At 43.2% G+C, this 72,089-nt stretch overlaps 1 protein-coding gene across 2 annotated transcripts; it reads left to right on the forward strand.

Moving 5' to 3' along the window:
• The first annotated feature begins 5,496 nt into the window (after positions 1-5,496).
• Positions 5,497-51,428, forward strand: LOC130277760 (transmembrane protein 272-like). Of its 2 annotated transcripts, none has more exons than XM_056528509.1 (6): positions 5,497-5,614; positions 5,910-5,947; positions 9,950-10,009; positions 31,151-31,327; positions 33,700-33,854; positions 50,996-51,428. In XM_056528509.1, the coding sequence occupies exons 2-6, from the start codon at positions 5,926-5,928 to the stop codon at positions 51,020-51,022; spliced, it is 441 nt and encodes a 146-aa protein (XP_056384484.1). In that variant the 5' UTR covers positions 5,497-5,614; positions 5,910-5,925; the 3' UTR covers positions 51,023-51,428. The 2 variants fall into 2 exon arrangements, with proteins under 2 accessions (XP_056384484.1, XP_056384485.1); XM_056528510.1 differs by lacking the exon at positions 5,497-5,614 and adding an exon at positions 10,105-10,268 and having other exon boundaries at positions 5,923-5,947.
• Positions 51,429-72,089: the final 20,661 nt, after the last annotated feature.

A 72,089-nucleotide genomic window follows, 5' to 3' on the forward strand; every position in this document is an offset into this window, starting at 1 on the left:
ATACCAAAAAGCACCTATAAAAGTCAGCCAGGGAACCTCTATACCAGAGAGCACCCATAAAAGTCAGCCAGGGAACCTCTATACCAGAGAGCACCCATAAAAGTCAGCCAGGGAACCTCTATACCAGAGAGCACCCATAAAAGTCAGCCAGGGAACCTCTATACCAGAGAGCACCCATAAAAGTCAGGCAGGGAACCTCTATACCAGAGAGCACCCATAAAAGTCAGCCAGGGAACCTCTATACCAGAGAGCACCCATAAAAGTCAGCCAGGGAACCTCTATACCAGAGAGCACCCATAAAAGTCAGCCAGCTGGCACTAACTTGTTTGTGCACTTAATTCTCACAGAAGCCGAGTGGGTAATGCTGAGTCTTTTAATCCCACAGAAGTTAAAGCGCAGCAGAGCCACAAGTTAACTTTGCCTTTCAGAGTGTTAAAATGTATCTTTAGGGTGTGTTCACACGCTGTTTGTTTTTGAGGGTTTTCCGCTGCCCATTTGAAAGTGGGCAGGCTCTTTTCGGCTGTCCGAAGCAGATTTTCCGCGGCAGAATTTACTCTGCGGAAAATCCACCACAGTCCCTACTGACTTCAACGGGGCTTGCGGCGGATTTTCCGCAGTGTTAATTCCTCCATGGAACATCTGCTGATGACAGCCGAGAAGAGCCCGCCCCCTTTCAAATACGCAGCGAAAAACCCGCAAAAACAAAAAGCGTGTGAACGCACCCCTAGAGTTCTTTTTCACATATCACTATGACGCAGCTCTGTGCATGATACTCATTTGTCTAAATATGATTTATTTTAAAATCAGCGCCTAAAAAGCCAAACAGTAAGATTTCTCCTGGATGCTTTCAGCTGTATATAGAAGTTACCACTGCCTCTCCATAGGACCCATCTCCAGTGATGAGAACCAGTATAATGTAATTCTACGGCACTGGTTCTCATCACAGGAGATGGGTCCTATGGCGACGCAGTGGTAACTTACACGGCACAGCAATATACAGCTGAAAACATCTAGGATTAAAGCTTACCATTTGGCTTTTTTGATGCTGATTTTAAAAGAAATCATATTAAACAAATGAGTATCATGCACGGTGCTGCGTCATAGTCATATGTTAAAAAGAACTTTAGAGGAACAATTTATTATACAACATGGGACTACAACTCCCAGTGTGGTCTCCTTGTCTGTGCCTCCTCCCTCAGCCTTAAAGGGATGTGGTAAGTGATTACATAGGCCACACAGAAAGACCACACTGGGAGTTGTAGTTTATATTGTACATTTACAGTCTGACAAGCAACATTAACATAAGGCTCTGCTGTACTGTAGCTCATGTTAGACTAATAGACTGAAAATTGTGGTAAAAACGCGTCAATTTTACCCCGATTTTGCCCGAATCGCAGCAAAATACAGTATTGTGATTATGGATGTAAATATGTTCAGGGGGTCCTCTTTTGGATGGGGGCCAGGTTTCCCCACCCTAACGCTAGCCCTGCTGAGGATTTGGATGAAGTCCAGTTTAACAGTAAAAGGGAAGGGGACAGAAGAAGCCGGGAGCCATTTCCCGAAGAACATAGTGCACTGTTCTATAGCAATTGTTATAAATCAAAACATGCAAATTAGTCTTTTTGAGCAAAGGGGTTGTTCTGGATGATGGATGAGCAATGATTGCCACTCCCCACCCCTTTCATAAATATTCATTCTTTTTGCCTAAGCATGATGGCATGACAGGCCTAGTCATCACTTACTTGACCACCTGTTTTTCAACGTGAGCGCATGTGCCACTTACTTTGCTTACTTCTGGATATTCATTGTTACCTCCTAAGGACACAGATAGAGCTAAAGGTTGTGCAGCTGCCGGTAGGCACTCTTCTGTCAGTGGGACAGATGCAGGTGCACCTTTTGCACCTATTTTTAAGCCAGCCCTGCCGGCCCTATTCACTGCAGGCACCAAGTGGCTGATCGGTGGAGGTGTTGGGTTTCGGCTCCCCACCGATCAGTGATTGATGGCCTATCCTGAAAATAGTTCATTGATCACTTCAGCCCTCAATACCCCTTTAAATTACTATAGATAGCTTGTAGTCAGGTTTAAGCCCCTTGCTCAATCACTCTGAATTTCAACTGCCAGTTGGTGTATGCCCTATCTCCTTGGATAGCTTACACACACACCTTTCAGTACAAACCATGCTCTTGCGTTTAATTTTATGTTTCTTGGTTTACCTTGATTTCCTATCTTTTTATGCTGTTAGACTAGGGTTAACATCAGCACCCATTGAGAAAGTTTCCTGGGAGTATTTCTAAAATTCTATTTCTGCATTGTCATTATAGGGTATTGAATGCAGAATGATGGGGAACAAAATGTTTTTTTAGGGGATAAGTTTTTCAAAACCAGAGTATCCCTTTAATTACTGTATCTTCTGTTGTTTTTTATATATATATATATATATATATATATATATATATATATATATATATATATATATATATAAAAAGCATCATGAGTAAGTTACTGACTGGTGTTTACTTACTCTATTACTATGTGATAAAAGGATATTCAAAGCAGCTCAATCACACCACCTTTTCAATCAGCTTTCCCTAAACATCAGTTTTTCACTCTAACTACAGAGTTTAAGAAATTAATTGGGATTTTATGCCAAGCCAGAGAAATCTCCAGAAGGAGAGAGTACCCATCTGCAGATGTTTCGGGGTGTTTCCCCTCATCAGTACAAAGCGGGGTGTCCTGGCTTGGCTGTTGAGAGGCCTGTCGATGTAGGTCAAAAGGGTAAGCCTTCTCCTTGAGGAGAACACCATGGAGGAGATTCATCAAAACCTGTGTAGAGGAACAGTGGTGCAGCTGCCCATAGCTTTCAATCAGATTGCTTCTTTTATTTTTAAAGAGGCCTGTGAAAAATTAAAGAAGCTATGGGCAACTGCACCAATCTTCCTCTACACAGGTATTAATAAATCTCCCCCATAGCATTATACGTGTTCTTTCTTCTGAAAATTTCCGTAGGAGTCCTAGTGGCCGATGAATCTCCACACACCGTTATGGTGTCCTCTTTAAGAAGGAATCTTACCCCTTTGATCTATTATTATGTTATATAGTATTAGTGGACTGAGAAACTATGGAATAAATGGATCCTTTTGTCATGCATGGACAGGGTAGGAGTGCAATTCTGATCTCACCCACTCCCTCTGTCCCTGCCTACTTGCCTATCCGCCCTAAGTAGTGGATCGACAACCATGGTGACAGTCCCTCCTTAAATATGTGATGGAAGTCACTGTCAACAAAATAAACTACAATACAGACACAGGTCAGGATTCAGTAAGGGAGTGCACATGCTAACAGAAAAATTATCTATAAACACACACAATAAGTCAATATCCACTAGCCGAGTCAATTCCAGGAGTTATCAGAAGTGCCAAGTCGCAAAAACAGGAGAAAGGTCAGAATGCCAAGCAAATAAGTCAGAAATGCCAGACGATCAGGAATACAAGAAACAAGGCTAGCTACTAGAGAAAACTCTTTCACAGGCAAGGCCTGGATATAAACTGCAGGTTTAAATAGGGAGTACACAGGTGAAAGCTAACGGGGTTAGTTGACCATCCCAGAGAGCTAGGTGTAATTACAGTAACCAGAATAGACAAAAGCTGTCAGTGCAGATTAACCCTTTGGGTTTTTACACCTTTATCTACAGGAGGAGGTATGGCATTTGGGATGGGTTCTTACCACAACTTCATCAGCACATTACGCAGGAAGACAGGGGACTCCAGGAAGTTAAAAGCAAATGTAAACAGGATAGTAGGGCCCGGCAGGCAAAATAGTGGCAATTTTCGGACAATCACCCCAGATGTGTAAACACGCGCTGGTCGTTTAGTGTACAAGAACTAGCTGACAGGTTCAATTTAAGCTTTTTGACCCAATGGACTTATTGATAAATTGGCAGGCGATAGTTGCCCACTAAGTAACCTTGGATTTCTGGGATACCAGAAAAGAAGTGTGTCTTCTAAAATCCCATGTACAAAGTAGTTTCTGAAACTTGAACTGAACAGATCTACTGTAAGATAGTCTACAAAACGACAGAAAATAATTTATTATCTTGCTCAGAGTGTTCATCCAACAAAAATAATGTGATTATCAGAATTTTTTACAGCTCCACTGTCAAACACTGAATGAAAATGATATGCAATACTTGAATAGTGCATTTGAAGGGACTGTCCCGGACTAAGCATTTTTAGCAATGTCTGCAATCCATGCCATACATGTCTCCCTGCCATACATCTACAGATCTAAACTCTGTATAGTGGCCACTCTTCTACATGCGGTTAAGTAGCTGCTGTACAGGAATAAATTGTACTATCTCTGATAAAGGATTATAAACATTTTAGATGGTATTATTATTTTACTTTGCAATGCATTTTGCGCAGATGGCAGAGTACAGAATTCTCCTATGCCTTTAGGGCTGTTAGTAAATACATCCTTAATCCGGTATGTGCCAGAGTCTCTAGGGTATAAGTAGCTGAGATGAAATAATTTTGTTTGCTTGTTCTGTGGACTCTTGAATCATCATCAACCCCTTCAACGGACTGGGATTTGTGGAACAGAGAAATACAGGTAAGAGGAGTAGTTGTTTCCTCTGTATGAATTGTATTGTTTTTAGGGAATGCTTCAGTAATACAGCATCTATACACGTAATTTTTTTGTTCTTACAAGTTCTTCACGAATGTCCCTATGGACTGCTATAGATGAGCCAAATAGTTCTTATCTGCCGGCACATTCTATGTTTTGCAGCTCTAGACAAGTCTGAAATTGTGCTTAGCTGTAATAAGGTTGTGTGACTGAGCCTTTGTAGCTTAAATGGATTACCTTTTATTGAATGAAAATATAAGATACCGTATATACTCGAGTATAAGCCGACTCGAATATAAGCCAAGGCCCCTAATTTCACCCCAAAAACCCAGGAAAAGTTATTGACTCGACTATAAGCCTAAGGTGGGAAATACATCATCCCCCCATGTCATCATCCAGACCCCCGTCATCATCCCCCCCCCCTTTCATCATCACCGCCTGTCATTCCCTTCATCAGTGGTCTTCAACCTGCGGACATCCAGATGTTGCAAAACTACAACTCCCAGCATACCCGGACAGCCATCGGGTGTCCGGGCATGTTGGGAGTTGTAGTTTTTAAACCTCCGGAGGTCCTCAGGTTGAAGACCACTGCAGCCTTTGTCATCATCCAGACCCCCCTTTAGTTTTCTTATCACCTCCCCTCGGTGGGAAGGAAGGGTGAGCCGGTCCGGGCCATCTATGCTGCAGGGACCGTAGGGTGGGGAGGGTTAGTCGTTCCGGGCTGTCCTTTTTCACCTCCACTCCGGGCCCGGCCCCGGACTAGTGACGTTGCCTTGACGACGACGCACAGGGACGTTTATGCGCAGACTCCCTGCGCATGGACGTCCCTGTGTGTCGTCGTCAAGGCAACATCACTAGTCCGGGCCCAGAGCGGAGAAGAGGGCCCCCCAGTGAAAAAGGACAGCCCAGAACGACTAACCCTCCCCACCGGACGGTCCCTGCAGCATAGATGGCCCGGACCAGCTCACCCTTCCTTCCCACCGAGGGGAGGTGAGTAGAAAATTAAAGGGGGGGGGGGGGTCTGGATGATGACGAAGGCCGCAGTGGTCTTCAACTTGCGGACTTCCCGAGGTTTCAAAACTACAACTCCCATGCTGGGAGTTGTAGTTTTGCAACATCTGGAGGTCCGCAGGTTGAAGACCACCGAGAAGGGGGGGCATTTTCAGCAAGAAAAATCGTGCTGAAAAACTCGGGTTATACTCGAGTATATGCGGTAGTACTTTCTGTAAAAAAAAAAAATCATGTATCGTAGCAAAAATGTAAGCACTAATAATATATTTTTCAGAGAATAACTTGGGATCATGGGAATCACTTTTAGTGGAGGTAAGGACCCTACTTACATAATAGATATTCTTAGTTCTCTTTATTGTCACATATGTTATATTGTATGTTCTTTTGTGAACACTTTTTCGATAGATTTTTTTTAATCTCAGTTATATAAAATTCATTTTGACATGTATATTATTCTAAAATGCTAGTAATAGCTTCAAATAGCACATCACAAATCAATCTATACAGTACATGCTGATCAAAAAGAAAAAATGGTTGTGAGATGCAATGGACAGCTAGTGGTGTAAAATGACTAGCTATGTCTCACCATACCAGGAGAGGGGAGTATGCTATAGTTAGTTATTTTATACCACTAGTTGCTGAAAGGGGTACTCTACCCGTAGACATCTTATCCCTTATCCAAAGGATGGGGGATAAGATGTCAGATCGCCGGGGTCCCGCTGCTGGGGACCCCTGGGATCTCGGCTGCAGCTCCCCGCTATCATTACTGCACAGAGCAGACTCGCTCCGTGCGTAATGACCGGCGATACAGGGGCCGGAGCATCGTGACGTCACGGCCCCGCCCCTCATGACATCACGGCCCGCCACCTTAATGCAAGTCTATGGGAGGGGGCGTGATGGCCGCCACGCCCCCTCCCATAGACTTGTATTGAGGGGTGAGCCGTTGCATCATGAGGGGGCGGAGCTGTGACGTAACGATGCTCCGGCCCCTGTATTGCCCGTAATTATGCACGGAGCGAGTCTGCTCTGTGCAGTAATGATAACGGGGAGCTGCAGCTGAGATCCCAGGGGTCCCTAGCAGCGGGACCCTGGCGATCTGACATCTTATCCCCCATTCTGTGGATAAGGGATAAGATGTCTAGGGGTAGAGTACCCCTTTAAGGTTGTGTTCATACCTTGCAGCTATTTAGCGGTACCGCAACTTATTACTGCATGAATTTTTGCAGCAACAGAGCAAAATTACAATAAAATGCAGTATTTAGTTGTGGTGCAGCTTTCAACAGCAATTGTCCTTGTGGTTTTTCATTGTCTTGGCCATTGTGGGACAAGTTTTTTTTTTTATATAATTTTTTGTACCAAGACATTTAATAAGACATATAAGTATATAAGACTGTATAAAGAAATATTTAAAGCTTTTGGATTAAATCGTTTTCATGAATTTAGTTTTTTACAGCACTTACCATGATATATTAATGTAATAGACTTAATAGTCTGGACGTTTATGGTTGTGGTGACACCACATATGTCATAGCTCTTTTATGAATCCTGCTTTGACTTGTCACCCCACAATCAAGTTGTTAAGGTGGGATTGCAATATAGTGACAGAGGCGAAAGTTTATTGAAAGAGCTTGGGTGACCATTCAGTCGTCATTACAAGTCATACAATAAATTACAATCATACATAGTATGACAAAGAGAGAAATGCCAGCGTGGAAATTTGCAGAGTCCCGTTTAATGGTGTAAAATCAGCAATACAGGTAAGTGAACACAAAAGATCTTTCCACGCTGGCATTTCTCTCTTTGTCTTGGATACTGGTGTTGCCATATACCTGCCACGGTGTGGACGGGACGATTTGTTGGTGAGCTGATCTACCCATTCCTTTTACATATTATTACAGTACAATATACAGCACAGGTTCTCTAAGCTATACAGTGGTCCCTCAACATACGATGGTAATTCGTTCCAAATGAACCATCGTTTGTTGAAATCATTGTATGTTGAGGGATCTGCGCAATGTTAAATATAGGAAGGTACCTGTCACCACCGCTCTGGACCATCACCGCTGCCCTGGATGTTGCCATCCATCGCTGTCGCCGCGTCCCCGTGGTGTCCCCGCCGCTCCAGATCGTCTCCGCTGCCCGGGATCGTTGTTCCTTATCGCCGTCAGCACGTCGCTATGCACGCCGCTTCTGTTGGATGAAGGGACGGCATGCGCGACGTGATGACGACAATGGAAAGTGATGGCGATGCAGGGGATCCCGAAGAGGACGGTCCGGAGCGCCGGGGACATGTAAGTGATCATCACCGGAGCACACGGGGCACCTTAAACGACTATCCAGCGGCAGCTGAAGCAGTCAGCACTGCTGGATAGCCGTTTGTGCGATGGCCCCGACATACAAAAGCATCGTATGTTGATGCTGCCTTCAACATGCGATGGCCTCTGAGAGGCCATCGTATGTTGAAATTATCGTATGTCGGGGACATTGTAGGTCCCCCCGACCTACAATGTCCCCGACATACGATAATTTCAACATACGATTGACCCTCTGCTAATTGACCTGACTATTCTTCTGTTTTACATATTTGTACTGTGAGCTCTCTAGGTTTGGATTCAGCCAATCTGACTACTCTTTTCTGTTTGTTAGTTTATCCCCTGTGTTCGGCAGCTTGTGCTATGTCTGTTAACCCATTGTGCCCTGACCTGCTTTCCTGACTTCTGTATAGTGTTTATTTTTATTGTTTTGGACTTTACTACACCTTGCACTGTAGTTAAGTAGGGTCCCACACTGGGGACATCCTATTAAGGAGGTAGGCACTCCAAAAGGCAGAGATAGTGGCCTGAGTAAGCTCAGGGCTGCACCTTTCTCTGTCCAATGTAACAGCATTCACTTTTATAGTAGGTTTTCAAAAATGTTCATTTTTTATGGTCTGTTCCTCAAAGGGCAGAAAAAAAACTTTGAGAGAGAGACCTTCTAAAGCTATACTTTTCCACAAAGGGCCCACAGAGCTGTTTTGTATGAGCACAGACTTATAACATGTTTGAGATTCACTTTTGCTATATTTAATAACTAATGAATTGCTTCTCCCACTTGTATTAGGGTGCTCTTACACATTGCAGTTTTGCTAGCCAAAAGCAGGTGGGAATCATAATGCATTAGACAATATAAAGAACACATGCTGCTTCTACTGTTTTTAGAATCCTCTCCTGGTGTAAAATTAATTCAAAAAAGAAGAAAAAAAGTAGCATTTGTTCTTTATTTTATATAATTTATTATGATACACACTAGAGCCCTGCATTGGGATTAGCATCCTGGGGGACCCAGTGAAAAATATGCGAGTGCGGGATGGGAATGGTGCTGCTGCGGGCAGTCAGGTGCTATGCCTGTGGGTCCCTCAAATCACGCACACTCCTGCACTGCATACCCATCCTCTGCAAAATTTGGTTCCGCCACTGATTTAAAGTGGTTGTGGGGCCAGTAGCCTGTCCAGGTTCTGCAGCACGGGCCGTGGCCACTTCAAATCCGTGGCAGCTGCCAGCACTGACATTTTAAACCCCCCTTTCCCCACACGGCCACACCTCCTCTTCCCCCTCCCTCTAATCCCCTTGCTGTTTCTTACCTGTCCAATGATTTCTAGTGGGCTCTTGCAGGGTCTCGATGGGCCCAGCGTCCTCTGCACTGCACAGACAAGTGAAGTCCCCCTGCTGCATGGCATGGCATCAGTGCAGCGCCAAGACCCTGCACTTGAGCTTGTAGGAGCCCACTGGAAGACACAAGACAGGTAAGGAACAGCAAGAATGTTAAGAGTGAGGGAGAAGAGGGGGAGAAGGAATTAAAATGGCACGGGGGCATTGGGGGGTGTTTAAATGGCACAGCAGGGGGTAAAATGATACAGAGGGGTGGGGTGGGGAATTAAAATGGCATGAGGGGGGGTGGGGGCATTTTAGCAGGTGGGTGAGATTGGATACACATGTTAACGGGAGCAGGTGGGTTTAGACACACCTTTTAGTTGGAGCAGGCGGTATTGGACACACATGTTGCTGGAGCAGGCAGGAGGAGAATACATGCCTTGCAGGAGCGGCGCTAATGGTCAAAAATGCAGTGGGATTAAAAATACAGTCCCACTCTGGGCTCTAATCCACACCTGGATTTAGCTTCAAAGTACACTGTGTAAAGCACCCATATTGTTTAGAAACATCAAAGTGTTAAGCAGGTAAAAATTTACTTACAGTATCTCTATTTATGGGTATATAAAATATTGCTTGGTTGACTATATTTATCTATTATGTCAATATAATTATTTTCTCTTTTAAGGAGTTCAGATATTTATTTTGTTGCTGTGGTCTGGGATAAGCATAGCTATGATCACAATAGGTAAAGTATAAAACATATCATCATAATTCATAATATAAAATACTATGGGAAAGTCATCTCACCGCTCCTCTTGTTTGCTATCGTCCATTGCACAGACAGGTCAAGAGAAAACCATTCAGCACGACAGGAATTAGCAGCTCAAACATCCTCCTTTATTGTATCCAAAAATAAAAGCATATGCAGCATAAAAGACAGACAACATAGGCTGACATGTTTCGAATCAGTATCCCCACTCACAGAACCTTCCTTAAAACAGCCGGTATGTATTTATCTGACCAATTTGCATATGAAAAATGTTTAACAAAATAATATGTAAAAACAAACACATGCTTGAAAAAGATGACAAAGAGGCAATAACATCATATTATAATAATCATACATCTTAATAAACAGAAAATAAACATGTGACATAAACCATAATTTGTACTTGGTGAATCACACACACACATGAGAAACCTATAAAAAAAAAGCCTGAAAACGTGTTCCCATAACTCATATGTAGGATGGAAACACGGGCAATAGTAGAAGCACCATAAACCTAAAAGAACAGAAACTCTGGGTTCATATTCTACTGTTTGCCAGAACTTCAAATAGGAAAACCTAATATTTTTTTATTGAAATATATAATTTATATAGGCACCAAGGTCCCAAGCCAACAGATGCTGATGGCTCTTTCATGAAGAATACCAAATCAATACTTTAGAATAAGATCAGGCCCTATGTTCAATCCCCATGGCTGTCTAGAATTTAAAGTAAGGATTCAGGAATTCTTCCCATATGATAGATTTCTGCAGTGAATGTTACTTTTTATATCTCTATTACTGAAAGGAAGCATCAACCTCATGTACCTCATGTATTTCTAATCCCCCAGGTGAGCAAGAAAATTAAAAAAAATGTTGCCTCATTACCTTTTAAGAGTTATAACTTTTTATTTTTCCATTTATACTTCCATATGAGGCCTTGTTTTTTGTGGGACCAATTGGACGTTGTAATGACATCCTTCAATTTAACATAAAATATGCTGCAAAACAGAAATATGTATGCGCTGTTTACCATGGGGTAAAACTAAAATGTTATCTTGAGGTCAGTACAGTTACAACGATATTCAATAATTTATATAGTTTTACAGTATTATATTTTACTACTTCTAAATTCTCTGAATTGCCCTTTTATGACCCCTCTAACCGTTTTTTTTATCTTTTTGCCTAGTAAGCTGTGTGAGGGCTCATTTTTGTGCCACAATCTGTAGCTTTTATCTGTAACATTTGTACATAGATGTGACTTTTTAATACATTTTTTATGCAATTTTTCTTGCTCTGTGATATAAATCTGTTCCAAAATCTGTTTTTTTTTTATGTTATAGTTTAATAGTTCAGGTAATTCACATAGGGGTGATACATCTACCCTTAGAAATGAGGATAGATAAAAATACTACTAGTAAAAGGGGGAAATCACTGAAGAAATCTATTAAACAGGAAACGTTTTTGCATTTCAGCCATGGGGATTGAACTTAAAGTGTAAATGTCATCACTGAGCCAAAAAAACTAACAAAAAAAAAATAACACTACAGCCATACTTGGTAATGGTCCCTGGTCATGTTCAACCTTTTATTTTTCCAGTTTTCTTTTATTATGTGGTTGTAAGCAGCCCTGTCCTACTGCATAGACATCGGCTTTTCTCCTGATCTCTGTGGAGGTTCCCTTACTGCTGTAATGTCCCTTAGTTGCTAGATTGACAGCAGCCAGTTAGCTCACTACACACACAGCTTAGACATACAGAGTTAGACCCTGCAGCACACACAGCTCAGCCTTACACACACTCAGCTCTACTACACAAACAGCTTAAACACACACACATAGCTCTACCACTCAAACAGCTCGACTACACACACACAGCTTTACTACACACAGCTCTACTGCACACACAGCTCAACCATACACACATTCAGCTCTACTACACACTTAGCTCGGCTGCACACACAGTTCAGCCATACACACACTTAGCTCTACTAGACATACAGCTTTATTACGCTCATTCAGCTTTACTGCACACACAGCTCAAACACACACACTCAGCTCTACTGCACACACAGCTCAAACACACACTCTCATCTCTGCTGCACACACAGCTCAAACAAACTCAGCTCTCCTACACAAACAGCTCAGCCATACACACTAAGCTCTACTGCACACACAGCTCAACTACAAAGTTCAGCCATACACTCATCCCTGCTGCACACAGAACTCAGCCATACACACACTTAGCACTGCTGCATGCACACACCCACACAGCTACAGTTAATCGCTCCAACTATCCTCCCCCCACCTCCACTATGGTTTCTTCAGTTATGAAGAGAGGTTGCAGGGTTGTCTGTGTGGGGGATGGCAGACACTGCTGACAGACACCATGCCTCTCTGTCTGCTCTTCCCACTCTGTAAGTGAAAGCAGAGCCTGCAGCTCTCACACTGTGCCTTTCTCGGCACAGTGACAAACAGGCCTGGAGCATACAGCATAGTGCTAAGCCCATCCCACTGCCCCTGTTCTGACTGTGAAGAAGCATATTTGGGAATATAGTGGGAACATAGATAAAGGTGGGCAACAGCTATTGACATGGTATGGGACCCCTTGTGGACAGAATTTCAGGGACAATTTTCCAATAAAAAAAAAAGCTAAATATTTAATGTAAACAAATTGTAGAGTTTCCTAATTTTATATTATCTATATAAAAAGTAGTTTATGGTGGCAGTGCCTATTTAAGCCATAAACTTTTTCTTAAAAGGGTACACCAGCATTAAAAACATCTCCAAAGAATAGTGGATTAGATGTCTCATCGTAGGGGGTCTGGCTGGTGGGACCCCCCCCACGATCTCCGGGCTGGCACGGCAGCATTCTGAACATGGAAGCCTGGGGCTTACATGTTCGTGATCTCATGCTATGCCCCCCATTCATGTCTATGTCTATGGGGTGTAGCGGCTGTGGTCGCCAATCATCCAGCAATGAGTGGAGTTCGTTCCAGGCAACGGATGAATAGGGTGCTGTGCCGGAGATCTCAGAGGAAACCCTGCGATCGGACATCTTATCTCCTATCCTTTGGATAGGGTATAAGATGTTTAGGGGGAAGTACCCCTTTAAGTATTCGTTTGGTATAAAGACAGTGGGATCTATGCTTTATTGCACATATGCTCTTGTCTGAGCTGCCACCCTGCAGATTTTCAGGTTTTGTTATAGGTGTCCAATGTGTGTGATTAACTTCCCATAAATTATGGTTTATAATGTATGTGTCTTCCCTAAGCATGGATTTGATTTTTAATGTAATTTTGTTAGAAATCAAACAGGTCAGGAAGGTCTAGAGCGCAACCAGGTGCTGGGATTAAGGATCCGAAACATGTCAGACTTTGCTGTCATTGTTTTCATCCAGGATACAATAAAGAAGCAAGTTTTAGTTCCTAATTCCTGTTGTGCTGGAACTTTTCTGCATTATTTATTATATTATTATTTATAGGCGTTTCGGGAATAATAATAATGTGTGGGAGAATAATTAAAAACTTTTTTGATGTTCTTTTACTTGCGATAAAGGAGGCAATTTATAGTTTAAACAGATTTATAGTTTGTACAGAATCAAAGACGTAATTAGGTAAATATCCTCATTGCCAAAAAGTAAGGAAAGGGAGTTCTTTTCTTTTTGAATTTCCTTTCTGTCTGACCACAGTGCTCTCTGCTGACACCTCTGTCCATTTTAGGAACTGTCCTAAATTTGTTCCTACTCTGGATGGACAGTTTCTAAAATGGACAGAGGTGTCAGCAGAGAGCACTGTGGTCAGACAGAAAAGAAGTTCAGAAAGAAAAGAACTTCAGTGTCATTTTGGTAATGTTGACAGACATCAGGCGGATAAAATCCAAGAAAATAGGTCTTTACCAGACCCTTCTCCTCACAAAATTGACAGTCCAGGAACAGTCAATTTTATTGGGTGCAACAACAAGTTTCGAGTTTGGGCAGAACTCTCACGGCTTGGGAGTGACAGACGAGCTCTCCGGGTGACCCCTAAGCCGTGAGAGTCCTGCCCGGACTCGAAACTTGTTGTTGCACCCAATAAAATTGACTGTTCCTGGACTGTCATTTTTGTGAGGAGAAGCGCCTGGTAAAGACCTATTTTCTTGGATCTTATCCGCTTGATGTCTGTCAACATTACCAAAATGACAATGTATATGGGCCAAATAAACCCCCACATCATGACCATATTACTACGACAGAATAACAACAGAACAATACCATCATACAGTTACATAATGAAAACCACTGTACACAGACTAATATTCCCCCATACAATGCCCATATAGAGGTACATACCAGCTCCACTCAGGCTCTGCTGACCAACTTAAAGGGGTACTCCGGTGAAAAACTTTTTTATTTATTTACTTTTTGTAAATCAACTGGTGCCAGAAAGTTAAACAGATTTGTAAATTACTTCTATTAAAAAATCTTAATCCTTCCTGTACTTATTAGTGGCTGAATACTACAGTGGAAATTCTTTTCCGTTTGAAACACAGAGCTGTCTGCTGACATCATGAGCACAATGCTCTCTGCTGACATCTCTGTCCATTTTAGGAACTGTCCAGGGTAAAAGGAAATCCCCATAGCAAACATATGCTGTTCTGAACAGTTCATAAAATGGACAGAGATGTCAGCAGAGAGCACTGTGCTCATGATGTCAGCAGAGAGCACAGTGTTCCAAAAAGAAAATTATTTCCTCTGTAGTATACAACAACTAATAAGTACTGGAAGGATTAAGCTTTTTTAATAGAAGTAATTTACAAATCTGTTTAACTTTCTGGCACCAGTTGATTAAAAAAAAAAAAAAAAAAGTTTTCCACCGGAGTAGCCCTTTAAGCAAGTCATTATGTGAAAATTAACTGAAACTGTAAAGTCACCAAAAAATATGCAACAGCCGTATGAGCCTTTTGGGACTTTTTGGGGACTTGGGACTTCTGGTGTTTTGGGTGGCCTGTTTTCCTTTCCAGTGTGATATCACATATTGCATTTTTGAAACCACTCCACTGTAAATCCTTCCAGCATATTTTCTATTCTCTTTGAATCCTCTCCTTGCTTTGGCTTACAAAAACAAACAAACAAACAAAAAAAGGCTTTGGCAATTTACCAAAAATGTCTGTGTATAAAACTACCTTAGGCATAAACCACCCAAGACAGATTTGTTGCAGCTTGCATTAATCCATGTGCTTGCCACCCAAACAACTCTATTTGCTGCAACATATCTGCTGCGTGTGAATTAAAGGGTACCTCTCATCAAATAAACTTTTGATATATTTTAGATTAATGAATGTTGAATAACTTTCCAATAGCATGTTAATGAAAAATATGCTTCTTTCTATTGTATTTTTCCTGATCAGTCCTGTCAGCAAGCATTTCTGACTCATGCTGGAGTCCTAAACACTCAGAGCTGCCAGTCTGCTTTGTTCACAGCCAAACAGGCTGTGAACAAAGCAGGCTGGCAGCTCTGAGTGTTCTCCCTTGTGAACAAAGCAGACTGGCAGCTCGTAGTGTTTAGGACTCCAGCATGAGTCTGAAATGCTTGCTGACAGGACTGGTAGGGAGACCCCTAGTGGTCATTTCTTCAAAGTGGAAAATTAAATAGAAAGAAGCATATTTTTTTAATAACATGCAATTGTAAAGTTATTCTGCATACATTAATCTATAATATATCAAAAAGTTTTTTTGATGAGAGGTACCCTTTAACCCTACATGAAACAGCATGGTTTTCATGTAAAAGAAGCAAGGCCAATGCTAGCGTTTAGACTTAAAGGGGTACTCCGGTGCTAAGACATCTTATCCCCTATCCAAAGGATAGGGGATAAGATGCCTGATCGCGGGTGTCCCGCCGCTGGGGACGCCCATGATCTTGCACGCAGCAACCCGTTATACTCTGTCCCCGGAGCATGTTCGCTACGGGTCTGATTACTGGCGATCACGGGGGCTGGGGCATTGTGACGTCATGGCCCCGCCCCTGTGTGATGTCATGCTCCGCCCCCTCAATGCAAGCCTATGGGAGGGGGCATTACCAGGATGATTACATGTATGGAGGGTTGATGATTTTTTCATATGTGCATATTGCCTGTTATTTATTCATGCTATTGTGGCAGGGGATGCCAGAGTTTTATGGGGTGTATGTTTTTTATGGGTTAGGGGTGTCCGTCTTTTTTTATTATTGATGTATTATTATGATTAATAGAGCAAGTTTTTTGGATTAAATGGTATTGGATTACAGTTTTGTGGTAGCAATTGTAGGTTATATATTATGGTAATGTTGCTACCTATTGTTATAGGATTACATATAATTTCCTAAGGAGAGTGTCGGTGATATACCTTTCATATATCTGTCTGTGCCTCTATTCTCCATTGCAAAGAGGCGTCCCAAGCCCCTTAAGTGCTGAAGGTTGGAATCCCTTCTCCTCCTCCCGTCCCTGCATGATTGACAGTCAGCTGGAAGTCAAGCCTTGTTTCTAAATATTGTTCTTGTGCTGTGTAAACATACTGGGTGCAGGGGCACTACAGCTTTTTTGCTACTCTGCCACATGCTGCAGTGGTGGTTTATCCTCTAGAAGTTTCCACCGTCTACACAATGGATCTTTAAAGGAAAACTCCAGAACATAAAAATTGTCCCCCATACTGCCGGCAGTAAAAAAAAAATAAAGATGTACATACCTTCCTCCGCTCCCCCGGGGCCTCCGGTAACCGGTGGTCGGATGCCGGTGGTCGGATGAATCATACTGCGCTCAGCCAATCACCAGCCGCAGCGAAGTCCGATTCGGCCGGCGATAGGATGAGCGGCAGTGTGACGTTTTCAGCCCCGGCCGCAGGTGCCGGTGTAGTGAAGAATTTAGTGTCCTGAAGCGTTTTCACCCTGCCGCTCAGCCTATCGCCAACCGAGTCTGACTTTGCTGCGGCTGGTGATTGGCTGAGCGCAGTATGATTCATCCGACCACCGGCAACCAGGAAGTGGATCGCGGCGGAGACCTGCGACAATTTTTATATTCCGGAGTTCTCCTTTAAAGATAAGCCAAAGTGATCATTGGGTTCTTGGTCACCTCACTTACCAAGGCTCTTTGCCCCTAATTACTTAATTTAGTGGGGGCAACTATCTCTAGGAGAAGTCCAGGTTGTACCACACTTCCTCCATTTAAGAGTTATGGAGGCCATTGGGCTCTTGGGAACTTTAAAGGACTAGTCTTCTGAAAAGTATTTCCAGTGCCGGGCCCAGGCTGCAAAAAAAAATAAAATAAAAGAGAATGTGAAGAGGAAAAGTAACCGTTCTCTAGTAAGATCCTTGTATTTATAGTGTATGGGAACTTGTTGTGTGCAATGAATCAGATATATTACTTGTATATATACAGTATTGATGTTGTATCCAATCAGTAGAAAAATAGAAATCAAATTACATCATTAAAATACACACATTTATTTAGTATATGATTACAAACTCGAGCTGTCTGCAGGGCTCTTGCAGAAGCTTACTGTATTTAAGCGTAAATAAAAATATTTTTTAAGAAAACAGAAAAATTATAATAAACATATAAAACAGAATATAGTACTGACACTTAAGTATAAAAATGAGTCCTGGTCAAAGCTTATCTAAGGTATATTGCAAAGGTATGATAGTTCTAGTTCCTGAATGATAAGCAGAAAATCTTGTTTTCTGATCCTGGGAAAGCAGGGTGATGTTACAATTAGATGCTGTGCATCCATTGGTGGTATAGTAGAATCCTCTAATGGAAAAAAGGTAATAGGTGCTATGCACTGTACTGTAGAGGGTATGACCTATTTGATATTGTATATTCATTGGTAGTACAGTGGTAATCTATGCAGGAAACCTGTTGGAGGAAAACGGTGCATGCTGTGGACTACTTACCAATCCCGATGTTCAGTCCTGCAGCACTCTGACACTTACCCGCCTAAGGTTCCAGCCAGATAGTGGTATCACCTGTCCTGGTTGGCGATCCACTGTAGTCGGTGATAGAGATGAGAAAATTTTTGAAAAATTTGATTCGGACAATTCGCCAAATTTTCCCCAAAAATGTCTTTCGGTTCAAATTTATTCGTGGCAAATTTCTATTAAAAACGTCTTTTTCTGGCCTACAGAGAGCCTCAATAGGGGTGTAGAACACTTTGCCTTGCTGTAACACGTATACGGTGTGTGCTGGGTTAGTGAAATAATACTGTTATTCAGTATGAGATTCAGATCAGAGGCATCGCTATTAGAATCACTGTCGCAGAGTGGCACAATGACAGAGCCTGGGGGGCATCAGTATGAGGGCTGAATGACACAGAGTGGAGGTGGCGGCAGCATGAGTAGACCATATGGTGGTGTAACAACACAGCGTGAAGGTGGCGGCAGCATGAGGAGACAATATAGTGGCTCAATGACACAACCTGGAGTTGGCAGCAGCATGAGGAGACCATATAGTGGCTCAATGACACAGCCTGGAGGTGGCAGCAACATGAGGAGACCATATAGTGGCTGAATGACACAGCCTGGGGGTGGCGGCAGCATGAGAAGACCATATAGTATGTGAATGGCACAGCATGGAGTTGGCGGCAGCATGAGGAGACCATATACTGGCTGAATGACACAGCCTGGAGTTGGCTGCTGCGTGAAGAGACCATATAGTGGCTGAATGACACAGCGTGGAGGTGGCAGCAGCATGAGGAGACCATATACAGTGACCTACCAACCTACGATGGCCCCGACATATGATCAAATCAACATACGATGGCCTCTCAGAGGCCATCGCATGTCGATGTCAGCATCGACATACGATGCTTTTTTATGTCAGGGCCATCGCATTAAGTGCTATCCGGCAGCGCAAAATGCTTAAGCTGCTGCCGGATAGCAGCTTAATGTTCCCCGTGTGGTGCCTTGAGTATTACTTACCCGTCCACGATGCTCCGGGGTGCCCTTCGGGTCCAGCGCTGGTCCTCCGGTGTCTTCTCGGCCCTCTCCGGTGACGTCAATATGCTGTTGCGCACGCCGTCCCGTCATCCAATAGGAACGGCGTATGCAGCGGCGTAATGACGTCGCTACGCAGGCCCAGTAAGGCCTTACGAAAGACAGTGGAGGACTGGAGAAGACCAGGAGAGCCCAGTGGAGGCCTGGGGTCACCATCGGGAGCGGCGGGGACACCATCGGGAGCGGCGGGACGCGGTCCGGAGCGGCGGGGACAGGTGAGTACAGCTTCCTATACGAATACCTCAACATATGAGGAGACAATATGAGGAGACCATATAGTGCCCGAATGACACAGCGTGGAGGTGTTGGCAGCATGAGGAAACCATATAGTGCCTGAATGACACAGAGTGGAGTTGGCGGCAGCTTATAGGGGCTGAATAACACAGCCTGGAGTTGGTGGCAGTATGAGGAGAAGATATAGAGGCTGAATGACACAGCCTGGAGGTGACGGAAGCATGAGGAGACCACAAAGTGGCTGAATGACACAGCCTGGAGTTTGCGGCAGCATGAGGAGAACATATAGTGGCTGAATGACACAGCCTGGAGGTAGCAGAAGCATGAAGAGACCATATAGTGGCTGAATGACCCAGCATGGAGGTGGAATCAGCATGAGGAGACCATATAACGCCTGTATGACACAGCGTGGAGGTGGCGGCAGTATGAGGAGACCATATAGTGGCTGAATGACACAGCGTGGAGGTGGCAGCAGCATGAGGAGTCCATATAGTGGCTGAATGACATAGTGTGGAGTTGGCGGCAGCATAGAGTGGCTGAATGACACAGCCTGGAGTTGGCGGCAGTATGAGGAGAAGATATAGGGGCTGAATGACACAGCCTGGAGGTGGCGGAAGCATGAGGAGACAATAAAGTGGCTGAATGACACAGCCTGGAGTTGGCGGAAGCATGAGGAGACCATGTAGTGACTTAATGACACAGCCTGGAGTTGGCGGCAGCATGAGGAGAACATATTGTGGCTGAATGACACAGCCTGGAGCTGGCATCAGCATTACGAGAATGTATGGTGGCAGAATGAAACAGCCTGGAGGTGGCAGCAGCATCAGGAGTCCTGAAAGTGACCTGGTGACAGAGTGGTGTGGTGGGTGGCAATACCAGTACCCAGTGATGAAGGTGGGTGAAAAAAGGAGAACTTGGCATCAGATGTGTGACATAAGGAGGGTGGCAGGATCAGAATAGTAGCTGAGGCAGGTAGGCAAAAGAAAACAGACTGTTTTGTAAAAGTGTTAGTGTGCACAAGTATTGAGGATATGCATTACGGAAAACGTAACTTTTAATAATATGCTTAGGATAAAATATATGGACCCAAAATTCTTTTTTAAATCAAACAAAAGGAAAGGTGTGCAAAAAACACCATGTGCCACCATTTGATAAGGAATGGGAAGACTTTTTCACACTCAATCCATAGCTACAGTGAAACTTGTAATTAGCAGACGCAAACAAATATTATAAAACATTAATGAACAGGTAACTAAACTAAACCTACAAATACACCAATTCACTGTCAATGAAGAAACTGCTAAATATCAGGACAACATCTGTAAAAAATTAAATAGAATCGAAAAAGAAATTATTACCAAATAAACGAAAAAATTTAGAAGAGACTATCTAAACCATCAGATATAAGAACAGATCGACCCAAACAAGTTTACAATGTTCCAACATTCAATCAGTTTCAATATCTTGCTCAATCGCCTTTTTTTTAGCCAAGCACCACAGATACCCCAACCATCCACCATATACACCAAGAGGCCACTCAAATCATCCATCTGATTACAACAGACACACCACACGCAGTCTAAACTACACACGTCCAAATCACTTTCGTCCGCAAATCCCCCGCTACCACAATCCCAACCACTATCAATCAATCCCAACATACCACACAACACATCACCAACACTACACACAGAAACAACCCCTGATACCGCCACCCACCCTACCTAACATTATCAAAACACCATGCCACCATTACAAACCCCTCTTAGACAAACAACATCGATAGAACAGGTAGGTACACATGAACCACAAAGAAACACATACACTTCACACCCCAACATGAAAAAGAGAGTACGACGACGAACACGAACAATATGTGAGACCAAAACTGAAAATAAGAGAGATCCACCCCTAACTGATTCCGCTATTTATAAATAAGTTCCAAAACAATCAACTCACACAAATATCTTTATTAAATAAAGGTTTGAAATTCGCCACAAATGAACCAGTCGATAAATTCAAAGTATGAATTGGTATAGCAAAATACATACGCAAACTCTGTTTAAATATGTATCATCATAAAAACCCTATAGAACGCCAACACACATCTAACACACAATATACACACACAATGCTAAAATCCAAATCAAAATGTTACCCAAGGCAAGAAATCAGTGAAACCATGGCAGCATTCAAATTAAATGTAGAAAATGATATGAAAAAACTGAAAACACACAAACAAAGAAACAATGGCAATGAAAGAACTACAGATAGATAATCAGATAGTAATCCGTCCGGCCGATAAAGGCGGAGGGATTGTCATTTTAGATGTAAACACTTACAATGCAGTCCTCTGGAAACGTTCCATAGATGATATCATCATTATCTGGAAAGAAACGCCACAATCCTTACAAATTTTCATTGATCTATTAAATCAAAACACAAACACATTCAATTTACTATTCACCACTAATATTAGCACACATCAGATTTCCTATCCATTACATCAAAGCACAAGACTCTAGACTAATTTCCAAAACTTACCGTAAACTACAGGACTCCACTATACCACCAACAGATTTACAACATCTAATTGTAACATCACCCATACCTTTGCAATATCCCCTTAGATAAGCTTGGACCAGGACTCATTTTTATACTTTAGTAGCAGTACTATATTCTGTTTTATACGTTTATTATCATTTTTATTAAATATTTTTATTTACATTTAAAGGAGTTCTGTAGTACTGTAAACTTATCCCGTATCCGATCTCCTGTACGGGGCCGTGGCAATGTATAGTAAAGGGGGCGTTCCGTCCCCGCATGGCGTGGCAGCCAGCACACCCCTCCATGTATCTCTATGGGATTCATGGAAGGGTGTGCTGTCTGCCGCATCATGTGGGGACGGAACGCCCCTTTTCTGGTACATTGCCACGGCCCCGTACAGGAGATCGTGGGGGGCCCCAGCGCTCGGACCCCCCGCAATCTATAACTTATCTCCTATCCTTCGGATAGGGGATAAGTTCACAGCACTACAGATCTCCTTTAAATACAGTAACCTTCTGCAAGGGCCCTGCGGACAGCTCGAGTTTATAATCATATACTAAATAAATGTGTATATTTTAATGATTTAATTTTATTTCTATTTTTCTACTGATTGGATACAACATCAATATTGTATATATACAAGTAATATATCTGATTCATTGCACACAACAAACTCCCATACACTATATATACAAGGATCTTACTAGAGAACGGTTACTTTTCCTCTGCACATTTATTCACTCTGAGGTTGTATAGGGTACACAACCTAATTACCAGATCTCATTCGATCCCTTCCTCCTATTGTAGAGGTACCTTACTTCTTTTTTCTTAAAAAACTTTAACAAACTTTAACTCACCTTCCTCCATTACCCCCTAGCGCAACTACAGCTGTTTGGTCCTCCAGTCCTGTCTTCTTCCTTCTTCCAAGTACACGGATTATCACGCTGCGCTCAGCCTATTGCATTGACGATCCGTGCACACGGAAGAAGACCGGACCAGAGGACCAAACAGCTGTAGCTGCGCTAGGGGGTAACGGAGGAAGGTGAGTTAAAGTTTGCTTTCTTTTTTTTTTTTTTTTGCAGCCTGGGCACAATGGACTGGAAACACTTTTCAGAAGACTACTCCTTTAAGTGCAGTAGAATTTTTTCAGCCTTCATCTGTGCCTACACCCAATCCTGTCTTTACAAGCAGTTCTTTCCACCTCATGGCTGTTTTTTTCTTTTTATTTTTTTTTCTTTGCTGATATGCATTGTCAGCTGTGAGGCCTTATCTATAACAGGGCTGTGTCTTTCTAAGATTTTTTTATTAGCCAATGACTAACCTTTATTTACCTAACTGTAAATCCCCTTTAAAGGGAACCTCACATCAGATTTTACCATATATAACACATGGCAATGCATTATAAATAGTAAAATCTTCTTCCTTACTATACCCTGGAGAAGGTTCTGCCATCAATGATTGTGATTGAGATATTGACTCTGAAAGGTGTCCCTGGCCAGACCGCAAATAGTCCCCAGGGCTGGAGCCATCCTCTTCTGGTCTATCTGCTCTGGCTGTAATCACACCCCCTCAGTGTGATTGACAGGCAGTGTCACCACTCTCTTTCCTAAGAAGACAGAGCAGTGCCATGACGCAGAGTCAGCGTGATTACAGTCGGAGCAGACAGGACTAAAAGAGGATGGCTCCCCACCCAGGGCAGTGGTACTACCTACGGTCGAGCAGGGGACACCCTTCAAAGTTAGTATCATCAACATCGGTGGCAGTAAAAAAGTTTACCGGGCATGGAAAGGAAGAAGATTTATGCTAAAAATCTGAAGTCAGGTTCCTTTTAACTCATAAGTATTTATAAGAATTGTGATTGGCCGGCACCATCTGGCCAATGACAATTTTCAGTGCCAAATATGAATCTACAAGCAAGTAGAACCAGCTCCACCCCAAGCTTCTGCGCACGGACAGGACCAGGACTAGGTCCAAACATATGCAAGAAAGGAAGAATGTCCAGCGCACACACGTATAAAACCGAGCTGCTTTATTGCATGGTTGCCATAGGAAACATCGGACACTCAGGTAACGTGACGCGTTTCGGCCCGCAGGGCCCTGCGGGCCGAAACGCGCCACGTTACCTGAGTGTCCGATGTTTCCTATGGCAACCATGCAATAAAGCAGCTCGGTTTTATACGTGTGTGCGCTGGACATTCTTCCTTTCTTGCAAATATGAATCTGTCATGTGAAGAGAACTTCACTTCACAGCCAAGTACAGTGCCGGGTCAGGGAGCATAGAAGTGCGGCTGTGCTGACGGTTTCTAAAGATTATACAGTAAAGGATGATCGCAACGGGTGTTAGGAGTGGCACCCGCGGCGATCTGTCATTTAGTACAGGTACTACAGCTCCCAGCATGAAACAGTCTGTTCTATGCTGGGAGTATAAATAATGTATAAAATAAAGAGAATAAAGTTTAAAACAAGTAAAAATCACAAACACTTTATAAAACACATAATACATTTTTTTTTATGGTAACCTCCAAAATGTAATAAAAAAAAAAAAAAAAAGCTAACTCCATCCCTTTTTTTGGATCGCTAAAGTCCCCCCCAAAAAAATAAATAAACCTGCAAAAACGCCAAAGTTAAAACTCACATGTTTTTCTTACCCTTATTTTACTCCCATAGACTTCTATGGGAGACAAACGCCCGTTTTCTGTGAAAAAAAAAAACTGCCTCAACATGCTGCAATTCTGAAAAACTGTGAAGGAGCAGGAAAACACCAAAGAGGAGTGAAAAAACACCAAAAGAATGAAAAAAAAAAAACGCCAAACAGAAAAACAGCAAGTGGATAAGGCATTTTGCATTTCCCTATTGACTTCCAGCTAACATGCAGCATTTTTTTCCACACTAATAAACGCCATGCGGCAGAATGGACGTTTTTTGGGAAATTTTTGCCCCCCCCCCAAAAAAACAAGTGGAAACTTAACACTGAGTTAGGTAACAAATTCTGTGTTTTGCAACCAGTGTGCATTCAGCTGTTGCAAAAACTACAACTCTCAGCATGCAGTGACAGCTGAAGGGCATGCTGGGACTTAGTTATGCAACAGATAGAGGAATACTACTGCAACAGCTAGATGAATACTACTGCAACTCTAAGCATTCCCTTTGGCTGTCCGTGCATGTTGGTGGTTGTAGTTTTGCAACAGCTGGAGGCACATTGGTTGCAAAACAGAGTTTGTTAATTAACCCCTTAAGGACCCGGGCTTTTTCCGTTTTTTCATTTTCAATTTTTTCTCCTTAACTTTAAAAAATCATAACTCTTAAAAATTTTCACCTAAAATTATATATAATGGCTTAATTTTTGCGTCACTAATTCTGCTTTGTAATGACATTAGTCATTTTACCCAAAAATCTACGGTGAAACGGGGAAAAAAATCAATGTGCGACAAAATTGATGAAAAAACACTATTTTGTACGTTTTGGGGGCTTCTGTTTTTACGCAGTACATTTTTTGTCAAAAATTATACCTTATCTTTATTCTGTAGGTCCATACGGTTAAAATGACACCCTATTTGTATAGGTTTGAATTTGTATCACTTCCGAAAAAAATCATGAATACATGCAGGAAAATTTATATGTTTAAAATGGTAATCTTTTGACCCCTATAACTTTTTTATTTTTCTGTGTTCAGGGCGCTTTGAGGACTCATTTTTTGCGCCGTCATCTGAAGTTTTTAGCAGTATCATTTTTGTTCTGATCAGACTTTTTGATCACTTTTTATTCACTTTTTTGTGGTATAAAAAGTGATCAAAAATGCGCTATTTTGGACTTTTGAATTTTTTTGCGCGTACGCCATAAAACGAGCGGTTTAAAAAGCGGTATATTTTTATAAGTCGGACATTTCCGCACACGGCGATACCACATATGTTTATTTTTATTATTATTTACATAAGGTTTTTTTATTTTTGGAAATGCCGGGTGATTCAAACTTTTATTAGGGGAAGGGATAATTGAAAGGGTTAATGATTTTTTTACACTTTTCTTATGCAATATTATAGCTCCTATAGGGGACTATAACATTGCATGTACTGATCTTTTACACTGATTGATCCATCTCCATAGGAATGGATCAATCAGTGTTTTCGGCGATTGAATGCTCAAGCCTGGATCTCAGGCTTGAAGCATTCATTCGGCGATCGGACAGCACAGGAGAAGGTAAGGAGACCTCCTCCTGTGCTACAGCTGTTCGGGATGCCGCGATTATACCGCAGCGATCCCGAACAGCTCCCTGAGCTAGCCGGCACATTTTACTTTCGTTTTTAGCCGCGCGGCTCAGCTTTGAGCGCGCGGCTAAAGGGTTAATAGCGCGCCGCACAGCGATCAGTGCCGCGCGCTATTAGAGGCGGGTCCCGGCTTCACTATGACGCCGGGCCCGCCGCGATATGATGCGGGGTCACCGTGTGACCCCGCGTTATATCGCAGGACCGGGACTCATGACGTACGCATACGTCATGGGTCCTTAAGAGGTTAAAGGGGTACTCCGGTGAAAACCTTTTTTCTTTTAAATCAACTGGTGGCAGAAAGTTAAACATATTTTTAAATTACTTCTATTAAAAAATCTTAATCCTTCCAGTACTTATTAGCTGCTGAATGCTACAGAGGAAATTCCTTTCTTTTTGGAACACTGATGACATCATGACCACAGTACTCTCTGCTGACATCTCTGTCCATTTTAGCAACCATGCATAGCAGATGTTTGCTAAGGTCAGCATGGTGGCTCAGTGGTTAGCACTGCTGCCTTTCAGTGCTGGGGACTTGGGTTCAAATCCCACTAAGGACAACAATAAATAAAGCATTATTATTATAATAACATCAGCAGAGAGAACTGTGGTCGTGATGTCATCAGAGAGCATTCCAAAAACAAAAGAATTTCCTCTGTAGTATTCAGCAGCTAATAAGTACAGGAAGGATTAAGATTTTTTAATAGAAGTAATTTACAAATATGTTTAACTTTCTGCCACCAGTTGATTTAAAAGAAAAAAGGTTTTCACCAGAGTACCCCTTTAACTCAGTGTCTCCCAACCAGTGTGCATCCAGTTGTTGCAAAACTACAACTCCCAGCATGCCCAGACAGCCGAAGGACATGTTGGGAGTTGTAGTTATGCAACAACTGGAGGAGAACAGTTTGGAGATCACTCTGTAGTAGTGTCCAAACTGTAGCTCCAGATGTTGCAAAACTACAACTCCCAGCATGCCCAGACTGTCCAGACATGCTGGGAGTTGTAGTTCTGCAACATCTGAAGGGCGAGATGTTACAGAACTACAACTCCCAGCATGTCTGGGCATGCTGGGAGTTGTAGTTTTGCAACATCTGGAAAGGCTACAGTTTGGACACCACTGTATAGTGGTCTCCAAACTGTGGCCCTCCAAATGTTGCAAAACTTCAACTTCCAGCAAGCCCATACAGCCAAAGGCTGTCTGGGCATTCTGGGAGTTGTAGTTTGGCAACTCCTAGAAGACAGCAGTGAAGATCACTTACCACTAATCTTCACTGCTGCCTCCGCCGCCGCCTCCTTTCTGCCATGAATCCCACCATGATCGCCGGTCCCTAGCCACCCCTCTCCGGTCCCTAGCCGCAATCATTTACTCCGGCACCCGCCGCAATCTACCCCCCGCTCTGCCCGGACATCCAGGGGGGGGGGCAGAGCAGGGATTTCTACCCAACTGCCAATGGCAGGGCATAGGAGGAGGTGGCGCCCCTGTCACCTCGCTCCTATTCTTCATGATGGTCCGGATCATGCTCCAATCATCCCAATTTTCCGGCGATCGAGTCACCACAGACCCGATCAGCCCGGAATCGCCGCAAATCGCCGATCTGAATTGATTGCCAAATGCCGACATTGGGAGTCTCAGGAACCCCCAAGAGGTTTACACGGGGTGCCTGTTGAATGATTTCAGCAGGCATCCCGGTCCCCGCCCGGTGTGCGGTGGGGACCGAAATTCCCATGGGCGTACAGGTACGTCCTTGGTCCTTAAGTGTCAGGGCGTACCTGTACGTCCTTGGTCCCTAAGTGGTTAAAGGGCCAGTATGCCATTAATTATTGTTTCCACCTGCACCTCAGTTATAAATTTCTGTACCTGCCATCATTCCCTGCCAGATCTTTGTTGCCTTAGATCCCTAGTGAAAGCGTATTCTGTGTTTGCTTTGCCATGTCCTTACCCTCTGCTCCGTGACCTGACCCTGCTACAGTGCCGCATGCCAGTTGACCTCCTGCTACATTCCTGACCTCGCCCCACTGACGCCAGCCCTGACCTCCCGATATCCAGACCACTTCTTGCCTAACTCCTCCTGTGCCTTGCACCACCTGAGCTACCTGTGTGGTTGAGTCGTGCCAGGGGTAGCGACCTGGGTCCTGCCTGCCGCAGCAAGACCATCCTGCTTTGTGGCGGGCTCTGGTGAAAACCAGCGGCACCTTAGACTCCTCTCCCTGGCACGGCCCACATAATGTGCCACACAGGTCCAGCGGATCCACTTCTTCCATGTGTGACCTGCCTACTGCCGTGAGTCCCTACAGCTACAAGTTATGCCTCTGTGACAGAGGTAGCCTCCTCACTCTGTTTACCCTTGACAATGGCATCTTAATGGTTAAACATTTAGGTTTGAATTCATCTCCAGGCCTGGCCACTGTTTGCTGGTGTCAGATATATAAAACTCTATGACATAGTCCCCCACTCGTCGTACGTGTAATGACTAATATTGTAGTAGAAAGGATTTTGCTTGTAATTTTGACTGACTCAGACTGTATATTTTGACATGATAAACTTGTTACACTTGTGTCTTTTCAACCTCATTAACTATGTAACTATTTTATGTTAATGGAAAGGAATGTTTAGTAACATATTAACATAGTGGCCATTCCCCAGCAGCAGAATACATTAGGCACCATCAAACTGGAGCAGATTATACTGTGTGTGTTATACTGAAAGAACCAGCTTATTCACACGCACAGTAATGGCAGCATATTCAAAACCAAAAGAACATAGATAAAGTCTATGTTTATCCCTTGTGCAAATCTAGCACTCTCTAGGAGAGATGGCAATGTCTGCAAAGAGAATTATCTATAGTATTTATTTACCAATCTATTGCCATGGCACATGCCTCCTTCAGGTCACACATGGAACTGTTTTTTTGATAGAAAGGATCAGTGACAGAAATTATTGGTATAGAACATACAACAGTTCCCTTTAATGAATATGCTGTTTGGATATTTACACCAACCAACCACGTTGATAAATCTGTCATAATATTTTTTAGGTGAACATGAAAAATAGCAAAGCATGCACATGTATTTTAAAATGTTTTACTCATTTTCTACTTATTTTTATCCGGATCCCATTCCTTAGAGAGGCTCAAGTCTTACACTTAGTACAATGTTCATTTTACTAGCAGTATATTTGCTGATAAAGGCCACATCTACTTATCTACATTTGAGGCCTTTTTACATGGGTCAAGTAAGAGGAGGATAATTTTATGTTCACACCTCGGAATGTCCCCGCGGAAAATCTCCATCCAGACATTCTGGGGACTGTTGGAGCCAGCATAACATGCCAGCACTAAGACCGCACAGGAATGAGCCATCTGAGACTGCTATGGATTCCATGAGTCTGCAAAAAGAATGAACAGGTTCTTTATTTCTGCGGACATGGAAATATGGAGACATATGGCGTGGAATTTCCGCTGTAGATTACTGGACTCCAATGTGGAATTCCAAACGGAAATTCTGAGGTGTGAACATGGTGTAACAGTGTCGACCCCAGTGTCGCTCCCAGGCTGCACAATTAATTGCTGGACCATTTTGGCCTTGAGGATACAGACACTTTTTAGTTTTTCCCTTCTCATTTATTAGAGGCATAACTCATGTTTCCATCTAAAGAGCCAAATGAGAGCTTGCTTTCATTTTACTATAACATTTTTGGGGGGAAATTGAAAAGAAAACTGCAATTTTGCTACTTTTTTTTCTTTCTTTCTTTTTACATAGTGCACTTTATGGTACAAATGACAACTTTGGTCAATGACATTAAACGGATACCCAATTTATATAATTTTTCTATAAATATTTTGATATTATTATTGTACTACTAAAAAAATGTAAACTTTTTTTTTTTTTTTAACAAAATCAGTTGGCTTAAAATTGTCCACTTCTGACCCCTATAACATAGACACCTTTGTAACAAATACATACATATAAATATTCACACACACACACACACAATAGTCACCATAGGGTCAGCCTATGTAGTGAGGGTCTCCCAGTCCCAGGGATGCTCCATTGCTCAGCAGAGCCACAGCAGCATGCACTGACATTGGTAAAAAAGCCCTTTCATGACACCAACACCACCAACTTCATCTTCAACCAACTCCTCCTCCTCCATCACAAGAGAACTAGCCCAGGATGTACCATACCATCATCTGTTTAGAAGTGGCACATGCTGGGCTAGTTTACTTAAAGGGGTACTCCGGGCCTTGACATCTTATCCCCTATCCAAAGGTTAGGGGATAAGATGTCTGATCCCGGCCCGAAGAATGCTTGTGTCTGATGACTCACGATCATGGGGCAGGAGTATCGTGATGTCACAGCTCCGCCCCTCATTACATCATGCCCTGCCCCCATAATGCAAGCCTATGTGAGGGAGCTTGACATCCACCATGCCCCCTCCCATAGACTTGCATTGAGGTGGCGGGGCGTGATGTCACGATACTCCGACCCCGTGATCGTGAGTCGTCAGACACAGAGCGATCTTTGCTTCCGAGGCTGATGATAGTGCTGTATGAGAGATTGATTGAGAGATTGATCGCAATCAGACACATTCTTATTCCTATCCTTAGGATAGGGGACAAGATGTCTAGGGCTGGAATACTTCTTTAAAATTGCCATCCCTGCTTTCCACTAGTTGCTGTTGCCTGAGGCAAAACACAACCTCATGGCAGATGTTGCCCTGGTAAGCCAACATGGTCCTGTTGAACAAGAAAATGAAACACAGGAATCTCCTAATTTTAATCTTTACACCTCCTTTGTATTGTGTATATAATTTTGTATAAATATGTACAGTATGTATACTGTATATGTACAGTAGATAGGTATAGTATGAACCTATAACAGTACTTATGTTGTACAGATGCTTAATGCAGCTGTAGATTTGAATTGTCATTGTATGTATTACAGCCAAGCATCTCCTACATTACAGTATTATATATATCTCTTATTATATGTTATCTAAATCATCTTTATATATTATATTTTGGTGCATATTCTTCGAAAGTAAATAAATGCCATTTTATCAATTAATGTTCCAACAGGTGTCATGTACCAGGATAAATGTTTGCTGCAACCTTTGATCCCAATTTACTTAATAGTGGCCGGAACGTGTCAGCTAGTAGCCATCCTACTGCTGCCATTAAAAAACCTTTGTCATCAGTTATCTGCACTATTGGAGGGGTTTATATTAATGTTCATTTTTTGTTGGTTAATTGCTGGTAAGTACTAAATGCGTTTTGTTTTCACACTAATACTTGGATCATCTTTCATTCTCCATCATTTTGTAAAGCCCATTTCATATGTTCATAACACAGCCATATTCTAACATGTGCATTATGCCCAAAACACCTAGAATCTTAGTCGTTCTACTGAACTGAACTTAGAACATCCCTGGGGTTCAGCAGGCAGTCTTAAATGGGGATGGAATTAAATGGGGTTTTGTAGCATTTTTATATGCTCAGGGAGGTGATAAACATAAAAATAAACTATACTTACCTTCTCTTCCCGAAGAGTCACAGAGCTATGTCCTGATGTGCATCACTTCTTGTGTTTCGGATGAGCACCTTCCCAAAGTGGTATCCTGCCTCAGTCACTGATTGGCTAAGTGGGCAACTGAAAATGCCAACCCAGAACACAGTGGGTCAATGGGGTACAAAAACCGGAACACAGGAAAGGGTGAGAATTTGGATGGAGCTCCACAACAACAAAGCAGAGAAGGCAAGTATATATATATATTTTTTTTTTTTTATGTTTATCACCTCCCTAAGTGATTTTTTTAAATTCCCCAGAATACCCCCTTTAAGGGGTACTCCGGTGAAAAAACTAAAATTTCACATCAATTGGTGCCAGAAAGTTAAACTGATTTGTAAATAACTTCTATTTAAAAATCATAATCCTTCCAGTATTTATCAGCTGCTGTTTTCTAAAGAGTAAGTTGTGTACTTCTTTTCAGTCTAGCCACAGTGCTCTCTGTTGACACCTCTGTCTGTGTCAGGAACTGTCCAGAGCAGGAGAGGTTTGCTATGGTGATCGGCTTCTACTATGGACAGTTCCTGACAGGGACAGAGGTGTCAGCAGAGAGCTGCAGAACAACATAAAAAAATGACCCAAGACTGTAATGCCAATATTTGTGTTCCTGTTGTAAAAGTGTAAAACATAGGTTGGATTAGAAATCTAGACAGCACATGTTGATGTTGGTGATAAAGCCTGTTATACTCTGTATATAACTGTTAAGCTGCAGATGTGAAGACACATTTTGTAAAGCATGTTTTATTGTCATAAGTTTACACTTTTAGGTTATTAAGTTCTAGTACAATTTAAAGTGTTGACATTGTGTACAATACAAGCAGGTGAACTAAAGAGCATTAAGTTAGTGTGAGGTATAGTAAAAACCAGTATATCTGTAAATCTACCACCTATCAAATTCCTTTAAATATGCACTGCCATTTTAAACAACTTCCCTCCATTTGGGTCTTTGTAATTCCAAACATTTCTGTTAATCATTTAATTTAATAAAAATGACTCTTTGCTCCAGAAAAACAGCCCTACAGGAAGCCACTTCTTTGTGCAGCAATCAGTGTCCATTCTTCAAAGGATCTGCATTGTCCATGCAAGGAAAATCAAGACTTTACTCTCATAGCAGAAGCCTCAGTGCTTAGTGTAACCCATTCCTTGCTGTGCTGCTATATGTATACAGTCCTGCCTCTTGTACCTAATCTCTTGTCTTAAGTCCTGTCTTTAGCAGCAGCTCAGTGCATAGCATAAGCTCCACTTTCTGTGCTGCCATTTATTTTCTTTCTGCTTACCCCGTCGACACTGGGGTAAGCAGTCTAAAAATCACAGGTGCTATAGAGAAAAATGCAGCCGCCCATACAATTATCTTCTGCAGCCGCTTGTGCCCATAACCTGGGACTGAAGGGGAGGGGGGGGCAGTACTCTGCACCATACATTTTTTCTCTATAGCTCCTGTCATTTTTAGACTGCCTATTGAAAGGTTATATACAACTACTGTATTCTATGTGTGGTGAATGCAGTAAATGTTGTGAGTAAATGAGTTATTAAGCTAAACATATTTTTCTATATTTTAATTTCATTAATAAACACGCACAATATTTTACTATTGGATGTAGCCCAAATCAGTTTTTACCTTGAATTCCAATGATATTTTTTGTGTAACAATAATATATGCAGCAGCTTAAAAGTAATCAACTTACCCCCTCTTCCTACTCGTAGTAGGTTTGTATGTTGCTCCGGTGCACTAATTCGCATGTGGCCAGTATACAGGTATGTATAATGTAGATATAAACTGGAGAGTACTCCAAATGGTTAATTGTGCATTCATAGAAACAGGAGCTGTCTAAAGCTTCTCCAACTTTATTTAAAAATTACTTTAAACGTGTGAACACCATGTTAAGAAGACAATACACAAAGACCAGTGTACTACTGCTGACATATGCCTATGAAGTTGACCGGAGGGTGAAAGAAATGCTGATGGTATATAAAGCAATGTAGCAAATGATGTGTCATAGACGTACTATACTTTTATGTATATGATTATCCAATAACCTTGCTTTCTCTATATATCTTGTAGGTAGCGTGTGGGTATTTCCAATTTATTTTGTCTACCCCCTCACATGCAATAGTGTCCTCTATCGGTTTTCATTTGGTGTTCTGGTTTTCCAATATGTATACATTGTTATCTTCTCTGTAACATTGGTGCTCGCTATCTGCTTTACTGGATTCAAAGTGAGTTATGTGTTCTTATTTTATTAGACATGTAGTATTGCTGTCATTTCCTTTGTTGTGTCTTGTAATCTTATTGTCTGCTCCCAACCTTACTTTGATACTTGTGTTCATCTTCCTTTCTGTTTTACTTTTTTTTTTTTGCTTACTCCCCTTTTTGTGTTTTCTATTCTGTCTGTCTCATTTACTACTTTGTAGACTCTTCTCATTTTGACTTGTTGCTGTATTTAGCTAGCATTGGTTTACATAAGATCAAAGTGGTCTTTTAGTTGACACTAACAATCTTGCTAAGTTTACAATTATTTTGGCCTTTGGTTTTGCCCTTCTGTGTCCCTCTTATATGAAAAAGTGTATTTAATACATAAAATGCCAATATTGTATGAAAACCATTAATAAGATGTATATACCATTAAAGGGGTATTCTGGTGAAAAACTTTTTTTTTTTTTATCAACTGGTGCCAGAACAGATTTGTAAATTACTTCAATTAAAAAATCTTAATACTTCCTGTACTTATTAGCTGCTGAATACTACAGAGGAAATTCTTTTATTTTTGAAACACAGAGCGGTCTGCTGACATCATGAGCACAGTGCTCTCTGCTGACATCTCTGTCCATTTTAGGAACTGTCCAGAACAGCATATGTTTGCTATGGGGATTTCCTTTTACTCTGGATAGTTCCTAAAATGGATAGAGATGTCAGCAGAGAGCACTGTGCTCATGATGTCAGCAGACAGCTCTGTGTTTCAAACGGAAAAGAATTTCAACTGTATTATTCAGCAGCTAATAAGTACAGGAAGGATTAAGATTTTTTAATAGAAGTAATTTACAAATCTGTTTGGCACCAGTTGATTTAAAAAAAAAGTTTTTCACCAAAGTACCCCTTTAAGGTAAATGTATAAAAAAGAATAAAGGGTCATATCTGAGATAGCTTTCCCAACCCTTGTGCTACTTCCTTGTTAGCAGGGCCACCATCAGGGCAGTACTGTTGCCAGAGCCCTGGACCAGGTGAACTATGTAATGATGCCGGCTTTGTAACTCTTCCTCCCGCACTTCCCACTGCATGTTAGTTAAAAGAACAAGCCCCTTGCAAGACTAAAATCACAAGAGTCTGTCCCCTCACCTTACCTCCCAGGTTCACTTGCCCACACTGTCCTCCAGCCTGTCACCCGGGTGGTTGCCTTCTGGACTCTGGTATTTTTTTACATATATGCCATTGACTGTGCAGTTAAAGTAATGTTACATTTTTATAGTTCAGACAAAATGCTATACATATACTGTATGTTTATGTTAATTTTTGTTAACTTTTTTTAATGGGAAAAGGGTGTGATTCAAACTTTTATTATGGAAGGGGTTAAATAACTTTTCTTAACTTTTTTTTTTTTTTAAACAATTTTATAGTCCCCATAGGGGACTATTACATGCAATCTTCAGATTGCATACACTGTTGAATGCTATGCCGTAGCATAGCATTGATCAATGTTATTGGATCTCTGCTGCTCCAGCCTGCCATGCTCCATGGCAGACTGGAGCATCAGATCATCAATCAGTCGGCAAAGAGGCAGGTAAGAGCCCTTCCGCCATCCTCTAAGCTGATCGGGACACTGCGGTTTCACCAGTCCACTAGGGGAGGATATAAGTAAATGAGTTAGCAACTGGCTCAGTGATAAGAAGCAGAGGGTAGGTATCAATTGAACTTACTTTGGCTGGGTCACAGTTACAAGTAGAGTAACACAGGGATCAGTACTGGGCCCACTTCTTTTCAATATATTTATTATTGACCTTGTAGAGGGATTATAGAGTAGAATTATAATTTTTATGGATAGTACTAAACTGGGTAAGGTGATCACCACATAAGAGGCTAACATAATATTACAGAGGGATCTGGGGATGTTGGAGGCTTGGGCACAGACATGGCAAATGAAGTGTGTTATGGATAAATGCAAGGTTATGCACTTGGCCCATAAAAACTAAATGTATAATTATGTGCTAAATATTAAAACATTAGGTAAAACTTCTACCAAAAAGGACTTGGGGGCAATGGTGGACAGTAAGCTCACCAAAGCGGGTGCCCAAGAGGGCGACAAAGATAATTAATGGTATGGGAGGATTATAGGACCAAGACAGGTTATCAAGCTTGGGGTTATTTCGTTTGGAGAAAAGACGCCTTAGGGACGATCTGATACAATGTATAAATATATAAACCTCTAAGTAATAAAATATGTAATATGAAATATAATAGAAATATATAATATATTTATTAAAATTAAATAGACAGTAGTAGCAATAAAAATATACAGAGGGAAACTAGATATCTGCAGGGCCCTTGAAGTCTAGTCCCACTTAATATCAAACAGTATATCTATAATATACAGGGTGGGCCATTTATATGGATACACCTTAATAAAATGGGAATGGTTGGTGATATTAACTTCCTGTTTGTGGCACATTAGTATATGTGAGGGCGGAAACTTTTCAAGATGGATGGTGACCATGGTGGCCATTTTGAAGTCGGCCATTTTGAATCCAACTTTAGTTTTTTCAATAGGAAGAGGGTCATGTGACACATCAAACTTATTGGGAATTTCACAAGAAAAACAATGATGTGCTTGGTTTTAACTAGGGATGCACCGATATATCGGCGGCCGATGCATATCGGCCGAAAATGGCTATTTCGGCAAAATGCCGAAACAACAAAAAAAGTGCCGATAATGACCACCTCCCCTGCCCACCCACAGCACAAGTTACAAACACTGTCAGTGGCAGAGGCACTCGTGGGGGGTGCAGGGGGGGCCGGCCGCAACATCTGGGGGGGGGGGGGGTTGCGCTCTCCGGGATAGGATTAGGAATACTACTTTTTATGTGCCCGGGCCGGCTCCTGTGTGTGGCTGCAGGCGGGGGCCGACCGGAGCATATAAAAACTAATACTGTGTACTAAAAACCAGGGGGCCTCCAGCTGTTGTGAAACTACAACTCCCAGCATGCCCGGACTGGCAAAGTCTGTCCGGGCATGCTGGGAGTTGTAGTTTCACAACAGCTGGAGGCCCCCTGGTTTTTAGTATACAGTATTAGGTTTTATATGCTCTGGTCATCCCCCGCCTGCAGCCAAACACAGGAGCCGGCCCGGGCACATAAAAAGAAGTATTCCTAAACCTATCCCGGACATCCCTGTGTCCGGAAAAATCTTTTCGGGACATAAGGATGTCCGCCAGTCACTCACCATTCCCCGGCGTCCTCCTGCGATCCTTCTTCGGTCCCTCGCTTCTACGCCTCTATGGTCGTACGCACGGGACGTCACTAACGTCCCGTGCGTACAACCATAGAGACGCAGGAGGACCGCAGGATCGTCGCAGGAGAACGCACGCCGGCCGGGGCCTGGTAAGTGACCGTGTCATCTTCTTCAGTGTTCCGGTCACCGCTCCTCCGGTCCCGGCACCTACTGCTATGGTCCATGGGCCATAGCAGTAGATGTGACCCCGGGCCGGAGGAGCGGTGACCGGAACACTGTGGGGGCAGCAGTACAGACATACAGCCTCCAGCCATACACTGTATATGGCTGGATGCTGTATGTCTGTGGGGTGGGCGAACTGCTGACCTAATGTGTGGGGGAGCTGCCTACAAATGTGGGGGGGAGCTGCCTACAAATGTGGGGGGGAGCTGCCTACAAATGTGGGGGGGAGCTGCCTACAAATGTGGGGGGGAGCTGCCTACAAATGTGGGGGGAGCTGCCTAATATTGTTGGGGGGAGCTGCCTAATATTGTGGGGGGGGGGGAGCTGCCTAATATTGTGTGGTGGGGGGGGAGCTGCCTAATATTGTGGGGGGGGGGAGCTGCCTAATATTGTGGGGGGGGGAGCTGCCTAATATTGTGGGGGGGAGGGAGCTGCCTAATATTGTTGGGGGGGGAGCTGCCTAATATTGTTGGGGGGAGCTGCCTAATATTGTGGGGGGAGCTGCTTAATATTGTGGGGGGGGGAGCTGCCTAATATTGTTGGGGGGAGCTACCTAATATTGTGGGGGAACTCCCGACCTAATGTGGGGGAGCTGGCAATCTAATGTGGGGGAGCTGGCAATCTAATGTGGGGGAGCTGGCAATCTAATGTGGGGGAATCTAATCTAATGAGCGGAGCGCTGCATTTTACCAGAAGACGGGGAGAAGTCATTTTCGGTATCGGTTTCGGCCGGACATTTTTTTTTTATTTCGGTTTCGTTTCGGTTCTGAAATTTCCATTTCGGGGCACCTCTAATTTTAACGTAACTTTATTCTTTCATGAGTTATTTACAAGTTTCTGACCACTTATAAAATGTGTTCAATGTGCTGCCCATTTTGTTGGATTGTCAAGGCAACCCTCTTCTCCCACTCTTCACACACTGATAGCAACACCGCAGGAGAAATGCTAGCACAGGCTTCCAGTATCCGTAGTTTCAGGTGCTGCACATCTCGTATCTTCACAACATAGACAATTGCCTTCAGATGACCCCAAAGATAAAAGTCTAGGGGGTCAGATCGGGAGACCTTGGGGGCCATTCAACTGGCCCACGATGACCAATCCACTTTCCAGGAAACTTCATCTAGGAATGCTCGGACCTGACACCCATAATGTGGTGGTGCACCATCTTGCTGGAAAAACTCAGGGAACGTGCCAGCTTCAGTGCATAAAGAGGGAAATACATCATCATGTAGCAATTTCGCATATCCAGTGGCCTTGAGATTTCCATTGATGAAGAATGGCCCCACTATCTTTGTACCCCATATACCACACCATACCATCAATTTTTGTGTTCCAACAGTCTTGGATGGATCTATCCAATGTGGGTTAGTGTCAGACCAATAGCGGTGGTTTTGTTTGTTAACTTCACCATTCACATAAAAGTTTCCCTCATCAATGAACAAAATCTTCTGAGGGTCCTGTTCCAATTTTAGTTTTGCCCATTCTGTAGCACCTGAAACTACGGATACTGGAAGCCTGTGCTAGCATTTCTCCTGCGGTGTTGCTATCAGTGTGTGAAGAGTGGGAGAAGAGGGTTGCATTGACAATCCAACACAATGGGCAGCACATTGAACACATTTCATAAGTTGTCAGAAACTTGTAAATAACTAATGAAAGAATAAAGTTACGTTAAAACCAAGCACATCATTGTTTTTCTTGTGAAATTCCCAATAAGTTTGATGTGTCACATGACCCTCTTCCTATTGAAAAAACTAAAGTTGGATTCAAAATGGCCACCATGGTCACCACCCATCTTGAAAAGTTTCCCCCTCAAATATACCAATGTGCCACAAACAGGAAGTTAATATCACCAACCATTCCCATTTTATTAAGGTGTATCCATATAAATGGCTCACCCTGTAGTTCAAATAGAATATAAGCCAGGTGTCGGCACTATATTCTGTCGGCACCATAGTATAGTGCCGACACCTGGATCATTTTTCTATTTGAACTATATTATAGGTATACTGTTTGATATTAAATGGGACTAGATTATATACAGTGGTCCCTCAAGTCACAATTATTAATTGGTTCCAGGACGTCCATTGTATGGTGAAACCATTGTAAGTTGAGACCATTGTAAGTTGAGACCAATTACCTGGTAATTGGTTCTGAAGCCACCAAAATCTGATCCAAAAATAGGAAAAAGTGAGGATTAAACAAAAATAAGTAGATAACTAATATAGATAAAGCAATTCCTTACATATAAAAGTAAGAAAAAGCTGCTGGGAGCTGTAAATCACTGTCTATGTAGAGGACAGGAGCTTCTTCAGGGTCCTGTACAGTACACGCAATGTCCTAAAAAAGTTAAATGGAGCCAACCTTACTTAGTGTCCACGAGCAGCTAACTGTGGCATAGGTTAGGAGTAGTACAGAGCATGTAATACCTCCCTGTACTGTAGGGAGGTGCTACCAGACAGGCAGTCAGTGCATGCACTTCAGTAATACAGGTGTTTTACCAGTGAATGCCCATTCTAATTGGTCGGTTCTTCCAGCCATACACATGTTTCGCAGATCTGGACTGTCCATAGCATTGTATGTTGAGTCTGGTTTCAAGTTACAATGGTCCAGAAAGAACCATTGTATGTTGAAACCATTGTATGTTGAGGCCATTGTAAGTTGAGGGATCTCTGTATTTCTATTATATTTCATATTAAATATTTTATTACTTAGAGGTTTGCTTTTTGCAAATTTAGGAATTCGTATTCTCCATTGGGTATTGGTTTAGCTGAGCCTCAGTAATAAGATAGGTGAAGTGAGCTGCACCCCTATTTTAAGTATAAATATATGAACAGTGATCTTTCAAGTGATCTTTTTATAACTTGGCCGGTAACCATGACAAGGGGGCAGCCTCTATGTCTAGAGGAAAAAAGGTTTCACCATCATCACAGACAGAGATTTTTTACTGTACAAGCTGTGAAACTATGTAACTCTCACGATATTGTTATGGTTGAGTCAATAAAGAAAGTCATGGGGGGCCTGGATGTTTTTCTGGAAAAATATAATATTACAGGCTATGGATAGAAGATTTATGGGGACATTGATCCAGGGATCTATTCTCATTGCCATATTGGAGTCGGGATGGAATTTTTCCTCTGATATGGGACAATTAGCATCAGCCTCATGAGGGTTTTTTTTTTGTTTTTTTTTTGCCTTCCTCTGGATCAAGATAGTAGGGTTTTAGGTTAAACTTGATAAACACCCCCCCCCCCCTTTTTTTTTTTTTACCTTATAAACTATGTAATTAATTTCCAGAAACAATATGGATCTAAAACTGATTGAAAATTTTAATTGCAAGCCTGATCTGTTTACTACTCTTTAAAGGGGTACTCCAGGGAACTAAACCCATAGCCCATCCTTTCCCTCTCACCAACCTATGTATTTGTCTAAAAATCATTCATTAGCTATATACAGCAGTTTTCCTCTTTCAGCTGTCACTTACATACAGGAAGTGTGAGGAAAACATCATCCAGCCAACTACTGTGTCTTCACAAGAGGGTGGGGGCTAGGTCAGTGAGGGGTTTTTTACACAGAGACAAGCACCAGGTGATTCCTGGCTTCACAGCACAAGTTTCCCTCCCCCTTCCCTCTCTGTGTGCTGTGAGAGAAGCTGGGTGAAGATTGCTGTAGATCTTATCACTTACTGCTGCCAATCAAAGCATAACATGATTTATTGCTGGAGGAAGGATAAAAAGACCTGTACAGTGTGTGAGCTGCAGTGTGAACATGCACACAGATAGTGAAAGCAATGGGCTGGAAGCCATTACACAGAGCTGCATTGACATCTGGGAGTTGTAGTCTGTAATGCAAACAAGGAAAAAAGTATTTAGGAGACAACAGAGGCCACAGGAGCTGCCAAAACCACATGAATAACTACAGGGGACACAGAACAGGTATTGTAGTGGCTTTGGGGCATTTTTATTTTTCTTAACTTCTCCAGAGTATCCCTTTAAGAACAATTGGAAACAGATTAATCCATTCCCATCCCTTGGCATACTGGTACATCATGGGTCGGGTGAGTGGAATATGACGTGGGCCCGTGGGTTGGGTCCATGTCATAAGAAGCAAATGCCTGCTGCTATCAGCAACAGACATCTTCCGGTTATGCTGGTTATAAAGGACTTTTAAATGGTTAAATGCTGTGATCAAAAGCAGTCACACCATTCAAGCACTAAATGCTGGTAATTCCTGGTGTCTAGGGGACCCATCGGCACCCACAAAATGTAACTGCAGGGTGCCAATTGGTTGCTGAGAAAGCCCAGACCATTACATCTGCTTCCAGGTTTTCCCTGCCTCTGTTAAGGTGTACCTGTCATTAGCAAAAACTTTTTATATCATGTAGAAAAAACATATGTATATTTGTAACATACATTGGTTAAACAATTTGTATCGTTTTGTCCCTGGAGCTATTGCCTGGGTTTCTCTGTGAAGAGACCAAATACGGGAGGTGTGGGTGGACAAGCATGGGTCTGTGCACTGAGGACAAACATGGCTCTTTGTAATGAGGAGAAGCAGGGCTCTGTGCACTGAGGACAAGCAGGGCTCTGTGTACTGAGGACAAGCAGGGCTCTGTGCACTGAGGACAAGCAGGGCTCTGTGCACTGAGGACAAGCAGGGCTCTGTACACTGAGGACAAGCAGCGCTCTGTGCACTGAGGACAAGCAGCACTCTGTGCACTGAGGACAAGCAGGGCTCTGTGCACTGAGGACAAGCAGGGCTTTGTACACTTAGGACAAGCAGCACTCTGTGCACTGAAGACAAGCAGGGCTCTGTGCACTGAAGACAAGCAGGGCTCTGTGCCCGGAGGACAAGGAGGGCTCTGTGCCGGGAGGACAAGCAGGGCTCTGTGCCGGGAGGACAAGCAGGGCTCTGTGCACAGAGGACAAGCAGGGCTCTGTACACTGAGGACAAGCAGGGTTCTGTACACTGAGGACAAGCAGGGCTCTGTACACTGAGGACAAGCAGGGCTCTGTACACTGAGGACAAGCAGGGCTCTGTACACTGAGGACAAGCAGGGCTCTGTGCTCTGAGGATTAGCAGGGCTCTGCACACTGAGGACAAGCAGGGCTCTGTGCAGTGAGGCTCTGTCAAAGGTATGGAGAGGTGTGCACCTGACGAAGCAAGGGGAGCATGGCTAAATGAGTTGTCTCTGCATATATTTTACCCAATAAACCTGTTTGGTTTTACCTCCGCTGCCCTCCATGCATTTGTGACAGGCTGCCACCTTGTAGCGCCGAACTGCGATCCACACCAGTGAGGGGTGCACACCTTTCCATACCTTTGATTCACCAGACCGCCTTCCTCGATGACCGGGACCAGGACGCAAGGCTGCCACAAGGATCTACTTTGAGTATATATGCTCATCTATGTGCATTACAGTGTTGTGCCTGCAGCGCAACACTGAAAGGTGAGTGTGCAATCTCACCAAGTATCTGATAGCACAATTAGCCATTTCTGCACTTTCTGCATTTTCTGAAAATTATTGGGAAACTGCTACACTTAGAGAGTGCCTCTTCTTTTTTCTGTTCCCTTTTTATAAATGTATCCCTGCAGTGAGGCTCTGTGACACGCTCCCGGCTCACACAGGAGGATTATTGACAAGCCAGGAGCCTGCACAGAGCCCTGCTTGTCCACCCTCACTTCCTGTATTTGGTCGCCTCACAAAGACACACAGGCAATAGCTGCAGGTACAAAGATATATAAATTTTTCACCAATGTGTATTACAAATATACATATAATGGTATTAGCTACATTATATAAAAAGTTTTTGCTAACGACAGGTACACTTTAAAGCCTGTCTTAAGCAGGCTTCAGCAATTAAGCGCAGAAAACATAGATCAATGTAATACAATAGCATTACATTGATCTATAATCAATGTTAATAAATGTTTAAATCGCCCACCTTTTTTCAATTTGTCAAACATATTTAGCATCTCCGTGTGCACAAATGTCTGAACTATTAAATTATTACATTCCTGATCCTGTGCAGTCAATGGCATGAATGCAAAAAAATACTAAATAACAAAATTGATTATTTTTTTATCACATCCCAGAAAAAATGTAATAAAAAGTAATCAAAAAGTCAGCCCTACACAAAAAATTATACAGCTAAAAACGAAAACGGTTGGCACAAAAAAAAACTATAACACAGCTCTTTAGGTGGAAAAATTAAAAAGTTATAGGAGTCAGAATATGGCAATGAATAAAAGTTTTCCATTGTTTTTACGATAAACCAAAATAAATGTTATCCCAGTTTGGTGTCAATAGAATCAACCTGAACCACTGAATAAAGTTAGCATGTCAGTTATACCGTATTGTGAACTCGGAAAAAATTATAAACCCACAAATTTGAGCAATTCCATTATTATTTTTTTCAATTTTGCCCTACTTATAATTTCTTTCTGGCTTCGTAATTCCTTATATGTGAAAAAATAAAAGTGTACCAATAAAAAATACAACCCATGCCACAAAAAAATAAGCCCTAATACAACTTAATAAAAAATAAAAAAAAGCTTTGGGTCTAAGAATGTGAGGAGTAAAACGTATGTCACAAATCAAAATTTGAGGGGTTGTGAAGGGGTTAATGGGAACTATTGTTTATCATTTGTAGAATTCATTGCTCAAAGAAGCCAGGCATCATACATACGTGATAGAGCAAAAAAGCACCAATTAAGCAATTCCATATTATGTTATGTTTCACAAATCAAGAATGTTTAGCTATTAAACAAGCAATGTCATATCTGTGATCTGTGTAGTTGCTACAAAGTTTAAATAAATAAAAATAAATAAATAAATAAATAAAAAAAAGCTAACATTCTCTAGGTGAGGCGGTTCCCTAATTCTTACCAAGGTTGTGATATTCTCATGAAAAAGGAGCATTAGTATCTTTAGAAAAAATGGTTGTAGTTCCCTAAACAATCCAATAGTGGGTGCCAGAACAGCTAAATTCTTAATAAATCATTGTGACTAAGGGTGATGATAAATCATGGCCATGTGAAAGAGATGGCTAATTATATTACTGTAGTTGCCTTCAAATAATATCAGCACTTGTGAAAACAAACAAAATCAAATAAAGAAAAACACAAGTTATTGTTTTTAGCAACACGCATATTGTTTATATATTTATGTTTATTCATTAAGTGTGTTAAACATGCTCAATCTGCATCCAGTGGTGAGGAGTCATTGCTGATCACATTTTATACCTGATGTGTTGAGATGTTACGTTCTGAATACATTACAGTAATCACATGCTGCTTGTGTGCAGGATATAGAAGCAGACATATATAAAATCGAATACAAAAGTAAACAAGTGCATTAAGCATGACAGTATCATGTAGCAGTATTACTGCTGTTTCATACTAAAGATGTACTAGGGTGCAGGACGACTTACAGTCATGACCGTAAAAGTTGGCTACCCTGAAATTTTCGCCCTTCCAATAAGAGAGACCTGGAGCAGTTTGCAAAGGAAGAGTGGTCCAATATTCCAGCTGAGAGGTGTAAGAAGCTTATTGATGGTTATAGGAAGCGACTGCTTTCAGTAATTTTTTCCAAAGGGTGTGCAACCAAATATTAAGTTAAAGTACAACTGCAGCGTTCTAACACCTATCCCCTATTCACTGGATAGGGGATAAGTGTTTGATCGCGGGGGGTCCGTCCGCTGGGACCCAACGCGATCTCCTGAACAGGGACCCCGCATTAGTGCTCATTGAGAGCATACAGTTCTATGGGAGAGGCGGGGAGACACGAGCGCTGCCTCCCCGCCTCTCCCAGAGAACTACATGGAGGAGGCATGTTGGCTGCAACATCATGCTGTGGCCGGCACACCTCCTGCATAGGAGAGCCACGGCCGAGGGTCCCAGCGTTTGGATCCCCTGCGATCAAACACTTATCCCCTATCTGGTGGATAGGGGATAAGTTGTTTTCGGCTACAGATGGCCTTTAAGGGTGCCAATAATTTTGTCCAGCCCATTTTTGGAGTTTGGTGTGACATTATGACCAATTGGATTTTTTCCCTCCCTTTTTTGGTTTAGTTCTAATACACACAAAGGGAATAAACATGTGTATAGCAAAACATATGTTACTGCAATCCTTTTCTGTGAGAAATACTTCATTTTCTAGAAAAAGTTCAGGAATGCCAACATTTACTGCCATGACTGTATCCCCTATCCAAAGTGGTCTCATGAAGCGGTGGTCAACACGTCCCCTCCATGTAACTCTAAGGGAGAGTCGGAGATACATGAATGCTGTAACTCTGGCTCTCCCATAGTGGTGCATGGAGGGTGAATATCGACCACAGCTTTGTGCGGGGGTCGACACAGCATGGTTAATGACGAGAGCTAAGCAACATTTGAAAAAAAAAAAAAAACATCACATTCACAACACTAAATCCCTTGAAAATACAATATAAACCTCACGTGCCTGCTGAATTGTATTCATTTAGGGGCAATGTGTCATCTGTATTTGCTACTATGAACTGCAGACACTGTTGGATAGCTGTTTTGGTCTTAAAGCTAAACCTTTCCAGGAGTTAACCCCACCAGGACCAAGGGCATACAGGTACGCCCTCGCATCCTGGGACATAAGGACTAAGGGCGTACCTGTACACCCCAGGTTTTTCCGTTCACCGCCGGTAACTGGGCGATGAACAGAACGGGATGCCTGCTGATATCCTTCAGCAGGCATCCTGTGCCAATGCCTGGGGGGTCCTGACCGGTGATTCTGGGTCATACGGGTCTCTGGTGTCTAAGACAGCCCGATCCCCCTGAAGGGATAGGAGAAAGATGGCAGGGGTGCCACCCCTCCTATCGCTGCTATTGGTCGGTCAGAAGCGACCGATTAATAACAGATCAGGGCCAGGCGGGTTAAAGTTCGGTTCCCCTGCTCTGCCCACCCACGGTAGTCCAGGCAGAATGGGGGAACTGTCCTGCAAGCGGCAGCCGAGAACCCTTACCAGCGGCGACAATCAGTGGCGGGCGGCGATCCTCTCCCTGGTGCGGCTTCTTGGTGCAGCAATGTCGCCTGGTAACATGTGGAGAGCCACAGTTTGGAGACCACTATACAGTGGTCTCTAAACTGTAGCCCTCCAGATGTTGCAAAACTACAACTCCCAGCATGCCCAGACAGCCGTTTGCTGTTTGGGCATGCTGGGATTTGTAGTTTTGCAAGATTTAGAGGGGTACAGTTTGGAAATCACTGGGCAGTGGTCTCTAAACTGTGGCCCTCTAGATCTTGCAAAACTACAACTCCCAGCATGCCCACACAGCAGTTTGCTGTCTGGGCACGCTGGGATTTGTAGTTTTGCAACATCTGGAGGGCCACAGTTTGGAGATGCATCTGAATCCACCCCCATATGGGGTACTTCCGTACTCGGGAGCAATTGTGTTACAAATTTTGGGGGGCTTTTTCTCCTTTTACCCCGTATGAAAAGGAAAAGTTGGGGTCTACACCAGCCTGTTAGTGTAAAAAAAGATTTTTTTTTACACTAACATGCTGGGGTAGCCCCATACTTTTCATTTTCACAAGAGGTAAAAGGAAAAAAAATTGTACCGCAATTTCTCCTGAGTACGGAAATACCTCAATTGTGGATGTAAAATGCTCTGCGGGCGCACAACAAGGCTCAGGAGTGAAAGCCCACTATGTACATTTGAGGCCTAAATTGGTGATTTGCACAGGGGTGGCTGATTTTACAGCGGTTATGACATAAACGCAAAAAAATTAATACCCACATGTGACCCCATTTTGGAAACTACTCCCCTCACACAATGTAAAAAGGGGTATAGTGAGCCATAACAAATGTAACAAATTTTCATTAAAGTTGGATGTGAAAATGAAGAAAAAATTTTTTTCACTAAAATGCCGGTGTTACCCTAAATTTTTCATTTTCACAAGGGAAAATAGGAAAAAAGTTGTAACCCCATTTCTCCTGAGTAAGAACATACCCCATATGTGGCCATAAAGTGCTCTGCGGGTGCACTACAATGCTCAGAAGAGAAGGAGCTCCATTGGGCTTTTGGAGAGAGAATTCGTCCGAAATTGAATGTGTGATTAGAAAGCACCCATGGTGCCAGAACAGTGGAACCCCCCCCCCCACATGTGACCCCATTTTGGAAACAACACCTCTCATAGAATGTATTAAGGGGTGCAGTGAGCATTTACACCCCACATGTGTTTGACAGATTTTTGGAACAGTGGTCCGTGAAAATTCAAAATTATCATTTACATATCCGACGAGTGGTGTAGTTTCCAAAATAGTATGTCATGTGTTTTTTGTTTTTTGCTGTTCTGGCACCATAGGGGCTTCCTAAATGTGACCATTTCAGCAAAATTCACTCTCCAAAATCCCGTTGTCGCTCCTTCCCTTCTGAGCCTTGTAATGCGCCAGCAGAGCACTTTACATCCACAGGTATTTCCTTACTTGAGAGAAATAGGGTTACAGATTTTGGGGGGGCTTTTTCTCCTTTTACCCCTCATAAAAATAAAAAATAAATGGGTATACAAGAACATGTGAGTATAAAAAATTAAGATTTAAAATTTTCTCCTTTACTTTGCTGCTATTCCTGTGAAACACCTAAAGGGTTAACAAACTTTATGAATGTTATTTTGAATACTTTGAGGGGTGCAGTTTTTATAATGGGGTCATTTATGGGGTATTTCTAACATGAAGGCCCCTCAAATCCACTTCAAACTGAACTGGTCCCTGAAAAATTACGATTTTGAAATTTTTCGTGAATAATTGGAAAATTGCTGCTGAACTTTGAAGCCCTTTGATGTCTTCCAAAAGTAAAAACATGTCAACTTTATGATGCCAACATAAAGTAGACATATTGTATATGTGAATAAATAAATCATTTATTTGGGATGTTCAATTACCTTATGAGCAGAGAGCTGCAAAGTTAAGAAAATGCTAAATTTTTTAAATTTTCATAAAATTTTGGAATTTTTCACCAAGAAATTATGCAAGTATCGCCGAAAATTTACCACTTGCATAAAGTAGAATATGTCACAAATAAACAATCTCGGAATCAGAATGAAAAGTAAAAGCATTCCAGAGTTATTAATGCTTTAAAGGGGTACTCCCCTTTTTTTAAATTAACTGGTGCCAGAAAGTTAAACAGATTTGTAAATTACTTCTTTTTCAAAACCTTAATCCTTCCAGTACTTATTAGCAACTTTGTGCTACAGAGGAAATTCTTTTCTTTATGAATTTCTTTTTTGTCTTGTCCACGGTGCTCTCTACTGACACCTCTGTCCGTGTCAGGAACTGTCCAGAGCAGCATAGATTTTCAATGGGGTTTTTCTCCTGCTCTGGACAGTTCCTGATACAGGTGCCAGCAGAGAGCACTGTGGACAAGACAAAAAAAAGAAATTCAAAAAGAAAAGAATGTCCTCTGTAGCATACAGCTGCTAAAAAGTACTGGATGGGTAAAGATTTTTTAATAGAAGTAATTTACAAATCTGTTTAACTTTCTGGCAGCAGTTGATTTAAAAAAAAAAAATGCTTTCCACCAGAGTACCCCTTTAAGGTGAAAATGGGCTTTGTCCTTAAGGGGTTAAAGATGGTCACTAAACTTATAAAATCACCTTTTTATCTCTCAGCCAAGTGTCAAGGAGGTGGAGCTGAGCTCTTGAAGTGTCACAGCCTGGCACACCTCCTTGCTCACTCTCACCTCCCGCCTTCCATCAAGGAGGGGCTGAAGGTGAGAGCAAGTAAGGTGGTATGCTGTGGCACTTTAGAAGCTTGACACCACCTCCTTGACATCTAGGAAATAAAAGGCAATTTTTTTTCAGCAACCTCTATTAGCTTCAGTTTGCATGTATACCCTAACAGCCATCCAGCAGCGCCTGTAGCATTTAGCAGTAAATACAACTGCATTTTGTACCCAAACATCTTCTATTTGAGAATTATTGGTGAGGCCCCTACACACATTAGATCCTTAGTTAAACCCATTGATTTTAGTGGGATTGCGCAATGTTAATCTGATGTGCATAGCCAGCATGTAAAGGGGTACACCGCCCACAGACATCTTACCCCCTATCCAAAGGATAGGAGTTAAGAAGTCTGATCACGGGAATCTCTGCATTTTAAACAGTAGGGTTAGAGTGCTGGGCTCCTTTGGCGGGAGACATGATGTCGTGCCACGCCCCCTCCATTTATGTCTATGGGAGGGGATGTGATGGCAAGGCCCTGATGGATAGGGGAGATGCCTAGGGGCAGAGTACCCATTTAACTAGTTGGTCTTTAAAAACATCAAATGGCAGTCAGGTTCATACATTTAGGGGGCCCACAGATGTGGCCTAAAACCCCATGAAAGGACCATAGATTTTAATAAATATTTTGCTTGTGTACTTGTGAGCCTTCATATTTTATTTTCACTATAATGAAGTGTTATTATGTCTTTGTGCCCACCTTCCTCCTCCAAATCAGGACCCTTGTCAACACCGATGGAGATCCCAACAGTCAGCTTCTCAATGTTTGACATTGCACTTGCGGTCCCTTAGTAGGTTCGGCAAAAAGGGACATCGAACCCGGACCCTTGCAGGTGCCTTCTAGCCCAGAGGGAACGGGTAGGTTTGTTGCGGGCCTCTCTCCTTTTGGAAAAGGGTTTGCAATGGACCACATCCTCTTGCACTTTTTCTTGCACTTGGGTAATAGAGAGCACGTTCCTCGACTGTTTGACATTGTTATGGCAGAATCTGTGTATACACCATGATGGTGTATAGTCATCAACCCTTTCAGTAGTGATGATGATAGCCACACTAAAAAAAAATTATTTAAAGGAGAACTCTGGTGGAAACAAGTGGAAAGCAAATGTTTTCCAATCAACTTGTGCCAGGAAGTTAAACAGATTTGTAATCTACTTCTATTTCAAAATCTTAATCCTTCCATTACTTATCAGCTGCTGTATACTACTGAGAAAATTGTGTAGTTCTATTCAGTCTGGCCACAGTGCTCTCTACTGACACCTCTGTCCATGTCAGGAACTTTCCAGATTAGAAGCAAATTCTCATAGAAAACCTCTCCTGCTCTGGACAGAGGTGTCAGCAGAGAGCACTGTGGTCAGACTGGAAAGAACTATATCTGATAAGTAATGGAAGGATTAAGATTTTGAAATAGAAGTAGATTACAAATCTGTTTAACTTCCTGGCACAAATTTCTCTATAGTATATCTGTAGCATACAGAAGCTGATAAGTACTGGAAGGGTAAATATTTTTAAATGGAAGTAATATACAAAAGTTTCAAGCACCAGTTGATTTGAAAACATTTTATTTCCACCAGAGTTCCCCTTTAACCATCTGAAATTATGACTGGTTTCCCTCCACAAGAAGTTCCCATACTTTATCTTTATCTATTTGTAAACATCTAAATATGGGTATGTGTCACAGTCCAAAGTAAGTAAATAGTATCGGCCATGTCATTTTTTATCCAACAGCAGGATTTATATAACACAGACTTGGATGCCAGTGATTAATGTGAAACGATATTTATTACAAAGGGGCACTGATGATGACACCAAAGGAAAATGTATCATGCTGTCACAAAGACCTGTGACGTCACTAGTTTCTTTCTCTAAATATAGTCAAATACACTTGAGGCTGAATGATAAAGTAATACAATCTCGTCAGTAATCTCTTCATGTTTGCATTTCTATTTGCAGAGTCTTACTAAAGCCTCCCTCATCTAAGCACCTAAAGACTGGCAAAACTAGAATGTTTGGCATCTCATCTAGTCACAGAAAGAATGATAGAGAGAGACTTAGATTTTATCAGTAATGAATTCACATTTCATCATACTGAAACGGTGCTCTTGAGATCCTAATATACTTTGAATGGGTACTCCCTTCTCTTCATAGACCAAATAGAATGCAATGAATTTCATGAACTCTTCTCACGTCAAACTGTTGTTATAAACAACAACTTTCAGACTCTTGACAATGCCTGCCATGTATGCTCTCTCACCATTATTAACATGCAGTAACAACAATCCTCAGCAGTGTTCACAGACTAATAATGCCATAAAATACACCTAGTTCCGCATCACAATTTCACACCTGTCCTTCGGGGAAAAAACCCTAAACATTCTGTGTGTTGCCCTGCATAGAAAATAAATATATATATTTTTTTGTTTTCTCAAAAGCTGTAACCTTTGTAAACTTTGTCATGAATAAAACAATATTCTATGCACTGTGTAGAGTCATCTTATTTTCATTAATGCCGTATACACTCGAGTATAAGCCCCCCTCGGCTTATACTCGAGTGAACTCTCCGCCTGTCAATCCCTTCTCAGTGGTCTTCAACCTGCGGACCTCCAGATGTTGCAAAACTACAACTCCCAGCATGCCCGGACAGCCATTGTCATCATCCAGACCCCCCATTAGTTTTCTACTCACCTCCCTTTTGTGGGAAGGAAGGGTGAGCTGGTCCGGGCCATCTATGCTGCAGGGACTGTCCGGTGGGGAGGGTTAGTCGTTCCCGGGCTGTCCATTTTCACCGGGAGGCCCTATTCTCCGCTCCGGGCCGGCCGCGGCCTAGTGACGTTGCCTTGACGATGAAGCACAGGGATGTCCGTGCGCAGCAGACGTCCCTGCGCATGAACGTCCCTGTGCATCGTCGTCAAGGCAACGTCACTAGTCCGGGGCCGGCCCGGAGCGGAGAAGAGGACCAGCTCACCCTTCCTTCACACCGAGGGGAGGTGAGTAGAAAACTAAAGAGGGGTTTGGATGATGACAAAGGCCGCAGTGGTCTTCAACCTGTGGACCTCCAGATGTTTCAAAACTACAACTCCCAGCATGCTCGGACAGCTGATGGCTGACCGGGCATGCTGGGAGTTGTAGTTTTGCAACATCTGGAGGTCCGCAGGTTGAAGACCACTGATGACAGGCGGTGATGATGAAGGGGGGGGGATGATGACAGGGTGATGATGACGGGGTGAAAATGACGGTGATGATGACGGGGGTGATAATGACAGGGTGATGATGATGGGGGTGTTAATGACGGGGGTCTGGATGATGACAAGGTGGGATGATGACATGGGGGGGGTGATGTATTTCCCACCCTAGGCTTATAGTTGACCCAATAACTTTTCCTGGGTTTTTGGGGGGAAATTAGGGGCCTCAGCTTATATTCGGGTCGGCTTATACTCGAGTATATATGGTAAATAGTTTTTTGATATTGTGGCCCTGCAATGGAAGAAAATGTGTGTGATACGGTCTATTCACACGGCGGAATTATCTCTTGCGGAATTCCGCCTCAAATTAAAGCCCAAAGACTTTTTGGGGATTACGCACTCCCATTCACACTTCTGAAAGCGCAAGCGGAATTTCAGAAGTGTGAATGGGAGTGTGGAATCCCATAAAAGTCTATAGACCCACAGCATCACTCCCAACTACATTCCTGAAAATTCAGGGCACGTGGGTAGTCACTGTTTAAAGGGTACCTGTGGCCATCTCCAGCGGTGGAATATGTTTAAAGCTCTCAGGAAATCTAGTATCCCAAGGCTTGCGTCAAGACTGACGCAATCAGAGGACGAATTTCCAGAAGTCCCATAGACATTGTAAGGGAATTCCGGAAAGCATTCTCTGATCGCATCAGTCTTGACTACGAGATAGTTCAGGAGCTTTAAAGATATCATCCCCTAACCGAATCTGAATACCCCCACTCCCAGTCCGCTGGAAATCATGACAAGTACCATTAAAACAATAAGGCCTCATCCACACAGCAGAATTGGGGACCTATGCACTGTAAAGCTGTATTAACTCTGCGTGCTGCCGTATGGTGACTCCATACATACAGTATTGGACATAGTGCCTGAAGAAACGCCCAGTGGGCGAGAAACTGCGCCGTCGCTTTGGACGGGGCTCCGCAACTCCTCTTGCCCTGCCGTTCCATCTGACTGTGTATTGCCAATGTGACTACTCTATTCAATAAAGAGCACAGCAACGGACTGGTGAGTGAACCGCTTCTTTTTTCTGCCTACCTTGGATATATTAATACATTATATACTAGAAATTTTATATACTAAAACCCCTTTTCCATTTACATCCTATTCCCTAACATTCTATGAAATTCTTTAAAATATGGCAAATCCAGTCATGCTTAGCTGGGCACTGTCACTTTAAAAAACTTTTGACATCTTTGTAGTTGTTGGAACTGTCCGGGAGAATACCCCGCTAAATGTGTTCTTTCCCTGCTCTGTGCCATGTGACCAAGACAAACATACACTGTAAATCTATGGGATTGTCTCAGTGGCCGACACAGAGAGCGGGCAGAGAATTCCCCAGACACATGCATCTATCCCCACTCTTTCTAGTGACCAGTCAGGGTTTGAAAACTCAGACTCTGACCGATAAAAACTTTTAAAAAGCAGCAGGTACACTTTAAAGCAGCATTAGCTTCATTTACTTATGAAGATGCTATAGCGTATTAGTAATTATTATTCCCAAGTTCCCTAGTCAAAGTAGGTCATGCTTCCGGTAAAGACTGAACTGGGCAAAGCTTGTTGATGCTTATCAAAGACATTCTACACATGCCTCATTATAAAAATAAATATGTATTGATACATATGATTGATACATGAGGATTCAATTCTAAGCTGAAACTTAGAACATCTAAATGGTAGGAGGATGAACTTTTTGTCAGTTCAGGCAGACAGTCAAACTTCTTGTTCAGAAACACATGAATCCTCATTTGTCTTATTTATTTTTCAAACTTAACTTTATAAGGCCACGTGCTTACGCTCAATAAAACACAAGAAAAGGGGAGAAAGGTAAAACAAACCACAGCTAAATGTATCTTTAACATGATGCATAATATGTGTCAAAATATAGAATTCCTTTTTTTTAAGTTGAAAAAAAAAATTGCTTAGATCACATCACTGGTTTTCAGTATAAAACCACTGTTATATTGAGTATGGTACGAGTATGTTGCTTATACCTTCCCCCCCCCCCCCCCCCCCCCCAAGCAAAACAGTATGTAGGGTACAATATTCTTCTGCTGGAAAGAATTCAAGATATATTGTACAAAAAAAAAAAAATGCCAAGAAGAAACACATTGAGAAAGGGCTGAAGTGGGACCAAAAAGCATCCCTGACAAATAAACCACAACAAACCCACATACAATATCACCTCCACCCAATACAATATAGTCTTCATATGACATAGTTTGTAAGGTTTAAAAAAAGAGAAGAGTCCAACAAGTTCAACCCAAAACCCTACTATGTTAATCCCCCCCAAAAAAACAGTGAGGCTAATGCCAATTGCCCCATAACAGGACAAAAGACCATCCCGACTTCAATATGGCAATCACAATAAATCCCTGGATCAACGTCCTATCCTCGTAGATCTAGTATCCATAACTTGTAATATCATAGCTTTCTAGAAAAACACCCAGGCCTCCCCTTGAACTTGCTTATTGAGTCAGACATCACAACATAATGTGGCAGAGAGTTCCATAGTCTCATTGCTCTTACAGTAAAGAATCTCTGTCTGAGATGATGGTAAAAACCTTCTTTCCTCCGTGGTACCCGAGAGGGTAATGGTGTCTGGGGTGTTGCGGTGATAGTGCAGGGTATATTGGTGTTCACCCTTAATTGTCGTGACGCCAGGGTGAGGTTTCCTCAATGTATTAATCCTACCGCCAACCGTCCCACGAACGGCAGGGAGAAATAACGGAATGTCCACAGCAGATTTTATGGCATGGAGCACAACAATCTTTGAGAGAGAGAACCGTGGTACAGGTTCCTCACAGGTTTGCTGGGACTCCGGGATCAATGAGCTTTGGTGCTAGCCACTGTGCTACTATTTTTAGAAGAATTGGATTTGTAGTAGTCACACAGAATTTAGTGGATTGAGCTTGGATAACTCATGTTTTTGTCGCTCCTAGGTATTAGGCTTCAGGCCTAACTTGAATTGATGCTGAAGATATGAGATGTGCTTTCTTTAAGTGCCAGGAACAAGAGAGTGAATTTAGTGGCTGCAGCCCCTTATATATTAAGGGGGTGGGACAAAGCTCACTGGTCAGCAGACCTGTAAATCCTGACCCAGTGAACTCTGGGTATCACATGACCTAGAGGTCCTTAAACCATAGTACAATTCAATCAAAGGCACGTGACCTTTAAGGTCTATACAGAGGTATTCCTATATAACATATTAAATACATACATTAAATACCATTTAAATGAGGCGACTAGGGGTTAGTCCTACAGGAGAGCCCTATTGACATGGAGGGACTCTGGCTGAGGGGACTTTAGACAAAGGGACAGGAACAGGTCCTGTACCAGGACACCACATAGAAGATGCAGATATCCTTTATCATTCCCTATACTAAATCACACCATCAACATAAAAAGATGTATCCCCACTTTTAAGCTAGGATAGCTGTACAATACATTCACTAATATAGCCATATAACCCCCCCCCCCCCCATACAGTGACCATGTAGCGATCACATTACAGTTACATTAAGTGACTCAGGTGACGTTTGTCACGATTCGGCTGGCAGGAGGTGGATCCTCTGTGCCAGAGAGGGATTGGCGTGGACCGTGTTGGTGGACCGGTTCTAAGTTGCTACTGGTATTCACCAGAGCCTGCCGCAAAGCGGGATGGTCTTGCAGCGGCGGTAGCAACCAGGTCGTATCCACCAGCAACGGCTCAACCTCTCTGACTGCTGAAGATAAGCGCGGTACAAGGGAGTAGACAAGAGCAAGGTTGGACGTAGCAGAAAATCAGGGCAGGCAGCAAGGATCGTAGTCAGGGGCAACGGCAGGAGGTCTGGAACAAAGGGTAGGAACACACAAGGGAACGCTTTCACTGGCACAATGGCAACAAGATCCGGCGAGGGAGTGCAGGGGAAGTGAGGTATAAGTAGGGAGTGCACAGGTGATAACACTGATTAGGCCTGCTGTGCCAATCAGTGGCGCAGTGGCCCTTTAAATTGCAGAGACCCGGCGCGCGCGCGCCCTAAGGAGCGGGGCCGCGCGCGCCGGGACAAGACAGACGGGGAAAGGGTCAGGTACGTGAGCCGGGATGCGCATCGCGAGCGGGCGCCTCCCGCGTCGCGAATCGCATCCCGGCTGGGAGTGATATTGCAGCGCACCTGGTCAGCAGGTCTGACCGGGGCGCTGCGAATGATAGGATGCTGCGAGCGCTCCGGGGAGGAGCGGGGACCCGGAGCGCTCGGCGTAACAGTACCCCCCCCCCTTGGGTCTCCCCCTCTTCTTGGAGCCTGAGAACCTGAGGATAAGACTTTTGTCTAGGATGTTGTCCTCAGGATCCCAAGATCTCTCTTCTGGGCCACAGTTCTCCCAATCCACCCAAATTTTTATTTTTACCTCTGACTATCTTGGAGGCTAGAATCTCCTTCACAGAGAAGACGTCAGACGAGCCGGAAACAGGAGTGGGAGAAACAACTTTGGGAGAGAAGCGGTTAAGGATGAGTGGTTTAAGGAGAGAGAAATGGAAGGCATTGGGAATAAGGAGAGAAGGAGGAAGAAGGAGTTTGTAAGAGACAGGGTTAATCTGGCACAAGATTTTGAAAGGACCAAGATAGCGTGGTCCCAGTTTGTAACTGGGGACACGAAAGCGGACATACTTAGCGGAGAGCCATACCTTGTCTCCGGGAGCAAAAATGGGGGGAGTTCTTCTTTTTTTATCAGCAAATTTTTTCATCCGGGATGAAGCCTGTAAAAGAGAATTTTGGGTTTCTTTCCATATGGTGGAAAGATCATGAGTCACTTCATCCACAGCGGGCAAACCAGAGGGCAAGGGAGTAGGGAGGGGAGGAAGAGGGTGACGGCCGTACACCACGAAAAATGGGGATTTAGCAGAAGATTCGGAGACTCTGAAGTTGTATGAGAATTCGGCCCATGGTAGAAGATCTGCCCAGTCATCCTGGCGGGAGGAAACAAAATGCCGTAAATAGTCACCCAGGACCTGATTAATTCTTTCTACTTGCCCATTGGATTGGGGATGATAAGAAGAAGAGAAGTTTAATTTGATCTTGAGCTGTTTACAGAGGGCCCTCCAGAATTTAGACACGAATTTGGACGCCTCTATCCGAGACGATATGCGTGGGCAAACCGTGAAGGAGAAAAATGTGTATAAAAAATTGCTTTGCCAACTGAGGCGCTGAAGGAAGGCCAGGAAGAGGAATAAAATGTGCCATCTTGGAAAATCGATCAACGACCACCCAAACTACTGTGTTGAAGCGGGATGAGGGCAAGTCCGTAATAAAGTCCATACCAATCTGTGACCAAGGCTGTTCAGGAACAGGCAGAGGATGAAGGAGACCAGCAGGCTTCTGGCGAGGAGTCTTATCCTGGGCACAGACAGTACAGGCCCGCACGAAATCAACAACATCAGTCTCCAGAGTCGGCCACCAATAAAATCGAGAGATGAGTTGAAAGGATTTTTTGATGCCCGCATGACCTGCGAGGTGGGAGGAGTGTCCCCACTTGAGAATCCCGAGACGCTGGCGTGGAGAAACGAAGGTCTTCCCTGGAGGAGTTTGCCTGATGGAAGCTGGAGAAGTGGAGATCAGACAGTCCGGAGGAATGATGTGATGCGGAGAGGCCACTACTTCAGAGGCATCAGAAGAACGAGAGAGGGCATCGGCCCTAATGTTTTTGTCAGCAGGGCGAAAATGGATTTCAAAGTTAAAACGGGCAAAGAACAACGACCACCTAGCCTGGCGAGGGTTCAGTCGTTGGGCAGACTGGAGATAGGAGAGATTCTTGTGATCAGTGTATATATTAACTGGATATTTTGATCCCTCCAGCAGGTGCCTCCATTCCTCAAGCGCCAATTTAATGGCCAGTAGTTCTCGATCACCAATGGAGTAGTTTTTCTCCGCCGGAGAGAAGGTCCTAGAAAAAAAAAAACAAGTAACAGCATGCCCGGAAGAATTTTTTTGTAGAAGAACTGCTCCAGCTCCCACTGAGGAGGCATCTACCTCCAATAGGAAGGGTTTAGATGGGTCAGGTCTGGAGAGCACGGGAGCAGAAGAAAAGGCAGACTTGAGATGTTTAAATGCGTCTCCCGCTTGGGGAGACCAGGACTTAGGATTGGCATTTTTCTTGGTTAGAGCCACGATAGGGGCCACAATAGTGGAGAAGTGTGGAATGAATTGTCTGTAATAATTGGCGAACCCCAAAAAACGTTGGATAGCACGGAGTCCGGAGGGGCGTGGCCAATCTAACACAGCAGATAGTTTATCTGGGTCCATTTGTAGTCCCTGGCCAGAGACCAAGTATCCTAGGAAAGGAAGAGATTGACATTCAAAGAGACATTTTTCCATTTTGGCATAAAGTTGATTGTCCCGAAGTCTCTGAAGAACCATGCGGACATGCTGGTGGTGTTCTTCTAAGTTGGCAGAAAAAATCTGAATATCGTCCAGGTAAACCACAACACAGGTATATAGGAGATCACGAAAAATTTCATTAACAAAGTCTTGGAAGACGGCAGGGGCGTTGCACAGGCCAAAGGGCATGACCAGATACTCAAAGTGTCCATCTCTGGTGTTAAATGCAGTCTTCCATTCGTCCCCCTCCCTGATGCGGATGAGATTATAAGCACCTCTTAAGTCCAGCTTGGTAAAGATGTGGGCGCCTTGTAGGCGATCAAAGAGTTCCGAGATAAGAGGTAAGGGGTAGCGTTTTTTTACCGTGATTTTATTAAGTCCGCGGTAATCAATGCAAGGGCGTAGGGAGCCATCTTTTTTGGACACAAAAAAAACCCAGCTCCGGCAGGAGAGGAGGACTTGCGGATAAACCCCTTTTTTAAATTCTCCTGGATGTACTCCGACATGGCTTGGGTCTTTGGAGCAGACAGAGGATAGATTCTGCCCCGGGGTGGAGTAGTACCCGGGAGGAGGTCAATAGGACAGTCATAAGGCCTGTGAGGAGGCAAAGTCTCTGCTTGTTTTTTGCAAAAAACATCAGCATAGTCCAGATAGGCCTTAGGAAGACCAGATACCGGGAGAACCACAGGGTCACGACTGTGAGTACTGGGAACCGGTTTAAGACAGTCCTTGTGACAAGAAGTACCCCAGTTCTTGATTTCTCCTGTGGACCAATCAAGGGTTGGGGAATGGCGTTGAAGCCACGGTAATCCAAGAAGAATTTCTGAAGTGCAGTTAGAGAGGACCAAAAATTCAATTTTTTTCGTGATGGGGTCCGATGCACATTAGGAGAGGTTCCGTGCGGTAACGCACGGTACAGTCCAATCTTTCATTGTTAACAGAATTGATGTAGAGGGGTCTGGCGAGACTGGTCACCGGGATGTTGAACCTGTTGATGAGAGAGGCCAAAATAAAATTTCCTGCAGATCCGGAATCCAAGAAGGCCATAGCAGAGAAGGAGAAGGTAGAAGAAGATATCCGCACAGGCTCAGTAAGGCGTGGAGAAGCAGAGTTCACATCAAGAGCTGTCTCACCTTTGTGCGGAGTCAGCGTACATCTTTCCTGGCGGGGAGGACGGATAGGACAATCCTTCAAGAAATGTTCGGTACCGGCACAGTACAGGCAAAGATTCTCCATGCGGCGTCGTGTCCTCTCTTGAGGTGTCAAGCGAGACCGGTCAACTTGCATAGCCTCCACGGCGGGAGGCACAGGAACGGATTGCAGAGGACCAGAGGAGAGAGGAGCCGGGGAGAGAAACCGCCTCGTGCGAACAAAGTCCATATCCTGGCGGAGCTCCTGACGCCTTTCGGAAAAACGCATGTCAATGTGGGTGGCAAGATGAATAAGTTCATGCAGGTTAGCAGGAATTTCTCGTGCGGCCAGCACATCTTTAATGTTACTGGATAGGCCTTTTATAAAGGTCGCGCAGAGGGCCTCGTTATTCCTCGGACGTAGCAGAAGGTCAGGGCAGGCAGCAAGGATCGTAGTCAGGGGCAACGGCAGGAGGTCTGGAACACAGGCTAGGAACACACAAGGGAACGCTTTCACTGGCACAATGGCAACAAGATCCGGCGAGGGAGTGCAGGGGAAGTGAGGTATAAGTAGGGAGTGCACAGGTGATAACACTGATTAGGCCTGCTGTGCCAATCAGTGGCGCAGTGGCCCTTTAAATTGCCTCGTTATTCCAGGATAATTCGGAGGCAAGAGTACGGAATTGAATGGCGTACTCGCCAACAGAAGAATTACCCTGGACCAGGTTCAGCAGGGCAGTCTCAGCAGAAGAGGCTCGGGCAGGTTCCTCAAAGACACTTCGAATCTCCGTGAAGAAGGAGTGTACAGAGGCAGTGACAGGGTCATTGCGGTCCCAGAGCGGTGTGGCCCATGACAGAGCTTTCCCAGACAGAAGGCTGACTACAAAAGCCACCTTAGACCTTTCAGTAGGAAACTGGTCCGACATCATCTCCAAGTGCAGGAAACATTGCGAAAGAAAACCACGGCAAAACTTAGAGTCCCCATTAAACTTATCCGGCAAGGATAATCAAAGGCTGGAAGCGGCCACTCGCTGCGGAGGAGGTGCAGGAGCTGGCGGAGGAGAAGATTGCTGGAGCTGTGGTAATAGCTGCTGTAGCATCACGGTCAGTTGAGACAGCTGGTGGCCTTGTTGCGCTATCTGTTGCGACTGCTGGGCGACCACCATGGTGAGGTCGGCGACAACTGGCAGCGGGACTTCAGCGGGATCCATGGCCGGATCTACTGTCACGATTCGGCTGGCAGGAGGTGGATCCTCTGTGCCAGAGAGGGATTGGCGTGGACCGTGTTGGTGGACCGGTTCTAAGTTGCTACTGGTATTCACCAGAGCCCGCCGCAAAGCGGGATGGTCTTGCAGCGGCGGTAGCAACCAGGTCGTATCCACCAGCAATGGCTCAACCTCTCTGACTGCTGAAGATAAGCGCGGTACAAGGGAGTAGACAAGAGCAAGGTCGGACGTAGCAGAAGGTCAGGGCAGGCAGCAAGGATCGTAGTCAGGGGCAACGGCAGGAGGTCTGGAACACAGGCTAGGAACACACAAGGGAACGCTTTCACTGGCACAATGGCAACAAGATCCGGCGAGGGAGTGCAGGGGAAGTGAGGTATAAGTAGGGAGTGCACAGGTGATAACACTGATTAGGCCTGCTGCGCCAATCAGTGGCGCAGTGGCCCTTTAAATTGCAGAGACCCGGCGCGCGCGCGCCCTAAGGAGCGGGGCCGCTCGCTCCGGGACAAGACAGACGGGGAACGGGTCAGGTACGGGAGCTGGGATGCGCATCGCGAGCGGGCGCCTCCCGCGTTGCGAATCGCATCCCGGCTGGGAGTGATATTGCAGCGCACCCGGTCAGCAGGTCTGACCGGGGCGCTGCGAATGAATGGATGCTGCGAGCGCTCCGGGGAGGAGAGGGGACCCGGAGCGCTCGGCGTAACAACGTTGTCTCTGATCAGTCTGTTTTTTTCCCTTTCCTTCCCTGTCTCGCCCCCAGACTGCAATAACAACTTCTTCCAGCCAATACTTCTCTCTGTAAATGTGCATAAACATCTTAGACTCCCTACTTTTTTAGCTTTTACTATAAGGCCAGTATAAGGAGGGTTAATTTACACTTTTATTCCAATAGATCACCACTATGGAGATCCAACAGAACCCTTATTTCCCATACACTCTAAAATTCCAGCAAGCTTTATTTCAGTACACCCACATCTTCAAAATTCACGTGCTAAAAGCCCTCTTACGAGTGAGGATATATACACAATTTATAAGGTCGCCTGACTCTATATACCATTTATATTAGGCTGTATGTGCCTGCAGTACACACATAAACTAGATAAGGGCCTAAACACTATTTAAAAATGTTTCACTTAGTAGGGGGAGGGAGGGGGGGTTGAAATGTTTTTATATTGTGCTTTATCTAATCTGTAAAATATATTGGACTCCAATGGTAACCTTAGTTACAGTGGAAAAGTAAAATGTTAAATACATTTAATTAAAGAAATTAAATGATAAAAAGCAAGATTGTGTCCAGTTTAAACTGTAAATTTTTGCCACAAAACATCACTGGAAACCTCTTGTGCCTCATACCAAAGTGATTATATCAGAAAAGAAAAACAACTTTTATTTAAAAGTTAACATTACACTACTAAAAATGAATAAATACCTGACTTTTAGTAATATGTATGCTTTCTGGACCTAAGAACACTGAATAAGGAATTAAGAGTATTTTTATTGTAATTGTGCAAAAAGAATGCACTTTTCATATCTGACAAGTGCCAAGAAAAAGTCGTCAGTTCCAAAACGTTGACATGTGCTATTTTTAAGGTAGGTTTCCCACCTAGCATTTTCCGGGGGAATTTTTGTTGGTATTTTTTTGTTGCCCCTCCCCAACATCCAGGATCCAGTATGACAGTCCGGGATTTTATGTCCTGCTGCCCCAGGAGGTTTGCCACATGTCCTTGAAATCCAAGTCATATGCTTTGAATGCAGTTGAAGACTATAGCAGAGCAAAGCTAGTTTTACTTCCTTCACTGCCACTTTCTTTTTGTAGGCCATAGGCTGCTTTAAGCTTGCAGCCTACAAGAGGTTGGCAGTAACTGAGGACATCAGCATCTTGACACAGGTGGTTTGCTAATTGTGGTAATGCCATGGTGCCTACAGGTTGAAATCCAGCTGGAGTGGTGCTCGTGTCAGCAGCCAGGGACCCGCCGTTAATGGTGCACATCAGCGATCATGCTGATGTGTGCCATTAACCCCTCAGATGTTGTGATCAATACAGATCACGGCATCTGCGGCAGTGCGGTCACTAAAATGGATGATCGGCTCGCCTACGGCACAGCCATGGGGATCCGATCATCCATAATGGTGGATGGAGGTCCCCTCACCTGCCTGCATCCATCTCCTGGGGTCTTCTGCTCTGGTCTGAGATCAAGCAGGCCAGAGCAGAAGATGACCGATAATACTGATCAGTGCTATGCCCTATGCATAGCACTGAACAGTAATAGCTTTCAAATGATTGCCATAAATAGTCCACTATTGGGACTATTAGAGTGTTAAAAGAAAAAAAAAAGAAAAAAATTTTAAGTTTAAGAAAAAAGTGAAAAATCCCCTTCCCCAATAGAAATGGAAATCGTAACTTTTTCCCATTTTACCCCCAGAAAGTGTAAAAAAAAAATTAACTATGAAAATATAATGTTACAGATCCCGTACGATGAACAGCGTAAACGTTAAAAAAAAGGTGCTACTTTTTTTTACACAAAATATTCCCCCACCAATTTTTATAAAAAAAAAAGTACAGATCATGGTGCAAAAAATTAGCCCTCATACCACCGCTTATACGGAAAAATGGAAAAGTTATAGGTCGTCAAAATAGAGGGATTTTAAACGCACTAATTTGGTTAAAAGGTTTGAGATTTTTTTTAAAGCTTTATAATAATAGAAAAGTTTGCAATCATGGGTATCATTTTAATTGTATTGACCATCAGAATAAAGAAAACAGGGGCGGACTGACAACACTCGGTGCCCCAGGACCAAAAAAAGGCAAGGGCCCCTGCTAGGCTCTGCAGCTGGTCAATCTTCTGCCACACCCCTATTCCACCCAAATCCCACACACAATAAATTAAAATTTATATATGTAAGAAACACTTTAACGTACCACCACACAATAACTGGATAATACCACCATACTGTACTGAATAAAACCACTATACACAGACCAATATACTATAAAGGATCTGTATACAATATAAGTGATTATATACAGGACCATATGGCGGTAGATATCAGCTGTACAGAGATCTGTATACAATATAAGTGATTATATACAAGACCATATTGCAGTAGATATAAGTTGCACACAGGATCTGTACACCATAGAAGTGATTACAGTTACATTTTGGGACTCACAATTACGTATATTCTGATTAGCAGCACCCTCTTTCCTTTTCTTCTCTGTCCGGATCAGACCACCATGTGGATCTCTTAACATCTGCAGGACAAACATGTCAGACTGTGCATTTTTCAAGTGCCCTCCCCTCCTCTACACAATCTTTACATCTATAAGCCCTTAAACTGTAATAATGCCCTCCTTATCGTCCTGCACAGTAAAAGGGCAGGAAGGTAGGTATCCAGGTAAACAGGTAACTAGGTAGGGAGATCAGGAAGCCAGATATGTAGGTAGGTGACAAGCCAGGTAGGTAGGGGGCTAGCTAGGCAGCCATGTATGAAGGCTAGGTATGTACATAGTTAGGTAGCTGGGTATGTAGGTAGTTAGATAGCCTGATATGTAGGTAAGTAGTTAGGCATCCAGGTATAAAGTTAGGTAGCCCCCCCTTCCCCGTAGGTATAGGCAGCAGAGTTAACCCCCCTTCCCTGTAGGTATAGGCAACAGAGTAAACTCCCCCTTCCCTGTAGGTATAGGCAGCAGAGTTAACCCCCCTTCCCTCTAGGTATAGGCAGCAGAGTTAACCCCCCTACCCCAAAGGTATAGGCAGCAGTGTTAGACCCCCACCCTTCCTCAAAGGTATAGGCAGCAGAGTTAACCCCCTTTCCCAATAGGTTTAGGAATAGAATTAACCCCCCTTTCTCCTTAGGTATATGCAGCAGAGTCCCCCCCCCCTTCTTTCCCCATAGGTAAAGGCAGAGTTAAGCCCCCCCCTTACCCCATAGGTATAGGCAGAGTTACCCCCCCTTTCCTCAGAAGTATAGGCAGAGTTACCCCCACTCCCCCTTTCCCCATAAGTATAGGCAGAGTCCCCCCTTCCCCATAGGTATAGGCAGAGTCCCCCCCTCCTTTCCCCATAGTTATAGGCAGTGTCCCCTCCTTTCCCCACAGGTATAGGCAGAGTTACCCCCCTCCCCCTTTCCCATAGGAATAGGCAGAGTTACCCACTCCCCCTCTTCCCCATAGGTATAGGCAGAGTACCCCCTTTCCCCATAGGTATAGGCAGAGTCCCCCCTTTCCCTATAAGTATAGGCAGAGTTACCCCCTACGCTCTTCCCCATAGGTATAGGCAGAGTTCCCTCCTCCTTTCCACATAGTTATAGGCAGAGTTCCCCCCCCCCTTTCCCCACAGGTATAGGCAGAGTTACCCCCATCCCCCTTTCCCCATAGGTATAGGCAGAGTTACCCACTCCCCCTCTTCCCCATAGGTATAGGCAGAGTCCCTCCTTTCCCCATAGGTATAGGCAGAGTCCCCCCCCCCTTTCCCAATAAGTATAGGCAGAGTTACCCCTCATCCTCTTCCCCATAGGTATAGGCAGAGTTACCCCCCACCCCACCCTCTTCCTCATAGGTATAGGCAGGGTTAAAAAAAAAAAGTGATGCTCACTTGGTATCCCACGCAGCAATCTTCTCAGCAGCAGGGGCCCACGTCTTCTCCCCTCCACAGTACAGGCGCTGATGAGTGACGTCATCGGAGCCTGTACCGCGTGCTGCGTGGAGGCAGAGGTCACGTCTCCTCTGTGTAAGCTGCAGATGGGGCTCAGACAGAGGGGACGCCTTCTCCTGTATGTGTGTGTATCGCACATACCGGAGAAGGCAGCGCTGTCTGCTGGGGATCTGGGAAGAGTGTCCCGGATCCTCAGTAGCATCGGCGGCGGGCCCTTAACCCGGCCGGGCCCTCGGACGACGTCCGATCGGACCGGCAGGTCAGTCTGCCCCTGAAAGAAAACATGTCATTTTTACTGTAAATTGTACGTGTGAAAACGAAACCTTCCAAAACTTGCAAAAATTCTGTTTTTCTGTTCAATTTCCCCACACAAATAGTATTTTTTCTTCTTTCGCCGTACATGGTAAAATGAGTGATGTCATTACAAAGGACAACCGGTCGCGCAAATAAACAAGCCCCCATACTAGTCTGTGGATGAAGATATAAAAGGGTTATGATTTTTAGAAGGCGAGGAGGAAAACATGAAGGGGTATTCCAGGAAAAAACTTTTATATATATATATATACATATATATATATATATATATATATATATATATATACATATATATATATATATATATATATATATATATATATATATTAACTCTCTATAGAAAGTTAAACAGATTTGTAAATTACTTCTATTAAAAAATCTTAATCCTTCCAGTAGTAATCAGCTGCTGAAGTTGAGTTGTTCTATTTTTTGACAACAGTGCTCTCTGCTGACACCCCTGCTTGCCTCAGGAACTGTCCGAAGCATTAGAGGTTTGCTATGGGGATTTGCTCCTACTTTGGACATTTCCTGAGACAAGCAGAGGTGTCAGCAGAGAGGCAGAATCATTGATCAATGTAAAAGATCAGTGTGTGCAGTGTTATAGCCCCCTATGGGAGCTATAACATTGCAAAAAAAAAAAAGTTAATAAAGATCATTTAACCCCTTCCTTAACATTTGAATCACCTCCCTTTTCCCATAAAAAAAAAACTGTGTAAATAAAAATAAACATATGTGGTATCGCTGCGTGTGGAAATGTCCGAATTCTAAAAAATATATTGTTAACTAGCTGAGTACCCGGCGTTGCCCCGTTTTTCCTTCCTAATCCTTTTTAGGTAGGAAAATATACAAAGGAGGAAGCTTTTGACTTCAAATGCAGTCCTCATATATTGTTGTCATATCCCAACCTCACATCCCGACCTCCTATCCTGTCCTCCTATCTCGACCTCCTGTCCCGACCTCCTATCCCGTCCTCCTATCCCGACCTCCTATCCCGACCTCCTATCCCGTCCTCCTATCCCGTCTTCCTATATCGACCTCCTATCCCGTCCTCCTATCCCGTCCTCCTATCTCGACCTCCTATCCCGACCTCCTATCCCGACCTCCTATCCCAACCTCCTATCCCGTCCTCCAATCTCGAGCTCCTATCCCGACCTCCTATCCTGACTTCCTATCCCGACCTCCTATCCCGACCTCCTATCTCGGCCTCCTATCTCGACCTCCTATCCCATCCTCCTATCCCGTCCTCCTATCCCGACCTCCTATCCCGACCTCCTATCCCGTCCTCATATCTCGACCTCCTATCCCATCCTCCTATCTTGACCTCCTATCCTTACCTCCTATCCAGACCTCCTATCCCGACCTCCTTTCAGGTCCTCATATCTCGACCTCCTATCTTGACCTCCTATCTCGTCCTCATATCCCGTCCTCCTATCTCGACCTCCTATCCCGACCTCCCATCCCGTCCTCATATCCCGACCAGGTAATGAAATAGTGCAACAAGTAGTAGTTCAGCTCACCACTGCCGCCTCCGTGCGTGGACTCGTGCGGATGCCACGAACACAGCCAATAGTAGAAAGAAAATGTCCAGCACTGTGAGCACGATGCAAGATTATTTATTGTGGAATAAAACAGCAAACAGCAACAGGGAAACCTTGTGGACCTTTGGGTAGCGAATGGATATATTACCCAGCGTCAAGCTGAGTATATGAAAATCAAACATCCTGTTATTGCAATATTCCATTCGCTCCCCAAGGTCCACAAGGATATCTTCCCCCCACCCATGAGGCCAATTGTGGCAGGCATATCCTCCCTCAATGAAAGATTATGCTCGTGGGTGGATAATCTGTTACAACCATTGATTAATCAAATTCCAGGATATATTAAAGACACTGGCCACATTCTGACTATGTGTGAGGATATAACTTGGCAGGATAATTACATTTGGATAACAGCTGATGTTACCTCTCTTTATACAGTTATTCCTCACACACTAGCCAAATCCGCACTAATCTGGTTCCTGACCACATACTCGCAGTACCCTACCGGTTTATGCGAGTATAGTACTCTGGTGGTCGAATTTTTATTAGCGCATAATTTTTTCAAATTTGACCAGAATTTCTATTTGCAGACCACCGGTGCATCGATGGGGGCAAAGTTATTTCCCTCTCTCACAACATATATATGTGTTGGTGGGAGAGGGAGACAATCTTCGCCCCCAGTAATCCTTTTCTCTCTTCTATTCAATTCTACGGCCATTACATTGATGACCTCATATTTATATGGGGGTCAAGTGTGACGGCCGTAGAAGAGTTTTCGGATTATTTGAATAATAATCCGTTGAATTAGAAATTTACAGTGTCATCTCATGTCCCCACGGTTTCCTTACTTGATCTTTATTTAACTGGAGATACTGTCACCAAGCAGATTGTGACATCCACGTACAGAAAGGAAACCAGTTTGAACTCTATCTTGTGAGCCGATTCGTGCCACCCCGCCCACGTAACTAGAAATTTGCCTGTGGGCGAAATGATACGGGCTAGACGAAACTGCTCGAGGCCGGAAGACTTTGACCGTGAAGTTGAGGTAATTTCTTCTCACCTAAAATCCAGAGGCTACCGCGATCAACACATATGTATTGCTCGTGAACGCGATCGCACTGAACTCCTGTCTGGTGGAAAACGAAGTTTCTGTCCAATCAGCCATGGGGCCCCGGAGAAAGTAGCAGATCGACCAATTACGTTTGTCACCCAGTATAGTGACGATTTCCAGGCCATACATAACATTGTACAAAAGTACATCCCCATGATTTCAGGTGACCCAGCCTACTCCAAAATTTTTAGTAGTGGGTTTAGATGTATACCCAGGAAAGCCAAGACCATCTCCAGTAGGGTATCCCCTAGCCTCTTTTCGAGTGCCAGGAGCGGCAAGACTAATTGGCTGCGACAACAGGGTTCTTATAGATGCGGACACAGTAAGTGTACTTGCTGTTCTGTTATGTCTAACGGCGCGACTTTTGTGTCGGCATCTAATGGGGAACAGTTTAACATGGAACACTTTGTCAATTGCAACACTCACCATGTTATATATCTTGTTACGTGTCAGGAGTGTAACATCCAATATGTGGGGTGCACGACGGGTCCCCTGAAAGTGAGAGTTCGGAGGCACCTGTCGGACATCCCACATTTCAACTCCCGACACATATCCATGGTGAGCCGGCACTGTGCCGAAGTACACTCAGGCCCGTATCGCAGCCTGTGTGTACAAGGCATAGAAAAGGTTACTGCACCTCCGCGAGGCGGAGATCACAGAAGCAAGTTACTCGATGGTGAGGTTTTTTGGATTTTAAAACTCAATACGAAGTTTCCTATGGGCATTAACAGGAGACAGGACACCATGTTATACTTTTATGCATAGATTTGTTGGTATTTTTCTATATTTAGTCTTATTACAGATACCTATTTTGGTTACGTGGCATCCTTCTTCTGTCCCTATATATTGTGGAGGTTAATACTAAGGGTTACCCCCACTAATAGATAGATATATCAGAATATTTTTTGAGGGTACATACAACACATTTTTATTCCCCTATCCTTCCTGTATACCGTGATCATCTATGTTAGTAGTCCTCGGACTTCACTATCGAATGATATCCCAGACATTTACATGCCACGATATTTGGTTATCTGTCTATTCATATGTACGATAAATTATCTTGTGTGGTTTTCTGTATTTGTCTTGGATAACAGTCCTCTTCCACATGTTTTCCTCCCATAGAACCCTATTATTGATATTTTTCCATGCATTGTGCGGAACCCGTGCGGGTGTAATTGCATTATATATATTCTAATCTGTAACAATTTTTCAATTTTTTTCCGCACGGGTATCCGCACATAACATGTAATAAGATTTTAATATTATGATCAATATTTTTATCAGTGATTTAAATTTTTGAATTCTTTTTTTCTATATATTCCCTTCATACACAACTTGAGTGTGGCATGATTTATTATCACTGACGATATGGGCTCTATTCGCCTTAGTGTTTGACATTGGCAAATTAGATCATATAAGGGGACATACCAGAGAATATTTATTTTTATTTTCATTTACTTTTACATATTTCATTCATTTATTAAAATGTATTTCATATTACTATTTTCTCTTTTGTCCTTGGTATTGTTTATATGATATTGTTTTCAATTTTTTGTTAAGCTATTTACAGCCTATTTCTTTCATGAACAATATCTAAGTTTGTGTCTTTTGGTGTCTAATGTGAACACAAGTGTAAATCTGCCGCTTTGGTGTGGGGACGCCCCGCCCTGGTCCATTCAGGTGTTTTCACCTGGTGGGGGGGGGGGGGGGGCTAACCACTATAAAGGACAGATAGATCAGAACATACTCTAGTATGATTAAGGTGACCAAGGGCGCTGAAACGCGTCACTCTTTGATCCCTGTTGCTGTTTGCTGCTTTATTCCACAATAAATAATCTTGCATCGTGCTCACAGTGCTGGACATTTTCTTTCAGGTAATGAAATAGCTCCAGCCGTACGGAAATTATATGGGAACATATATTTCCCATTGATTTGCATGGGACTTTAAAAAAAAACCCTGACCCTCACAAATGGGGGTAGTTAAGGGTTAAATTAACTATCCTTTATTTTAAGTGGACATATTAAGTAACATGTGACCAAGTATTATCGAAATATCTCCAGCCGTTTGGAAGTTATGCAGTAACATATATTTCCCATTGACTTGCATGGGACTTTAAACATAAGCCCGCCCCTGGCAAATGGGGGTCAGTAAGGGTTAAATTACCTATCCTATGTTTGTTGTTGACATATAAGTAACATGTGTGCCAAGTTTCATGTCAATATCTTTAGCCGTTTGAAAGTTTTGGTGGAACATACATACATACACACATGTTGAGTTTTATATCTATAGATTAAACCGCAAGGTCAATGGCGTACACGCAAAAAATTCCAAAGTTCAAAATAGCTTATTTTTGGTCACTTTTTATACCATGAAAAAATGTATAAAAAGCTATCAAAAAGTCCAATCAATACAAAAATGGTACCACTAAAAACTTCAGATCACGGAGCAAAAAATTATCCCAGTACGCAGAAAAAGTTATAAGGGTCAGAAAATGACAATTTTAAACGTATAAATTTTCCTGCATGTAGTTATGATTTTTTCCAGAAGTGCGACAAAATCAAATCTACATAAGTTGGGTATCATTTTAATCATATGGACCTACAGAATAAAGATAAGGTGTCATTTTTACCGAAAAATGTACTGTGTATAAACGGAAGCCCCCAAAAGTTACAAAATGGTGTTTTTTCTTCAATGTTGTCGCACAATGATTATTTTTTCCGTTTCGCTGTACATTTTTGGGTAAAATGACTGATGTTATTACAGAGTCGAATTGGTGGTGCAAAAATGTAGCCATCATATGGATTTTTAGGTGCAGAATTGAAAGAGTTATGTTTTTTTTTTAAAGGTAAGGAGGAAAAACGAAAGTGCAAAAACGGAAAACCACGGGTCATGAAGGGGTTAAGGGAGATTTATCAAAACCTGTGCAGAGGAAAAGTGCTGAGTTGCCCATAGCAACCAATCAGATCCCTTCTTTAATTTTTCAGAGGCTTATTCAAAAATGAAAGAAGCGATCTGATTGGTTCCTATGGGCAACTCAGCAACTTTTCCTCGGGCCAGGTTTTGATAAATCTCCCCCACACTGCTGTTGTTGAGTTGATGAACTTTGAAATGGGGTTATATAGTTAGGCAGGTGAAAGTATTGGCTGTCATTCAGTTTACATTGAAATCTGCAGCAGAAAATCCTGCGCATCAAATCTGCGCAGAATATTGTATGTGTGAACAGACCATTAAAGGGGTACTCCGGGGGAAAACCTTTTTTCTTTTAAATCAACTGGTGGCAGAAAGTTAAACATATTTGTAAACTACTTCTATTAAAAAAATCTTAATCCTTCCAGTACTTATTAGCTGCTGAATGCTACAGAGGAAATTCCTTTCTTTTTGGAACACTGATGACATCACGAGCACAGTGCTCTCTGCTGACATCTGTCCATTTTAGCAACCATGCACAGCAGATGCACAGCAGATGTATGCTAAGGGCAGCA

This window comes from Hyla sarda, chromosome 6, assembly GCF_029499605.1.
Source record: "Hyla sarda isolate aHylSar1 chromosome 6, aHylSar1.hap1, whole genome shotgun sequence".
Taxonomy (NCBI): Eukaryota; Metazoa; Chordata; class Amphibia; order Anura; family Hylidae; genus Hyla; species Hyla sarda.

Excerpts from the sequence above, each read along its gene's own strand:
- LOC130277760 (XM_056528509.1), top strand. The coding sequence starts at position 5,926 with ATGGGAATCACTTTTAGTGGAG. Across the intron at positions 10,010-31,150 it reads CATAGCTATGATCACAATAG|GTGTCATGTACCAGGATAAA; the intron begins GTAAAGTATAAA and ends ATGTTCCAACAG. Across the intron at positions 33,855-50,995 it reads TCTGCTTTACTGGATTCAAA|AGTCTTACTAAAGCCTCCCT; the intron begins GTGAGTTATGTG and ends TTCTATTTGCAG.